The 72,089-nt window shown below is 35.8% G+C and overlaps 1 protein-coding gene across 1 annotated transcript; it reads left to right on the forward strand.

The window, feature by feature from the left end:
- The first annotated feature begins 2,962 nt into the window (after window positions 1-2,962).
- On the forward strand, window positions 2,963-34,673 carry LOC149408888 (glycine receptor subunit alpha-2-like). Its single transcript, XM_089650353.1, has 7 exons — window positions 2,963-3,212; window positions 14,412-14,546; window positions 27,404-27,538; window positions 28,141-28,241; window positions 29,720-29,880; window positions 30,924-31,017; window positions 34,491-34,673. Exons 1-7 carry the CDS (start codon window positions 3,110-3,112, stop codon window positions 34,671-34,673), a joined length of 912 nt encoding a protein of 303 aa, XP_089506479.1. The 5' UTR covers window positions 2,963-3,109.
- Window positions 34,674-72,089: the final 37,416 nt, after the last annotated feature.

A 72,089-nucleotide genomic window follows, 5' to 3' on the forward strand; every position in this document is an offset into this window, starting at 1 on the left:
AGTCCCTTATGGCTTGTCCACACGGTGCCAGTATTTAGTGGAGTCTAGTTGTAACTAAAGCACTGTCCAAACTTGCAATTAGCAAGTTGATGTCCAGGATGCGCGTCCCTACGTGGACAGTATTCCTCACCTGCACTAAAGGGTGCGCGTGTCGGCGGGGCTATTAAATAGAATAAATCTTATTCCAGTCAACTAAACTGCTACTAATTACTTATAACTAAAGCCCTCTGTCAATACGTACGAATTCTACTAAGCGTTTTAGTTACCACTAACTACTCTACTAAATGTTGTGTTCCAGAATGTGGACAAGCCATTATGAGTTTAATAAGGACGGGTTGTTTCAGAGAATTGGAACAATTCATCAAATTTCACAGTTAATTTTCAAGGACTGTGAATGTTCTATTGAAGTTCTATCATTATTTCAGTTCTGTGAAGATACTGGCCCATGTTGATATAATAACAGAACTTCAATAGGACTTTCACAGAACTTGAAAATTAACTTAAACAACCCGTCCTTAGTCTGCGCGGACTTTTTCATTCAAAAATTTTTTTTCTTTTTTTTTTCAAAGAATTTTTTTTCTGAAAGCTTATCATTTTGTGATGTCATTATTTATTAGAATAATACACAAAATAACTTTGTTTACATCACTTTATATATATATATATAACCTCTACATGTTTCATTAACAATGTTCACATCATCAGGAGCAAGTATATACTAAAGTTAAAAATTAAATATAGATTACAATTGAACAGTGGAAGAAGTTTCCCTATGATGGGAAACCACCATTCAGGATCACCTTTGCTTTAAATGGCTTTAGCTAAATTTAGTCACCAGATATGAATAGTAGGATATTTAACAGTAGGATTCTCCACTTCCTTCAGTCTCAACCTGTTCCCAGAGTGGTAGATACTCACCGCATCGTCCTGGTGAAAGAACACCATTCAAAATGGAAAAGTTGCTTCAAACGGCTTGATTGGTACCTGGAGTTGAATAGACAGGTACTTCCCCTGCCCCCGATTCCTCATCTCCTTTCCCTCCCCACTCCCTACAGTCTCTCCTAATTCGGGCTGCCATAGTCCCCTGGTTCTGGTCGGTTAGCAACTAATGTGCAAGCACCTACCGCGTGAAAAATATGTTTATAAAAAAAAATCTATTTGCAATTCAATAAATATGTACAAATAAATGTTTTGAAACAAGCGCCGTAGCTGCCATATTAGTCGATGATCATTATTTGGGAGGCTAGGCTGGTTAGTTGCCGAAAGCAACTAAAATCTACAATTAGTAAAATTATACTCCCCTTTCATTGAGATAAAACTTTAGGAACACGCTATATACCTATATTGTGTACGATGCGTTGATGTCTCCAACGGGTCGTCGACATGATGACGCGTCGGTGTCTCCTGCGACGTTCGACCGAAATGACGCGTTTGTTTTTGCTGTAAAAATAACACGTTTACTATTGATTTCAATTAAGAAAGTTGTTCTAACACTGAAATCGCCAGCATAATATTACTAATGATTTAAAAGTTTGGAATTGGATTCGCATTGTGAATTGTGACGTAACGCTTTATTTATGTCGGCGTAATATTTTCGCGACGCAAGAATTAATTACCTATTAATATTCACCAAAATTGGAATGGAATTACTTTTGTGAGGTTTTTTTACGAAATTCGCAAAACACTTCATATTATCTAAAAATGAATATTTTGTTAGGGGCACCACGACATTGAACCCAAGAATGTAATTTCTTCGTCTTAATGTAACTACCTCCATGTTTAATAATATTTAACCACGTAATGCTCAAATCTTCATTACCTCATTTGCCCCATATTATTTGTCCATGAATGGGATTCCCCTCCTTTCTTCATGTTCTAGTCGTCCACGGGCGGGAAAATATGTCTGTATAATTAATAATCCATTATTATTATCGACATTATCTGAAGTACTAGGGTCAGTTACAAAGTTTCAAGAAAAATGTGATTTTCAGCTTTTCTGTGAAATTTTGAAATGTACATATTTAAACATTAATAATAATAATACATCGTATATACCTACTAATAGTACCTCATGCTCCCGAAATAGAAACAAAACAAAGATTTCGGGAGCATGAGGTACTATTAGTATATACCTACCTACTAATAGTACCTCATGCTCCCGAAATCTTTGTTTTGTTCTTCAAATAGTGATATTTTGAATTTTGGTTCTGGATTAAATGGTTTCTTTGGGTTTATTGTGAATAATTATCATCATCTAAAAGTCTAAATGAAGATATTATAGGATTTAGGTACGGGTACCAGGTACCACCTACCGACAAAGCGACACATATGAATATTTCATAACTTCATGTTCCTTTTTAAAAATCATAGTAAGATCTTAGAAAATCAATTGACGAATGGAAACTTCACTTTCCTCATTTAAATCGGTAGGCGACAAATAATGTAAGTAGGTACCTATTTCAAACAAAGTGACTGATTTTTTTTCAATTTCTATACAAATATAATTTTTATATTTATTTAACTGGCACGAAAGCCCTAACAAAATAACACACCTATACAAATATGGGTGTATTATTTGTATTGTATTATTCACGAGACTTTGTAGTTGCCCCAAATGAATTAAATAAACTACTTATTCACACTCATATACAAATACATACACTCACACAATGCCTGTAATGTGATAATTAAGTCTGAAAAAACTTCTCCAAACTTTGTAGTTGCCCCAACTGAATTAAATAAACTTACATCACACGATGTAACAGTTATTCTCTAATAGCAGGTTGTCATAATCTCATACGATGCAGGTCACCCTAACAGACAGCGGACTGACTTCGGAAACAAACACCGGAGATCCCAAATAATTTCCAAATTCCTCGGTCACTTTCACTCTTGACTCTGATTTCTTTTCCTGAGGCCACTTGACTGGCGCGAACCGCTCGGCACTCTGTCCTCAGTCGCCCCGTGGCCCAGGTGCGTGACATAACGTACAACGAACATTTAACAATACTTCGTAACACCTCGTACAGCAGGTTTGAAGAAGATCCTGTGCCAGTTTACTTTCAGTGTTTCTCGTGATAATTATTTTATTGTGGCTATCAATCCTACCATGGGGTCCAGCGATGAAGCTGTGTTCAATAATAATGATTTTCCCTACGAAATTAAATTCGTTGATAAGAAAATAAACGATCAACTTCTGAAGGATTTTACCGGTATGTAAACAAATACGTCATAAGATAAAAGAAAGAATATATTTTTGTGGTTTTGGGTCAAAAATGTGTGCTTTTGTGATTTCTCAGGAGAGCGTCGAACTCTTAATAATTATTCATTGTCCCTGTAAATCTAAAATAAAAGGTTTTAGTGTTTTGCTTACTCTCATCAATTTTAGACCCTTACATTATATACTTAAAAGAATTCATAATCTGCTCTTTTATATCTATTTCATTAGACTAATTTCATTACTTTAGGGAAAAAAACACCTTTGCAAGCTATGCTTTAAAATGCAAACCTAATTTCTACCGATTTATAAAAAGTTTCTCGATAACTTTTTTATTTATTTGTTTTTACACTGTAACGTTGTCCGAAACGTTGGCTAAAGAAGGAGTTAGCGCAACACGGCATAACACCCCAAAAACATATTAGAAAAATACTTTTGGCCGTGAAAATCTTAAATCATATTTTTCTCATATAAATTAAGTTTTTAAGTTCCAAAAAAAAAAATGTTATTTTTGAAGATAATATGCCGAAATGTTAACTATATGAAATTCTCTCGATGGAAAAAAATCGTAAAGTAAGCTCCAAAAATTATTAAAAACACGTTTTTAATAATTTAATACGTTATGGGCATGAAAAAATGCGCAGTGTATCTTTAAATGCAAATAAAGCATTTGTCGAGAGATTTTTGCTCTATTTCAAACGAGTCGTGTTTCATTAAATATGTTCACCATTTTCCCTTAATTATTATCTTTTTTTAATATTGACGCGCTCTCTCTAACATTCGTATTTACAAATCTCCCTTTCAAGCCATCTTTGAACGCTTACTACGGGGCCTTGATCAAAGTAATCACGTAAAATTTTCAATTAAATAACATTGCACAGACATCCTTTAGTGTGGCGTTAAAATCCATGTTCCATCAATTATATTTAATTTATACATAAATATCGATCAAAAATCACCAATGGGGTATTTTCACATACTATTAAACCTTTAAAAATGTATCGAAGATTAGTTCATTTTTCTCATTCTGATCATCGTACTAAAAATGTGTAAATTTAAAATTTTCATTCATAACTATTTATTTGAAAAGCGATTTAAACCGCTCAATCCTAAAAGGCTCCAAATGGCTACAACGTCTTTATGACGTAGAAAACGCTAATGTCTGGTAAGAAGGTTGTCATCAACATCGCCCGGTGTGAAGCAAGAAGCAACGCCGCTGAATTTACGAATAAAAACGAACATGTCGTTTTGGCGGCAAATCGAGAATGGCACATTTTAAATCGTTATACAAAATATATTCGTCGGCATAAAAATACATAACGTACCAAACCTGTGCCAGTTTTGGAAACAAAAATGTTTTTTGAATGGTTGATATTTTAGTGTTAATTCTATCTTTTTGAAAATTGAACACGAAAATGTACCTAATTCACAGAACTATTTGAAGAACATTTTTTTTTTTTTTCCATTATTTCTGGCTTTCACCCTTCAAGGGTGTTCTTGGCCATCATTTAAAATTATTGAGAAATGAAAGGTGAATTTAAATATTAATTTTATTTAAATAGGCAAATTTCAAAATTATAATGAAAATTGGAGTCGAGTTCAGACTTAGAAGAGATGAGATGTTGAATGGAGGGGAGGCAATTTTAGATAAGGCTTGATAGAAGAGAGGATATTTGTTTAGAGAGGGACAACCAAAAAATATGTGATCTAAAGTTCCCACTTCTAGACCACAGAATGTACAATCTGGGGAGTCAACAACGTGAATTTTAAAAAGATGGGAAGGAACGGAACAATGTCCGATCCTCATTCGAATGAGTGAAGAAATTTCTTTTTTGGAAAAATGAGGGAATTGCTGAAACCACGGTTTTGATGGAATAGTCCTTTGTATTGAGGCATAGCAGGCTCCCTTGGATTGACTAGCAATGTGCCAATACTCTGCCCAAACATTGCGGGATCTATCTTTGATGATGGAAAAAATGTCAGATAGGGGAATGTGGTTTACGAGGGTAACAACAGGGTTGGACGCTCCTTGTTTTGCCAAGGCATCCGCAATATCATTACCCATGACACCAACATGTCCAGGAATCCAAATCAGAGTTACAGTTTTACCAGAGCTTTGAATGGAGGCTATCATCTCTCGAATAAGGCATACAAAGTGATCATCAGGATGAAGAAGAGGACTGGATTTAAGTTTTTGGAGGGAACTGAGAGAGTCAGAGAGAACGAGGGAATGTTCAAAATTATTTTTGATTATATATTTGAGAGATTCTATTATTGCAATACACTCGGCTGAAAATATTGAAAATTGATTTGAAATTGAATGAAATATTCTGTCATTAGAATTATTGTGGTAAACGTTAATACCTATACCACAGTTAGGAGAGTCGGGAGATTTGGATCCATCAGTAAATAAAAGAGAAAAGTTGGGCCATTTAGATAAAATAATGTCATTGAACATATTATTGACAGTTCGGGCCGGGAGATTGGAATGACTTTTAAGGATTCCGATCCCTTCTATTATTGTTGGGGATAGGGTGACGTGACTATATTTTAATTTGTATAAGGGAAGTAGATCATTTTGGATGATGTGGAGCTCTGAGAGAGACTTAAAATTTTTACAGATGTCAGGAAGAGGTTTAGTTGAAGCTCTGATTGTAGATGAATGGGTTGAGTCAATGAACAACGATACGCTGGGGATAATCTGATGACATTTAGAATTTAAACATTTAAGAGCAAATTTGTCAGCAAATAGTTGACGCCTTAAATAAAGAGGAGGATCAGAACATTCTACTTGAAGGGAATTGATGGGTGATGATTGCATCGCTCCAGTTATAATTCGCAAAGATTTAGATTGAATTTTGTCTAATTTATCTTGAGGCAGTACTAAAAAGTGGGCAGGCATAGTCAAGATGGCTTCGAATAAGTGCGTTGTAAAGCAACTTAATGCAAGTAGGGTGAGCTCCCCACCAAACGCCAGATAATGATCTAATGATATTTATATTTTTTTCGCATTTAGTAACTAAATTATTAATATGGGAAGACCATTTAAGTTTCCTATCAAATGTTACTCCCAAAAATTTTACTTCAGAAGCGTTGGGGATGGGAGAATTTTTAAATAAAATTTGAACGGGGGGGTTTTTATGGCGGTTTGAGAAGGTGACACACTGAGTCTTTTGGATTGAAAGTTCAAGACCATTTAACGTGAGCCATGTGCAAAGGGCATTCATGGCTTCGTTAAGATATTTGACGGCGAGAGGAATGATTTTGGATGATAAGAAGAAAGCTATGTCATCTGCGAACTCAATAACTTTTACTTGTGGGGGAATAGCGACATGCATATCATATGTGTATATATTATACAGTAAGGGGGACAATACATCGCCTTGTGGTAAACCCTTCCAAATAGACCTACTTTGAGGAGAAATATCTGGAAGTTCAATGAAAATTTTTCTATCTAGAAATAGATTAATAATAGATTGGACAAACATGGGGGGGGGGCCAAGGCCTAGAAGTTTTTTTTTCAAGATTGGGATGGAAACATTGTCAAAGGCGCCTTCTATATCTATAAAGACGGCAAGACAAACTTCCTGTTTAGAAATTGATAAATTAATATCAGTACTGATGATGGCTAGGTTATCTTGAGTGGATTTTTTTTTCCTAAATCCAAATTGAGATGGAGAGAGAAGCTGTTTACTCTCGACAAAAAATTCTAATCGGTTTTTAATTAATTTTTCATAAATTTTACTGAGGGTGGATGAAAGAGCGATTGGCCTGTAGTTGGATCCAGAATTTGGTGATTTGTTTGTTTTTAAAATAGGGATGATTATTTGACAACTCCAGTCATCAGGCATTATACCAGTCTGGAAGATTTTATTTAAGATGCTTAAGAAGTGGTTTAGAACATTATCATTACTATTTTTGATTATGCTATAAGGTATACCATCTCTGCCTGGAGATGAGTCCTTGACTGTTGATAAACAATTTTTTAGCTCAATTAAGGTGAACGGAGAGTCTAGCCAATGATTAGACATAGGAGTATTATAGATGGGCGTTATTTCATCTAAGTTAGGTACAGCAGGGGGGGCAATTTTGTCCAAGAATTCATCGATCCATTTAGAATGAGACGCTCGAGGAGATGGTGAACTGAAGGAGGATCGAAATCTTCGGATCATAGACCAAACTTCCGAAATTGGAGTGTTCGGAGATACTGAACTGCAGAAGTTGTACCATCCGGATCTTTTTTTTGACCTCAATACCCTTTTGGCATTGGATTCAGCGTTTTTGTATATAAGATAGTTCTCCATAGTCATATTGTAACGATAGGAAAGAGATTTAGCTTTCCGAATTCTTACTACTTTGGAGCATTCCTCATCCCACCAGGGAGTTGGAGGGAGTTTTTTGAGAGATTTAGTTTTAGGGGGAGGATTTGATTTATTTATTGCAGTTATGAGCATTGATTTGAAGTTATTATAATCATCTTTGACGGAAAATATATCGGTGGCGGGTAAATTGAGCAGGAACTTGTCCATATGAGAGTTAAATTCATCCCATTTGGTGTGTTTTGTTTTAACCTTTGTCGAAATATGAGACTTGTCTGATTGGAAAGAAGTTTGATAAGTAATGGTGATCGGGAAATGATCACTGGAGCAAGGGTCGGGGGACACCACCCACGAGGTGAGAGAAGCTAGACTAGTAGAGCATATCGAGAGATCCACTGCACTGGGGTTTGTGCTGGGGCGTGAGATCCTAGTAGGAGATCCGTCATTCAAAAGGAAAAGGTTGGATTGATCTAGGAAATCCATCACACTTCGACCATCTCGGTCGGAGAAAGCAGAACCCCAGACGGGGGAATGGGCATTAACATCGCCTAATATAAAGAAAGGAGGGCTTAGTTGACTTACAATTTGCAACCAAATTTGTTTATTGAAGTGGGCTGTTGGGGAAGATAGACTGAAATAAAGGATGTATCCTTTATTTTAGCTGCAACCATTTGGAAGTCAGCATTGGGGGGTTTGATATTATTTATTGGGGAAAATGATATTGATTTTTTAATAAAAAGGGCAGCACCGCCGCCCGTACCTCCTGGGCGGTCGTCGCGGAGACAGGAATACCCTCCCACATTAAAGTGGGTGGATGGAGTAAACCAAGTCTCCGAGATAGCAGCCAAAGAAATAAAGTTGGAATTTAATAGGTTAAGGAGATCAGATTTGTTAGAAATAGCACTTCGGCTATTCCACTGAAGTATTCTGACATCCTGAAGAGTCATTTTGAATAAATGATTTCAATGTGGAAATAATAGTAGCAGCGTTGGACGGTAGATTAGTTTGAGAAGAAATGAGGTCAATTAGAAGCATAATAAGAGTTTGGATAAATGAAGAATTGTCTTGGGAGAGTTTTTCAGAAAGTTTATGAGAGTTCATTGAGGAGGGATTATAATTATTTGCACACCCATTTGTGGCATTTGAAAGAGATGAACCATTGGGATTTAAGAGCAGTGAGTTGTGTTGTTGCTGATCGTATCCAGGAGCCGGTTTAGAGATAGCATTTTTGTATGTGAATTTAGTTGAACGAGAAGAAGTTGTTGTAGAGGAGGGAAGAGGGTTGGATGAGGAGTTGCTGGATAAAGCCTCAGCAAATGATTTTTTGACAGGCGGGAATAGTTTAGAAGCCTGCAGAAAAGACAAGTTCTGAGAGGCCATAGAAATTTTGATATTTTTTTGGCGAGATTGTTCTGGGCAAGAAGTGTTGATGGCTGTATGTGAGCCTGAGCAGTTAAAACATTTAGGTGAGGAGGAAGAAGGACATTGGTCAGCTGCATGGTTTTCTCCACATTTAAAACATCTGGGTTGAGATCTGCATGCAGCTTTGGTATGACCAAAACGGCAGCAATTGAAGCATTGAGTGGTGGGATAAGTATACATTTCAACTGGTAATGAGTTGAAGAATAAATATATATGGGAGGGAAGAGATTGACCTTCAAAGGTGATAACGACAGATTGGGAGGGCTTCCAAAAAATTATACCCTCAGAGGAGTCCTTGTAATTTAGCCTCCTGGCTTTTATGGGATTGCCAATGTGTTGGGGGGTTGAAAGTGAAGACAGAATTTCTGCGATGGACAGATCGGTCGAGATACCTCTGACCAGGCCCATGCGAGTGACATTGAAAGTAGGGATATATGCCTTGAACTTTGAATTAGATGAAATGAAGATATTTTTGATGAAACTATTGGCAGCTGACCCTGAGAGGAATTCGACGGAGATTCGGAAGCGACCTTCGGCTTTTACACCTCCAGGCTTGATTGAAAGATTCTTGCTATTTGATAGGAATTTGCCAAATTCAAGAGGGTGGATGGTTTTTCCTTGCTCAGTTTTTTGGGCGTATACTATGAATGGGCCACGGGAATGAGGAGAATAAAAGTTTGTTGGAGGAAGTTGAGAAAGTGCTGGTGGGGACTGTGAAGTCGAAGGCGAGTCAAGTTTTATTGGGGAAGAAGGAGTAAATTTCCTTTTTTTGGTAGAAGTCAAAATGACAGAATCACTGTCAGAAATTTCTACATTTTCCCCATCTGGGGGGTCCGGAGAGGGATCTGGGGGCTTTGTAGGGGGTCCAGGAGGGAAATCTTCCTCCATTATTCACAACAGTAAACAACTACAACAATAGGATGGAAAATTACAGAAGTAAAAAAGTTTATAAATATCTGGAAATCAGCAGCGAAAAGTGACTCCTGGAAGATCAGAAGGGAGAAGAAACCTCAAGGCACAACACACTACACTTTTTTTTTGCCAGAAAGCAAAAAAGAATGGTATAAAATTATTTTTAGATAGAGCAAAACAAAACAACTGATGACAGCCAAATGTTATTGTTGCAAAAAAAAAATCGAAGAACATTTTATACGGCTGCTAAATTGAGGTATTGGTTTCTCGTGAGAAATTTATTAGTTTCCAATTAAAATTAATAATAATGATTTATTCTAAATTTCACCCTGGTGGGTGTAAGGTAAATAGTTTTACAAGACGTCCTTAAAAACGAAAAAGACGTCCTTAAAAACGAGGTGGTTAGCCTCATAACACAATCTCAAGTTGGATGTCTGTCAATAAACTTAAACTAAATCCGACAAAGACAGAATTTATGTGGATAGCTTCCCCTGGAAGGCAAGTTCTCCTTGACTTCAGTCCAATCCGTATTCAGGATACAGATATAATCCCTTCTGCAGAAATAAAATTTCTGGGTTTCACTATGGACAATAGCCTTTCTCTTGAATCGCAAATTTCAAAAGCTGTGAGTTCTGGTTTGTTCCATCTAAGGCGCCATATAAATGCCATGTTATTATTATTATTATTAAACACCAAAGAAGATAGAATCAACAACTCTCAATGAAAATATGAAAGAGATAAAGATGCGCCAAATAAAAGGTAACAGTCGCGACAGGGACTCGAACCGTTGAAGTATTGCCAACTCATTACATTCCGACATTTTTATCAATCTCATGCTTCCATTTTTAATTAAGTACCTAATAACTTTATCTTCTTTCATATTTTCATTGAGAGTAGCTTCTTCCGTTATTTAATTATTTCAATGAGGTTTATAAACGTCAATAAGTTAATCTTATTAAGTTAAAGGTACCTACATATCAATTTTCATTTCCATTAAATTATGTTCTGATCATGAAATTTTTTATCTATTAGGTACCTAGGTAAATTAATAATCAAATCATTATGACATTGGAGTGAAGATTTATAATTCAGATCATAATTCAGATCACTTCAAGAGATTTTCTAGTAGGTACCTACCTACTCTTTTATTTATTAAAATACTACAAGAAAACCAGTTGTTTAAGTAAATATTTGCAATTAGATGATTAAAGAACTCTACCACTCAATTGCCTTATTGGGAATTGGGTTGGCTTCCATAATAAGTAATTCGTCATGTTGAGTGTGCGCCGAAACCTCAATTTCAATTACCAACTCCTTTCTGGGACCCCCTTGGGAATATTATGTTGAGTTACGTTAAAATCTCGAATGACGGTTTGTCGTCAGTGCAGTTTTGACCGTGTTTTACTCGTCTGTTAAGACACAATTGTAAATTAAAATTAAAATTTCCTTATTTATGTACGACCTTCAACGTTGAGTGTGGGTTTTACATACACGCAGACATATTAATAAATAAATACTCGATAATCATGTGGGTTTCTGCCAGCCTTTGTGCTTTGTGTAGATACTAATATCTGTACTTAATGGTACAGAATGTAAATTTTAAATCAACATTGGTAACATAGCCAACTACAAAAAATATTATTACCTACATAGATCAACTCACAATACATTAATGTGATTTGGTTTTTCACATTATATTTCAGTGCCCGCAAACGAATAATAGGGCTGATAGATTACGCTGTACGCATCATGGCTTGGCCTATTTCAGCATATCGCTCGCGATACATTCTCATTTGTAGTGTATGGCGATCGATATGCTGAAATAGGGTAAGCCATGATGCGTATATCGTAATGTGTCGCCTACGTAACTGATTTCCACTTTTGGGGTTGAACTACTGAAATGTGAATGATCTGTACGCACCTAAGGTAGGTACCTACCCGATGGGCGATAGGTGTCAAGTAGTTCTTATTCAGTTTTAATTTTGACCTGTGGTTACTTGGCATCTCAGCATTATTAAGTTTTTGTTGCATTTGATAAGCCCACATGCCAAATTATTGCAAATTTACAAAGCATGAACGTTTTCAGCGTTATCAGTTATCACTTTTTGGAGCGTTTATCGTGGAGTCATTTAGATGGATACCATCCTGCTAGTTTATTTAATTTATTATTTAACTAGCTGACGTGTAACCGGCGTTGTCGACTTTTCTATAATTTCTATAAATATGATATGCATGTATAAACTTTCTAAGAAATTCTCTAAATGAAAGTGAAAACCCCATTATAATCCGTCGTGTAGTTTGGAAGAACTAAGCGCACAAACAGACAGACGCGGATAGCGACTTTGTTTTATACTCATTAGAGACTATTATTTAATTTATCTATTTTAATAAACTTCTAAAATGGGTGCTGTTATGTCGTACCTACCGCCGCGTTCCATTACGAAATGGGTGCTGGAACGTCGTACCTACCGCCGCGTTCCATTGCGAAATGGGTGCTGGAACGTCGTACCTACCGCCGCGTTCCATTACGAAATGGGTGCTGGAACGTCGTACCTACCGCCGCGTTCCATTGCGAAATGGGTGCTGGAACGTCGTACCTACCGCCGCGTTCCATTACGAAATGGGTGCTGGAACGTCGTACCTACCGCCGCGTTCCATTGCGAAATGGGTGCTGGAACGTCGTACCTACCGCCGCGTTCCATTGCAAAATGGGTGCTTGAACGTCGTACCTAATGCTGAGATGCCGAATAACCACAGTTCAAAATGAAAACTGAATAAAACTAATTGATACCTATCGCCCATCGGGTAGGTACCTACCTTAGGTGCGAACAGATCATTCAAATTTCAGTAGTTCAACCCCAAAAATCTACATATAAACTTGAGAAATTAAATGCACAATCATTGCACATCAATGAAATTCTCTACTATTTTAAGGTGTGAGTAGGGGGTAGGTATAAATCAAACCAATGGAAAAAAACTTCTAAAATGGGTGCTGTAACGTCGTACCTACCGCCGCGTTCCATCTATAGGTAACTATTAATCTAGGTAGTAGGTAGGTACTTAAAAATATATTATTATCATTTCAACGTGCAATGAATCTTACTTCTGAATCGAATTCAAATTCGGTTTTGGTATCAATTATTAAAAGTTCCACATCAATATGTTTTAAGACTCGATCTACCCTCTTCGATGTCTGTCCTGTACTGGCCATACAACTTTTATAACACAGTGGAAATCAGTTAAGTAGGCGACACATTACGCTATACGCATCATGGCTTACCCTATTTCAGCATATCGATCGCCATACACAGCAAATGGGAATGTATCGCGAGCGATATGTTGAAATAGGCCAAGCCATGATCCGTACAGCGTAATCTATCAGCCCCATTATTCGTTTACGGGCACTGAAATATAATGTGAAAAACCAAATCACACCAATGTATTGTGAGTTGATCTATGTAGGTAATAATATGTTTTGTAGTTTGCTATGTTGTTACCTATGTTGTATAAAATTATTTTCAAATGAATAATAATGTGCTATTTTTAAAATAATTAAAACATGATGTCCACTTCCACTTATAAAAATCCTCGTGCGAATATTTTGCTTACATAAACCGTTGTTGTTAGTAGAATATGATTATTTTCTATCACTTTCACTCGGCATTGCTACATAATACGATATTTCGCATTCAATTTATGTTTAAAGAAGTAAAAAGCGACCGTTTCGACATTCGACAGTTGGGTGTTAGGTAGGTACCGATCAAACTTACGTCATTTGATTTTGAACATATTTTTAATTTTACATTATCGCTCAGCAACATGAATATGCATAATTACCTAGTATTATATTGTTTACATCAGCCATAGTGCAAAAAATTTTCTTTTAATGAGTCTCATTCATGAATATTCAATTAAAAAAATAATTTTAATACTGACAGAAAAATATATTTTCCTACTTATCTATGAGTTTGTTATCTACAAATCACACAGCGGATTGAGAAGGAACTAAAGAACGAATTATTTTTTAAAATTCATTAATTTTTTGGTATGCAAAATATCTACGGTGGGGACCCCTAACTGCAAAGATAGTTAGGTGGGGGAGGTATAACTTCGATCGAAAATTGGAACCGAAATATTGTGACGTCATATGATTGTCTAAGTAAATCCACTAATGAAAAACTCTGAAAATCTATGGAATAAACTTTCAAAGTTTTTCATTGGTGTATAATATAATAAGTAGGCTCCGAATAATTGTGCTGTTTATATATTGGCATTTCTATGGTTTTTTAGGACCAATTTGTTTCATACAAAAAGCCCGAAGATATCGATGTAGTGAGTTGTATATTTATGGTTATGTGTGTCTGTAATGTCTGTATATCTGTATATCTGTGGATATTGTGGTTTTCTGTGCAAAAAATACTTCTTTCGTTTGTTAGGCACATAGTTCCTCTCTATACCGCCAGCACAGAAATAATTGTGTAAAGCTAGATAAAGGGCTTGTAAATCTTTATATTTTAGTAACAAATTATTTTACATTTCAGGAGAAAAAACAGGATTCGTTCAAGTCGGCGAAGAAAAGTGGTTTCTGCCCAGTAAATACGTGGAAGCATCCAAATACTTCTACAATTTCACCGTCAGACCTGATGATGTTTGGGTGGTGACATATCCAAGATCAGGTACACATAACAATAATAATAATAAAAAAATGAGAAAAATTACTTGCAGTCATCCGAAAAGCAAGTGTTGTGATCGACAAGATTAAAAATACAAGTAATTTCAAATAGAATAAGAGGTAAGGTGGTTGCAAGCGGTATATTCGGGTCCAACTTTTTTTTCAATGTTTAAATGAAAAATGTTATTTCAATAAAATACAATAAATGAATGACTGATATTTCCAGGAACGACCTGGACCCAGGAGCTAGTATGGCTGATAGCAAATGACTTGGATTATGCAGCCGCTGCGGAAACTTCACTAAATCAACGGTTCCCATTTTTTGAGTGAGTTACTAAAAATTAAATATAAATAATAAGAATAAATAAGTGCAATGAATAAATAATGTTTTTTCAGTCATGTTAATCAGAAGTTATTTAGTTTCCATATTAAAAGATTTTTTTAGTTTCTATGGCAAAATTTGTAAGTGTAAAGCATAATAACAAAAATTTGTTGGTGTAATGCATAATAACAATAAATTTGTAGGTATAAAGCATAATAACAAAAAATGTAGGTATAAAGCATAGAAACAAAATAAATTAGAGGTATAAAGCTTAATAACCAAAAAAAAATGTAGGTATAAAACATAATAACAATAAATGTTTAGGTATAAAGTAGAATAACAAAAAAATTGTAGGTTTAAAGCATAATATATTAATAAATAATAAAATTCGAATTCGAGGGTTTCCTGTTCTGAGACAGCCTGTAGTTTTTGTTTGTATTTAGTTTCTAGCTGTCTTCATAAAGTTTGCAAGTTCATTATCTCGCTATTCTCTCAGCCATGTTTTTCATTTTTAAATATTTTAATACGCGTTATTTTTTTATTTGATTTGTTTGAGCATTATTACATAGTTTTGTAGAATGAAATTGAAATTTCTCTGTCCAAAAGATGTATTCAAACTGAGAAAAATAATTAAATTTTGGCTTATTGCGCTGATTGAGTTCCTAACTATTTACGTTGGGCAGTGGAGTCCCTATTCAGATTCAATTTGGGAGGCGGGTGTGGGTACCGCCGCCCCGGGAACCATTTATTGGCTAACCAACAACTCTGCCATAGGTCACCCCAAGTGGTTCTCTACGTTTGGCGACTTAGCAGGGATGCCCGGGTGACACCTGGACACACTGACCCCCCGATTCCTACCTACCGCTCATACCTTTTCCTTCCCAGAACTTTCTCCCCTTTCTTTCCTAAAAAAAACCCTCCACACAGCTTTCCCAAAGATGACATAGCCCTCGAGGGAAATTGATTTTCCCCAGGGCGTCGTAGTAATAGTTCAAATAAAACATTTTTAATGAAGTTTTGGAACATTGAAAACATGAAAGTTTTAAAATATTTCATCTGTTAAAGTTCTAACTAAATTCGTATTTCAAAAAAAAATTGCTCCACCCAATGACTAAAGAAAATACCGTAATTCTCTATTGAATGCTTCACCATTCAGTGCATCAGTTTTATTTCAATTTTAAGTTTGCGACAGCAATGGATAAATAATATAATTTTAATTCTATTGTGTTCATAATAAAATGGTTACACGTAAATTTAGTTTTTATTTCACGGGAAAGATCAACTGTCCCAACATGTCGGATATGCAAAATTGCAAATTGGTAACATTGTACTATTGTAGTATTGCACCATGCTACGCTTGTTTTATGTGTTGTCAGTTGCCATCATATGAAATATTTATTTATTTATTTATAAAATTTACACACGAAAATTATAAATACCTACTTTGAAATTATACTTTAAACAACCCGTTAAAGGCTTTTACATATACTCATAAACAGTTCAGTAGATAATAATTATGACTGATAAAAACACATTTAAACATGTTATGTACCCATTACACTACTCGTCAATCAAATATTTGCTTTTTTTCGAATAATATTGCTTATTTTATGATTCTTTCAGTGGCTTTATTATTAAGCGTTATAGAAAATAATTTATTGCTTTATTGTTGAATTAATGACCCCCTCATCCTAATAAAGTCCTGTTGGTGAGATAAATTATTTTTAATGAAATAAAAACAATATTTTTTGTTTAAACCACGAATTTTTATTAATTTTTAAGACCGACCGGTTTCGCTACACTCGAGCATCGTCAGGGTACAAAATTAAACTAATCAATACTACAAAATGTGTCATTATATATACATACAGAGGGAGATAGAAAGTAAAACCAAAATGAAACAACAATATATTAAAAGAAAACAATTAGTGTATATAAATATTATAATAATAGAGAATAGGCATTAATAATTGTAAGGTGATTAAGGGATACTGGGAATTTTACAGTTTACAGGGAATATTCCCAGTATTGGGCTTTTTGACAAATCTAATTGATTATTCAGAATTAAACTTTTGGTTTTAATGGCTTTCTTAATTTCTAGTGCTTCTAGGTTATTCAATTTGTTACTATGGTCTTTTCTATGGAGAATCTTAGCACCGGTGCTTTTATTGAAGGTATGATCTTTTTCAATGAGATGATTGGCAAACTCTGAAAAGCCATTGCTATTTAGGCATCTAAGATGTTCTTTAATCCTAATGTTGACATTGCGCGTTGTCTTCCCGATATAAAACGCTGGACAATTGTTACAATTTAATTTATAAATTCCTGCATGACTAAGTGTGTCATCTTTATCTTCAGAATTGACTAAAAATTTACCTAAATTGTTTTTTTTTTTTTTTTTTTTTATATTTACTCCACACAGGAGGCCCTGAAGAAAATAATTTCCCTCAGGGCCTATGTCATCTTTGGGGATGCTGTGTGGAGGGTCTTTTTGTGGAGAGGAAGGAGTGAACATGGGTCTTGAAGAGTCCCATGTTGTAGGAGGGAGGAAACACAGAGGCCGGCAGTTCGTTCCACAGCCGAGCTGTTGAACTTAAGAACGAATCGTAGAAGCGACCCGTTCTCATGTGACAAGTGTCAACCGTGTACAAATGTTGGGCGCGCGTTTGGCGTGTATCCCGACTAAGCACCGGTGCCGAAGGGATCAATGACGCTAGTTCCTCAGAGCATCTTCCATTGTAATACCGATAGAACAAGGACAGCATACCTACCTGGCGCCTGTGCTCTAAAGATTGCAGTCCGTTTGTTAAGATTGGGGAATCTATCAAACGGACCGCCCGTTTCTGCACAGAGTCAAGGGTTTTTTTCAGGTATTTTGGGGCTCCAGACCAGAGATGGCTGCCAAATTCGACAGTAGGGCGCACTTGCGATTTGTACAGGGTGAGCAGTTGTGTACTATTAAAGTATCTGCGGGCCCTGTACAGTACGCCCAGCTTCTGAGAGGCCAACTTTACTCTGGCTTCGATGGAGCCCCCGTACCTGAGCTGGTCACTTATAGTTACACCAAGCATATCAATGGAAGGCCTGTTCGGAAGATTGCTTCCGTTGAAGGAGACTAGATTATCATTTGGATCCCTTTTAGACGTAATCAGACAGGATTGGGTCTTTGAAACATTAAATTCGACGAGATTATTTTTACCCCAGGAGGAAATACTCTCGAGATAACCGTCCATTCTCTGCTTCAAAGCCCTCCGAGCCGTTGGAGTTTGTGTGCCCTTTGGGGGCTTATCAAACAAAAAGCTATCATGAACTGTACTGTCATCCGCGTAACAATGAATCGGTGCACATGTCAAAAGGTCATTGATGTGCAACAAAAACAAAGTCGGAGACAGAACCGATCCCTGTGGGACGCCAGCATTTATGGAGTGCGAGGAAGAGGTGAAACCGTCAGCAACCGCCTGAATCGACCTATCCCTTAAAAAGTCAGCAATCCACGTACACAGGGATGCGGGAAGTCGGTAAGAATGCAATTTGTTGACAAGTCCTCGGTGCCAGACCCGGTCAAAGGCCTTGGATATGTCTAGTGCGACCGTTTGGGTCGCACCGTGACGTTCCAGGCACCGCCCCCAAACATGCGTCACATACGCGAGAAGATCACCGCACGAGCGGTTCCGCCGGAATCCGTATTGACGGTCGTTGATAATTTTGTTCTTCTCGAGGTATGTGAGCAGTTTGTCGTTGATCACACGTTCCATCACTTTGGACAGAACTGATGTGATCGCTATGGGGCGGTAGTTGGCCGGGTTGGAGCGGTCACCTTTCTTGGGAATAGGGTGAATTACCGCTTTTTTCCAACCAGAGGGCACAGTGCCACACTTCAGGGACATTTTGAAGAGCTTTGTCAAAACTGGAACTATTTCCGCAGCACACCTCTGCAATACCAGGGCAGGTATTCCATCAGGTCCACTAGCTTTGTTAACATCGAGCCCCCGTATGACGTGGAGTACATCCCGATGCCGGATCCTCAGCTTTTTCATATAGAAGCCGCAGTGAGGAACCGACGGCGGAACAGCACCCCCGTCGTCGAGGGTCGAGTTTTCCGCAAACATTTTCCCTAATAAGTTAGCCTTTTCGGTGGCGGTGTTTGCTAGTGAGCCGTCAGGTCTGGTAAGAGGTGGCAAACTGGATTTGCAAAAATTTCGACCTATTGAGCCCGCAAGCGACCAGAATGCTCTGCTGCCATGCGGGCAGGCAGCCAGCTTTTTGCTAATCTGCAGGTCGTGTTCGAATTTTGACCTATTGATGATTCTCTTGCATTCCTTTGCCGATTTGTTGTATGCTGATCTGCTTTCGGGCGTTCGAGATGTGTTGTAGGCTCGGTAAGCTGCGTTTTTTCGTCGAACTGCTTCGGAGCATTGTCGACTGAACCACGGCTTTGAGCCCACACCAGTTTCTTTAGTAGTCGATTGTATGAAGCCATCCATCGCCGAATTGATGACTTCACCAATCTCCTGGGCACATCTTGAAGGGTCCGAAGTCCGAAAACAAACAGCTGACCACGGAAAAGCATTGAAATGGGCCCGCATACCGAACCAATCTGCTGACCTATAGTGCCACACTTTTCTCCTCAGCCTCTCATTGGTTGGTCTGAGGCTAACGGGGATTGATGTCGTCACTAGGCAGTGGTCAGATGATCCCAGAGGCGCTGTGACGTCAATCTTATAACCGTGTGGCACAGTAGTTAAGAATAGGTCTAACAGATTGGAGCGGTGAGTCTGGACATCAGGAACCCTTGTGGGCTCCTGAACCAATTGCTCTAATCCGTAGCAAATGGCAAAGGATTCCGCCTGTCGGCCAGCCGAGTCCGTTGGGCCTGAGAACTTCAACCATGGTTCGTTATGAACGTTGAAGTCCCCCAGAACAACAAACTCGGCCGAAGGGTAGCGGGGCAAGAGATCATCAATAGTATCGCTCAAATGTTTGAAGAGCTCGGAAGTGTCTGATTCGCTATGGTTCGGTGAGCGGTATAGACATGCGTAGAATCTTGCCGTACTGGCAAGATTGACGCGCACCCACATTACGTCGAATCTGGAGTAGTGTTTTTCCAGCCCACCCACTGCGGTGCTAGGCGATAGGCTGGGAGAGTCCGGCTGGAGAGGGCATCCAATGCGCCCCAAACGCTGCTGCTGGGTCCCCTCCGGTCACGAACCGGCACAACAGCAGTGGCGGGGTTTTTTCACTCGCTGATGGGGCAGCCCACCCTTAGTCGTGAGCCTGAGGGTCGGGCCCCTGTACTATCGAGCGGCCCGGACAGCGGTAACCGGTTGTAAAGGGTCTCCCTCAACCAGCATCTCCCAACCGGCCCGCCACGCAGAAGGTGGGCCGACGCACCCGCCACCAAGACCTGGGCAAACCTTAACCCATGAACCCGGGCACCCCTGCTAAGTCACCAAACGTAGCGAACCACTTGGGGTGACCTGTGGCAGAGGTGTTGGTCATCCAATAAATGGTTCCCAGGGCGGCGGTACCCATTCCCGCCTACCAAATTGTAAAAGCTATACAGTGTTTATCCGATTGTATGGAATTGCAAAGCGATCTTGATAATTTGTGCGTATATTGTGAATCAAATTTATTGTCCTTAAACATATCTAAGTGTCACTCGATTACATTTACTAGAAATAAAAACAAAATCATCTATCCATACAACTTGAATAACAAACCTTTACAACCTATGTCTACGTGTAAAGATCTAGGTGTTTACTTAGATAGCAAATTAATTTTTGACAAGCACATTGAACACATTATTTCTAAATCCTACAGAATGCTAGGTTTCTTATTAAGAATATGCAAAGTTTTCAAAAGTGCTAAGACTCTGAAAATTTTGTTTTGTTCATTGGTCAGAAGTCCACTGGAGTATGCTTCCACAATATGGAATCCTCAATATAAGGTATACATAGATTTAGTAGAAAGTATACAGAATAAATTTTCGAAACATTTACTCAAGAAATACAACAATACTACAAATAATATGTTAACTTTACAAAAAAGACGCACATTGTCAGACCTGTTGTTTCTACATAATCTGCTAAATAATAAAATAGATAGTCCCGAATTGCTATCCGTCATTGGTTTAAATGTTCCAACGAGGCGTACCAGGCACACTACACTATTTCATATTGAAGCCAACAATACCAATGCAGCAAACAACTCAGTAATTACTCGCGCAATCACAACATACACCCATTACGAAAAATTACTACATTTAGACATCTTTCATGATTCCTTTCTAACATACAAAACTAACTTATTAAATTTCTTAGCATGACAAATTTCAAAAATATTTTCACATCATTTTTCAAAACTCCTATGTATTAACAGTCAATTACAATTCGTGAGCTTATTATAATTCTTATTTTCAATTCATTTATTATTATTATCCACACACTTCCTTCCTTTTATAACAATCTCAGGCGAAATTACGTAATGACATTTTATGGACATACGTAATAGGTACTACAATTATGTAATAACTAAAAGATTTCTAACTGTATCTTATTGTACTGTGTATGTCTTAACAAATAAATAAATAAATAAATAAATAAAAAAATAAATATTGACAGCTTTTCTGACACCTTGGAGGCCGCCAACCAACTTTCAAATATCGCTAACTAACCATACGATGACGGATTTCGTCAATGTCGTATTGATGTAAGGTTTTATCGATTTACCGTGCTAGATTCCTGTTGTGTTCCCACAAACAGTTCTCCAACTCGTCGTGGAAGAAGATTTTAGAGAATAAGTTCTTTATATTAAAACAGGGATTTATTCAATACTTCGCGTATTACAATGGTGACTCGATAGTCGACCTAACTATAGAAGCTGGCTAAATGAGATCTGAAAACACCAAGTTTGTCTGGGAGCATAACTGGTCCTGGCGACTACTGGCGACTAGCTGCCATCTTGCGGACTTCCAAGCAAGCTCTTTGCACTGCCCTCTATGAGTGCATCTGTGAAGCTCTTAGCTAACTCACTTCCTAACATACCGAAATGCAGAGCTAATCTAAGTTAAAGATGAGCGTGGGAGCGACCAAACATACCCGGGTAACGAATAACCTAATTTGAAAATCTCCTATAGATACACTAAGCGGAAGTGTTACACTAAGCTTGTGTTACGATGGAGGACTTAGAACTTTGCCAGCCGAGGAATTGAACTCACTGGATGAGAACTCGGCAGTTGACCGATCTAATCCTTTATATCGCAATACATTTAGACGAAAAATTCAAATAATATTCATATCCTGGGAACTTCGGACAAAATTTTCAGCCGAGTATTTGAAATTTCCCTTTTCTGTGTTCAGACCGAGTGTCCATTTCGTGCTGCCCACGAGCCACTAGCCTATTTTTTTAACTCACTTCATTTAAAAAAATATTCCGTTCTGTTTTGTAACAGGGTTCAGCGGAAAACTTTAGTCTTATATCAACATTTTGAAAAAGCTGCCCAAAATGTTCAGTTTGTTGACACAGCTATATGCATCTTCCTCTAATATATGTTCACCCAATTCCCTGTCTGACAGTGTGGAGTATCTACATACCTACCTCAGTGACATTCGAACATTTGTAGAAACAAGTCTGTTAAGAAAGTGATCCGTGAACGTGGTAAGTGCGTATATAATATCGAATCTATTACGGAAACTTGTGCAGTGATTAGCACCCGCGGTGTCACGCAACAAGACATCTATCAGAAGAGCAGCGGTAAGTTCAGAATCCCTTCCCAAATCTAACTGTTAACCATCTATCCCAAATTGTTGTGCCAAGTTGACACTTTGTAATTATTGATTAGGGTCACAATTTGATTTCACCTTCGCAGCGCTTTTTATGCATTTGAAAGGTTGATACTATGATAAAATGTATTATGATTTCAAAATCTGTATTACAAAATACCAAGGGGTTTCGTGGCAAACTTTTTTTCTGTCTATTTTGAATCAGCTTATTATGTTTTTTTCAATATTTCAGAGTAAAAATTGAAAGCATTTATAAGTTTGGCCTCGGAGTTAAAATTTTAGTAAAATTTTCGACATAAAAAATAGGTTTGCGACACCACCCACTGTAAAATTAACCATCTCAAGATGTATGTACAATATGTACATTGTACATACCCCCTGCGGCCTGCGAATATTCTGAAAACGGATGAATTGGCCCTAGGTTCGCAAGGTTGATTAACACTGGTGAAGATGGCTTATTTGTTTATTTGCCTATTTGACTCCTTTGATGTAATTTGAAAACCGACAAGAGCTCGGTAACGCGTATTTGGTATTTGTCATATTTGTCGAATAGGCAAATAGGGCTAATACTTTATCAAATGTACTGTTCAAACTTGACAGTTGTTGCCAAATATGCCAAATACGTGAATACGAAAGTGCCACCATAGAACCAATATTTTGACAAATACGGGTTTTCCAATAAGAGGTGTTATTTTGAATAGCCCGCTATTTCGGTAGATGTTACTTTTGAAGCTGTCATTTTTTGACGTTTGACAAGTAGAAACTACGCCATTAATAAAAATGGAACGATACACGCTTCAACAACGCATTGCAATTATTAAAATTCACTTAAGTGAATCAAATGCAAATTATCTTGAGTGATGAGGCCCATTTCCACCTCGGTGGCTTCGTCATTGAGTCATTAGACCTTACTTTTTCGAAAATGAGGCTGGAGCAACAGTTACGGTGAATGGATTGCGCTATCGAGAGATGATTAATGATTTTTTATGGCCGGAATTGGCTGGTATTGATCTGGACAACGTTTACTTTCAACAAGACGGCGCTACGTGCCACACAAGCAACGAAACCATTGATCTGTTACGATTGAATATCAAAATAACACCTCTTATTGGAAAACCCTGTATCTGTGTATACATGGCAATTGGTTGTCAAATATGCCAAAATACGCGAATATGATAGTGAAGTGCCAACGTAAGGCCAATATTTTGAAAATACATGTCCATACATGGCGATTGGTTGCCAAAAATGCGAAATACGAAAATACGAATGGCCAGGTGAAGTTCTAACATTAGTATAATTATTTAATTTTATTAATGATTTATAATTATTGCCATAATTACCTTGTGGCGGTTCAAAAATGCATCCAATTTCTGCGCTGTTCACACAAGCCACCGCCCTGAGGCAAGGGCGGATCCAGCTTTGGCGCCAGGGGGGGGTCACGTAGTCGTGGTCAAGTTTTTTTTTTTTTTTTTTAAAGAAAGACAAACATTCCCGGGTTACGAATAACCCAACAATAACTCCTACCACCACCACAGAAAGCCGAAAATGCTTGCTTGTGTTGTGATGGAGGACTTAGGTCCGGTCAGTTACAGTTACAAGAAGTTATAATTTAATTTTGATAATAATATATACAAGTAAAAAGTAGGTATTGTTGGATATGGTAACACTAGGTATATCATTAAGATTGTCTTTTGCTCCGCAAGCCCGGGCGGCGTAGGCTCGTGTAATGTCAATTGTCAACCAATACAGTACAGATTACAATTATTAATCGAGTTCTTATTTCACCACAATATAACATGGTGTCAGGTGTGTCTTCAGCCTTAATTTTAATTGATTCTGAAGAATTTGTTACAAATATTAAAAATGTGTCCACTTCCGAAGTTATTAATTCATCATCTAGAAAAATAAAATCTGGTACTTACCGCTAAGTCCGCTAACTTTATAGTTATACACGGGTTATAAAGTTTTAAAATCGTTGAACGTAAAATATATTAATTGTAAGGTATTGTTTTATTAATCTAAAATATAAATAACTTGCATCCCTCGTGCGGCATAATTTTATTTTTTTTAAATTCAATTATAATTTCGCCGAAATAAATTAAAATGTTAGCCTTGGGCAAAACCTCGATGAACGAGGTTGTGTCTCGCCTTAAGAATTGCTTTAGGAAGTATAGGAAGGCTGGTAATTCGCGCGGGCGCGTTAGACCTGTCCAGACCTGTCAAAAAACTTCCGAAAGAATAAGTTCTGTAACTTACTAAAATTACGTTAAGTGACTTTTGGTGTCGTTTACATTGGGAATTTGGCCAAACTCGCCTGCAAGAGCGATTTACAGGAAAAAAACTTACGAGTCTAACCCCAGCCTTAGAACACTAACAAATAACATTTGAGTTTAAACACACATACACTGGCATAATGAAGAAACTGATTAGATTACTTACCATTTCTTGTAATGAATTGAATTTGCAGCAACAATTTTTAAGAACACTATTACTTATATTGGAACTTATTTTTTTTAACTTAGTAAACAAATAAAAGTAAACACTTTATTAATAAAGTTTAGTCGTTCCGATTGAGGTTAGGTTTTGCTAGACGCTAGACGTTAGTCGAAACAAAGCGCGCGCAAGCGTCACACGTGGTTACACGAAATGTGTCATAATAATATGAAAGGTGGCGGCCGAAGCGCGCGCCGGTGGCGGTGCGCGGTGACGCGGTAACATTCGAATTTTCGATGCGTTCGTTCCCGAATAATGCGTTTGCCGTCAAACAAAGTATTATATTAAATTAATTAAATATTGAAAGTACTTAAATAAAATTTATATTGTGACAAAAAATATATAAAAACATTATGTTTAACAATTTTAATTAGTGGTCCACCTAGGTCCTGGATGGGCCCAGGACCTAGGTAGTCATGACCCCCCCTGGGCTGGGGCCCAGGGGGGGGGGTCATGACCACCGTGACCCCCCCCCTGGATCCGCCACTGCCCTGAGGGTCGATATTGTCATTGATTTTAATTTTTTGTGAATAATTTCATGAAAACGGAAAAAAAGTTAATTAAGTGGTAGCAAATAAACATAGCCATAAAACAGTATTTTTTAAAAGTTGTTTCTTATTCATAGTAAACTCTTGAAAAGAAGCATATTTAGTAGTTTGCGCTTATATTTTTCATGACTTAATTAACAATTTTATTTTAATTCTGATCAAGCCCAGCGATAGAACAAGCTTCAATGTATCAATGGTATATTTTTGGTTTTGATAACCTATACCGATTCGTAGTAAAGATTAATCTAATAGTGTTTTCACTTATAGCTTCACCTTTACGACTTTGTCCCTGTCATTAATATTTATTTTCAAAATTGTAGATGGTAGTGTAGAGAGCCCAGATTTACTTAACTTCGTTGAATTTCATATACCTAAGAGAACTACTCGTTCCAAAATCTTGTTTAAATGCAACAACACCGACTGAGCATTGCAAACACTCGCGTGTACCTGATTACATGAAATTAGTAGCAGATACGCAGAGGTGGATGTAGGTACAAGAAGGCTATACTATCGTGTCTTTTCAATCAATATTAAGAGCCCAAAAATGTGTATATTCTTGGTATACCTTATACCGTAGGTAATAGGCATTGAAATCGCTTGACAAACGGAGTCTAAAAAACGTTCGATTTCAAGCACAAAACTGGTTTTAATTTATTTTGTAAATAATTTTATAAGAAAGCAAAAAAGTTAATCAAGTGAAACTGTCACAGATAATCTAAGATATATTACTGTATTTTTAAAAGTTGTTTCCTTTACGCGTTCATAAATTTCTATTGAAAAATATTTTTTTTAGTAGTTTACATTTATGTTTTTTATTGATTAATTTTTTTTTTTATTTGTATTCTACTCAAGCGAAACGATAGGAAAACCTTCAATTTATCTAAAACATATTTTTTGGTATTCATAATGTACTCCAATACGTTATTAAATTGTAATATAAATTGTACTGCGCCCTTGAGGTGATTTTTCACAAACACGGCGCTCTACAAATTATCCAATTTTTTTTTTTTAGTTTAGTAGTATCTTTGATTATATGCTTTCTATAATTTTTAGTATTAATGACTCTATCCTGAATGGCAAGCATAAATCCTTCTATTTCTGCGCTCAACTCTCCAATACTCAACCATTTGTTTGACGAAATTTTGTCAACATACGTTTGGTTGAGATAATTGAAGTGTTTTGCGTGTAAAATTTTATTTGACCAGGAATCTAATAATTCCTGGTTGGGATTTATAAAAATGTTGGCATTCTCATCGTATAAATTTAAAGGTATAATATTTCTATCTGCCTTGCAAATTATTTTATGCATTTTTTAGCTATGAGCTTTCCTATGGAAAAAAGTTCTTAGCATTTCTACCTGATTATGTTTCAAAGAAGTTATTTTCACTATACCTCTACCTCCTAAATTTATTATTATTATTATTATTGTTATAAAGATTAATCACAATAGTGATTTGGCATTAAGGTTCACCTTAATTTAACCTCAGTCTACTTATAAGTTTTGCATGTATCTCTAACATTTATAACCTTTCTGTTAATTTTATACTTTCTGAAGGCGTTGTATTAATTGTTTTTGTTATATTTTACAGTTGACGAAAAATTCGTTAATTTTAAGGTTATGGACAATATCCCCCCTCGGGCCGGTGGCTTGATGACACTTGGGAACCGCCACAGCATGATTTGTAGGAAGGTACTAAAGTTACGTCGTTGTTTTCAGTATCACACACCACGGATGACATGGTGTTCCAGTGGGATCCAGACGTACCGCTGGTGGTGGACGAGAATATAGAACTGCCACAGCTGCAGCTGGTGCAGAACAGGACGGCTGACTGCACGCAGGTCTACTCAACCGGTCAGTACACTGCAAGCAGTTGGGCACTCCTGACTCCTGATCACAACATCCAAACCCCCAGCGGGAACCGTTCTGAACGGAGCTTTTAGGCTCCGTTACTATTGTATTTTTTAAAAATTTACTTCACACAGTAGGCCCCGAGGAAAATAATTAGCATTTTGTAGAATGGAGGTTTCACAGTCGAGCTGTTGAACTCAAGAACGGGTCTTAGAAGCAACCCGTTCTCATGTGACAAATGTCAACTGTGTAGGTACATTGTACATAATTGGGCGCGTGTTTGGCGTGTTTCCTGACTATGCACCGGTGCTGAAGGGATCAATAACGCTAGTTAATCGCAGCATCTTCCAATTTAATACTACTTTTCCAGAGAAGCATTAGCTTGTTCTTGGAAAAGGATTAATTACATTAAAAATAAGAAGATTACTTAAGATGGTTTATATGTAAATATGAACGATTGAGATAGCATGATTATTGTAGTCGATATTCAATAGGAGTTTGTTTAAATTTTTGCTTTAATTCATTAATTATAATGTCATCTCGAATTGCAAACCTAATTTAGGAAAACCTTAGAATTTATTTTAAATAATTATAATTTTTTTTAGGAAATTTCACTTGCCTTGAGGTGATATTTGTGCTAAAGAGGCGTCTTGGATACCACTTGTTTAACACATACATCCCCACCTGCCTCATCGTCATCATGTCTGTAAGTACTCAAATGACACATTACTTTGTCGGCGGCGTGGCGCTTCAGTCCTTTTAGAGTAAGGGTGGGGAACCTGCGTCCCGTGAGCACTTTCGGTGCGTCCCGCGAGCACTTTCGGTGCGGCCCGCGAACACTTTCGGCGCGCCCCGCTACCACTTTCGATGCGGCCCGCTAGCACTTTCGATGCGGCCTGCTGACCACAAAATGAAGAATATAAAAAAAATTACTTTCAGAAAGCGTGAACGGTTTTCTTTCACAGGGTTTCAGATACATTTTAAAGACATTATCACAAAACCAGTTTTGTGTTCAGAATGTAATGATAAAATTACAGTTGTGGATCCATCTGCAGACGCATTTCAAAAGAAACCATTCTCGTGTTTGAAGTGCAGTTATAAAATTCTAGTTGCAGACTCTGTTCTGCAAAATTAGGAAGAAACCATTTTCGCGTTCTAAGTGTAGTTTTAATTAGAGTTCGGAACTCTCACTAGAATTAACTCAAAACCAGTTAAAACCAGTTTTGTGTTAAGAATGTAACGGTAAAATTTCAGTTGTATATTCATCTGCTGATGCATTCTGAAGAAAAAAATCAGTTATAAAATTCGAGATGAACATTGGTGGTGCAAAAATCGGAGGAAACCATTTTCGTGGGGTGGGTGCAGTTTTAATCAAAGCTGGGGACTCCCACAAAGATTCAATGTTAAGTTAAAAGCAGTTTTGTTCCCTAATTCCAGTTGCGGATTCATCTGCTGACCCATTTCAAAGGAAACCATTCGAATGTTCCGATTGGAGTTTAAATTCTAGTTTCACACACTATGCTGCAGAATTCCGAGGAAAACCATTTACTTGTTTCGCAACTCTGTTTCGTTCTGTTCAAGATTGCTCTTCCCACCATGACCATTGGCAAGTTAGACCTGTAGGCTGAGAGATAGAACAGTCTATGGTGTGGGTGACGGAGATAACCACCGGGAACATAGAAATGATGCTCTCCATGATAGTCGAGTTTTAAAACCGTCCACGAATTAGTCTGAAGAAATGTGTACACTTCTTCTGACCCGCAGAAAATATGTGCAAACTAATATTACGCAACATTAAAATGTTCCCAATTATCCTACGAGAAGTTGCCGAGATTTTAGGATTCTCAAAACTAAACTTAATCTTACGTTCCCACTAGCCATAGTGTTTCATATGGGACAAAATCTTTATAATAACTTACCAAAAGCATTAAAGACAGCCACAAGTCTTTGGCAATTTTTGTAGTATATGTGCTATATATTCTGCTGAAAAAGTTGGTTCATTTCGAGCTTATAGCCTAGAGAAAGTCAGCAGGATGGAGCCACAGGTATTGGCCATACTCTCTTAGGTAGAGAAATCTCCAGGACTCCATTCTAATATGCTAACAGACAGCCCCTCGCTGCCCGCGGGCACCATCAAAGTCTCTGTCTTTCCAAGATCTTTAATAAACTATTGTTCTATTCCAGTGGGTTTCCTTCTGGATAAAGCCAGAAGCCGCTCCAGCACGAGTGACCCTGGGAGTCACCTCGCTCCTGACGCTGTCCACCCAGCACGCCAAGTCCCAGGCCTCGCTGCCGCCAGTCTCCTACCTCAAGGCGGTGGATGCCTTCATGTCCGTCTGCACAGTGTTAGTATTATCAAACTACCGGCTGCGCCAATATTATTTGCTTATTTAGTGAAAACACTTTGATTGACTATAACACCGTTCTTTCTTCTCTTAACACATTCCGAAAAACAGATGTTCGTTATATGACACATGTCTTTTGTCAACGGACACTTATTTTGTGAAGTCGATAAAATAAGTGAAATACAATAGCACATATCAGTACTACATATTTGCTTAAAAATAATTATTTCCTTTTGATTAAAAAAATAATTTTGCAGTTTGGGTATTTTGGCCTCAAATACAAATTTATGTGAAAAGGGCCGCCCAGCTGTTCTTCTCAAGAAATGACAAAAAACATGGTTTGAGTCCTAGCTGTTAGTTTGATGCAGTGTCTGTTCGTAGCTTATCGCATTGGGAGTCCAATGTTGGTGTTTATATATGCCAACAAAACTTCTGTAAACTGTACATCAAAAATAATATAAATAAATAAATATATATTTCCCCAAAATCATCACATCACTACATCAGAGATTAGCGACCTAGCAAGATGCAATTTGGCTTCTGCGTCTAAATAATAAGTTTTGTAAAAGGTTTTTTTATATGCAAAAATCACAATTTACCCAATAAACTATTTGTTTTGTTATATAAAAAGGTACCTACACCTAGTAGTTAACTTATTTTATTAAATACTTTTAGAGTGAAAATAACAGAAAAACATCTAGCGATTCTTGCCAAATACTATTCTGTACAAATTTCATAGTCGCTGAACACTCAGAAAGCTAACAGATTCCTTGCACGCTTGCACGGTTTACCGCTGAAGCGCCATGGGTGCAGAATTCATAACGCACGTATGGGATTAATTTCAGAATAGTTCTCGGGCAGTATTACTACAGACATTAACACAGGCGGATTTTCTAGCACAGAATTTGAATGCACTATTCAATGTGTGATAAAGTGTGGTAAAATAAAATTATAAAACAAGTTTGTCTTATTTTCTACATTATTCTTTGAACGTATTTTTGAGAAAGCCGCCACTGTTTGATAGATAATTTGTTGTATTTTAGGTTCGTGTTTATGGCCTTGATGGAGTACTGCTTGGTGAATGTAGTCCTCGGAGACTCGGATGCTCCGAAACCACCTCCTCCAGAACCGCCAAAGGTGATTAGAGTTTTACACTTTCTTGGGGCCGATTGTTTCACCGATATTTTATTTATTTTATTTATTTATTTATTTAACGCCCAGAGGGCTTTTACATGGTTGGTAGTATAATTTTAATTTGACAGATATTTTGAAACATAAAAAATAAGAATAAAATTACATTTGATAAAAGCTATGCAACAAGTTATACAAACACAAGAAACAAAAACAGAAAATTACAGCTATTTGTAGGTTTACATGATGTGTTTAGGAGTATTGTTGAAATAAATGTTTTAAATGATCCACAAAACTTGCCAAGTTGGTATTGAATATGTCAACATCACCAATATATATATTGAAAGGTTTCCGTTATGCATCGATTATTAGTCCGTTTTAGCTTTTGAACGAATTGTGATTGGCCAAAATTGGTATTGAATATCAAAAAACAAAATGACGTTGATTGGCACTTTGATAACAATGTAACATTTGAATATTGACGAAACAACTGGCCCTTACCGTCGTCCAATTGATGATATCGTAGCTCCCATCGCCAATCCTTATCTCTCACTTTTACCATTTCCAAAACACGTGACCAACATCCGTACTCAGTAGGAGTCATTTGCGACACATGAGCATGGTAGATATTTACTTACATATTTCCAAGGTGGCAGATACTCTCATCACCTCCCTGGCGAATGACCACCATTCAGAACGGAGACGTTGCTTGAAATGGCTTTAGCTGTGTTTTGTGATCAGATATGAATAGCCAGGTAGCAGAAACAGAAAATTACAAATGAGAATGTCACAGTTCCACTGGCTTCCGACAGTTGAGAGCGTTTGGCTTTATGCGGTAATCACTTTAAAAACACAAACGGATATTTGTATCCATTTCCCTGTTTTCTAATTAACTGTGCCATAATCCCACACACTTCCGTGGGTAAATTTGTTGTGGTATTCACAAAAAACCCAAATATTCCCTTTTCATCAAAGCTATTGTTTTTAAGTTTAAATTCCAACATGAACCAGTTTCTTTGTGTTCGTTTTCAGTTTTCATTCTTGCATTCACCAGTTTCCTTGTGGTCATTTTACGTTTTAATTCCAACATGAACCAGTTTCTTTGTGTTCGTTTTTAGTTTTCATTCCTACATTCACTAGTGTCATTGTGCTCGTTTTACGTTGTAATTCCAACATGAACCAGTTTTCCTGTGGTCGTTTCACGTTTTAATTCCAGCATGGACCAATTTCTGAGTGTTTTTTTTAAGTTTTCATTCCTACATTCACAATTTTCCTTGTGGTCGTTTTATGGTTTATTTCCAACCTGCATCAGTTTCTTTGTGTTTGTTTTTAGTTTTCATTCCTACATTCACAAGTTTCCTTGTGGTCGTTTTATGGTTTATTTCCAACATGCATCAGTTTATTTGTGTTTTTTTCAGTTTTCATTCCTACGTTCACCATTTTCCTAGTGGTCGTTTTATGGTTTATTTCCAACCTGCATCAGTTTCTTTGTGCTTGTTTTCAGTTTGCATTCCTACATTCACAAGTTTCCTTGTGGTCGTTTTATGGTTTATTTCCAACATGCATCAGTTTATTTGTGTTTTTTTCAGTTTTCATTCCTACGTTCACCATTTTCCTAGTGGTCGTTTTATGGTTTATTTCCAACCTGCATCAGTTTCTTTGTGCTTGTTTTCAGTTTTCATTCCTACATTCACAAGTTTCCTTGTGGTTGTTTTATGGTTTATTTCCAACATGCATCAGTTTATTTGTGTTTTTTTCAGTTTTCATTCCTACATTCACAAGTTTCCTTGTGGTCGTTTTATGGTTTATTTCCAACATGCATCAGTTTATTTGTGTTTTTTTCAGTTTTCATTCCTACGTTCACCATTTTCCTAGTGGTCGTTTTATGGTTTATTTCCAACCTGCATCAGTTTCTTTGTGCTTGTTTTCAGTTTTCATTCCTACATTCACAAGTTTCCTTGTGGTCGTTTTATGGTTTATTTCCAACATGCATCAGTTTATTTGTGTTTTTTTCAGTTTTCATTCCTACGTTCACCATTTTCCTAGTGGTCGTTTTATGGTTTATTTCCAACCTGCATCTGTTTCTTTGTGCTTGTTTTCAGTTTTCATTCCTACATTCACAAGTTTCCTTGTGGTCGTTTTATGGTTTATTTCCAACATGCATCAGTTTATTTGTGTTTTTTTCAGTTTTCATTCCTACGTTCACCATTTTCCTAGTGGTCGTTTTATGGTTTATTTCCAACCTGCATCAGTTTCTTTGTGCTTGTTTTCAGTTTTCATTCCTACATTCACAAGTTTCCTTGTGGTCGTTTTATGGTTTATTTCCAACATGCATCAGTTTATTTGTGTTTTTTTCAGTTTTCATTCCTACGTTCACCATTTTCCTAGTGGTCGTTTTATGGTTTATTTCCAACCTGCATCAGTTTCTTTGTGCTTGTTTTCAGTTTTCATTCCTACATTCACAAGTTTCCTTGTGGTCGTTTTATGGTTTATTTCCAACATGCATCAGTTTATTTGTGTTTTTTTCAGTTTTCATTCCTACGTTCACCATTTTCCTAGTGGTCGTTTTATGGTTTATTTCCAACATGCATCAGTTTATTTGTGTTCGTTTTCAGTTTTCATACCTACATTCACCAGATTCCTTGTGGTCGTTTTATGGTTTATTTCCAATATGCATCAGTTTCTTTGTGTTCGTTTTCAGTTTTCATTCGTACATTCACCATTTTCCTTGTGGTCGTTTTATGGTTTATTTCCAACCTGCATCAGTTTCTTTGCGTTCGTTTTCAGTTTTCATTCCTACATTCACCATTTTCCTTGTGGTCATTTTACGTTTTAATTCCAACATGAACCAGTTTCTTTGTGTTCGTTTTTAGTTTTCATTCCTACATTCACTAGTTTCCTTGTGGTCGTTTTACGTTTTAATTCCAACATTCACCGGTTTCTTTGTGTTCGTTTTAAGTTTTCATTCCTACATTCACCAGTTTCCTTGTGGTCGTTTTACGTTTTAATTCCAACATGCACCAGTTTCTTTGTGTTCTTTTTAAGTTTTCATACCTACATTCACCAGTTTCCTTGTGGTCCTTTTACGTTTTAAATCCAACATGTACCAGTTGTGTTGTGTTTATTTATGATTTAATTCTAACATTCACTACTTTATTTCTGTTCATTTACGTTTTAATTCCAACACCAGTTTCTTTGTGCGTCTTCTAGTTTTTCAAACGTGTACCAGTTTCTTTTTGTTAATTTTATATTTTAAAACATTCACCAGTTTCTTTGTGTTCATTTAACGTTTTAAATCCAACATTATCCATTCTTTGTGTTCATTTTACGTTTTAATTCCAACACTCACCAGTTTCTTTCTGTTGGTTTTAATTCTGACATGCCCAGTTTCTTTGGGTTAGTTAAAAGATTTAATTTTAATAGACAAGTTTCCCTCGGTTCAGTTTCTCAGTTGTAATGTGGGGTTCGTGGTGTTCAAGGAGAACGCGCTGTTCCTGAACCGGCCACCGCCCAAGCCTAAGAAGCCGAAGAAGAAAGGTGTGCCGTTCCACACGCGCAGACGCTGGGCGCTCAACATCGACCGCTTTTCCAGGGTTTTCTTCCCGCTGCTCTTCTCCGTGCTGAACCTCACCTATTGGATCATGTTCTCCAAATATATATAGACTTCTCTTTACAAAACAGAACATTGCACAAAAGTGAAGAAAAATAACAACAAACCTAACATATTCTTTTATCATGTTCTGTTTTATCTGGTTACCCTTTGTATCCGTATGTTCCAGTCTTTTGAACATGTGTGAACCGGTCATAGATAATAATAGAAACAAGGGAGATGGGCCAAGAACCGTTATAAGGTTGGAGTGTTTGAAGTAACTGAAATTCAAATGTAATGTTGTCATTAAATGGCCAATCAGTGCAATTTTGTTTTGTGGCATTTGAAAGGTCCCCGTTAAACGCCAGCTGTAGGTTCGTTTGATGATTGATTTGCGATCAATAGGAAAACTCAACTGTCATGATAGATAGATTTGTGTGTTTTGTAAATAATAATAAAACTCTCAATTCTTAAGGGTACGCAGCTTGTAAAGGCTATAACTTGGTATTATTTGTATTTTGTTTTCAATGTTATACATCAGATTGAAGTATTCATTTCATTACGAATATCAAATGATTTTTACTTACATTGAGGTATTTCAAATTTTCGTCACATATGACATCATCAATTTTGACATCGTCACAATTGACCTCGTCACATTTATTTATTATTTGGTAATTTAAATAGAAACATAGCTATCTATGTCCTCATACACTCCTTATACACATGTATTATTAAAACATTTTTAGAATAAATCAATTAAGTACATATTTTCGTAATTTAAATTAAAATTTGTTTACCTTTTCTTTTAATTTAGTTTCTTCTGGTAATTCTCGAAATATCTTAATTGCTCCGTACATTAATAACTTTTGGGTTTTGGGACTCTGGGTTTTTTTTTAATAATTTTTCTTTTTTTTCCTCGTTTCATGTGTGTGTTTCTGCTGCAGGTTTCAGTTTTTAGTCGCATTTGGAATCATCACATTTGACATCGTAACAATTGGTATCGTCACATTTAACATGGTCACATTTGGCAACGTCACAATTCATTGTTTGGCGCCATTTTTTTAATTTACATTTGGTAGGTCCCCGTTAAACGCCGATTCTCGGTGCCTTTTATCTTTTGGACAGATTGCGATCAGCTGACCTTTATGCTTTACATGTGATTACAATGAGTTGAAGTAAGCAAGAATGATGGTTAATGTTCAAGGAGAACGCGTTCACCCGACAGCCCAAGAAGCCGAAGAAGAAAGGCGCCTCGGCGTACACGCGGCGCGCGAGGGCGCTCAACATCGACCGCTTCTCCCGGGTCTTCTTCCCGCTGCTCTTCTCCATGCTCAACGCCACCTATTGGATTATGTTCTCCAAATACATCTAATTAGTGACGTCACATTTGACATCGCCACATTTGGCATCATCACATTCTCATTAGATATCGTTATATTTGACGATATCAAATGTGTAGATTAATCTTTTGAACATTTAACATCGTCACATTTGGCATCCTCACATTTGACGATACATATTTTGAACATTTGACATCGTCATATTTAATATCGTCATATTTGACAATATCAAATGTGATGACTCATCTTTTGAACATTTGGCATCGTCACATTTGACATCGTCACATTTTACATAGTCACATTTGACATTGTCACATTTGACATCATCACATTTGACATAGTCACATTTGACATCGTCACATTTGACATAGTACATTTGACGATTCATATTTTGAACATTTGACATCGTCATATGAATACGTGTAATAATTAAGGCGCTAAGTGCCCAAAAAATCGAAAACGATGTTTTTACAGAAATGTATTCTATGTACCGATGCCAATAACCCTAAATAGGATCCAAGTGCCTCAGGCAGTTCAAAAAAATACAATAAATTGATGAAGTCTGGCATCGCTGTAACTCCGTTGGTATGTTCTCTTTTAAAATGGTTTAAGTGCCACAACAGTGTTCATTGACATTCCATATAAAATGGCCGGCGATGGTGTGTTGACAGTCGCGAGCTTGCTTGTAAAACGCCGTCAAAATGGTAAAGGAAGTGTGCAAAATGAGAAAAAAAAACTAAAAACCAGTGGCCAAGAGTATTCCACAATAAATAATAAAGTCATTCCTGCCAAAAAACCACCAAATTCTGAGGTATGTGTATAATATTATTTTTCTGTACATTTTGTTAGTTTTGGTACTGACGCGCTAGTGATGTGCATGCCTGTCGTAATAATATTATTCATTCATATTGTAAATATTAATTTCGAATCCAATCATTTCGTAAACAGATAATTCTTTTAATTCCACTGTTTTTCTTATGTACTCGTAACTTTTAATTTATTATACCTACTTATTTCATGGAAAATAATAATTAAGTTTTTTAGTGTCGTTATGTTTCATAAAGCCGTTTCCAATGATATATTGGTCTTTCGTGATGTTGATAACAATAATATTAATAAAAACATGCATTTAATGATATGACCTCCGAACTTTTATAAATCAAAATGTATGCTTTCACAATACATAATGGGGTTGGCCACGCAAAGCTAATTGTGCCATCGGTGAAGAGTGTCAACCAAATGTCAAATACAAAATTATCTATGCTGTTTCCATACATTTAGTTTACGTGTTTGTTGGAGACTTAACCTCAAAGGTTGGCGAAGCGTTTTTTTAAACTTACATCCTTAATAATGTATACATCGTGTTGAAACAATGCACATAGTTATTTATATGTTTTTAGCCAACAAACAAAAATTAACAACAAATCTCGTCAGTTTTCGTACGTTATTATTACGATTTGACCGTTTGAAGACCCCTCGATCATGCGAACCTGGCGGGATAAAAGTGCAGTAGCCAACCCCATTGTTTTGACTGTAACTAGATGTCATTAAATTACTGTTGGCTGACACTGTTTTTTTTTATTCTAAAAACTGTTTCATGCGTTCACATTGCTTGCATTACTTTTTTATGGATATTAATTTCATTTTATTTTTTTAATTAATTAATTCAAAAGTACTTCTAGTTATATTAATGCATAATGTTTAATTGTTTTCAGGTGAAGTGCAAATGCAAATACGCGTGTAAAAATTTACATTTTGAGCATAAAACTGCTTTGTTCACTGGATTATATTCATTAAAAAGGGAAACCTGCCAGGGGACTTATTTAATGGGTCTTATGCACATCGCGGAAATAAAACGCCGAAGACATGGACAGTACGATGACCCAACTAAAAGTCGAAGGCAGTGTACCGTTTACTATACAGTTCCTGATGGAAAAGGAAATATCGCCAGTGTTTGTCGTGCTACTTTTGCAGAAATATTTGCATTGACTCCGAAAAAGCTGCAAGTATTGACTGAAAAAAAGAAAAACGGTTTTACTAACTATACCGAGAACCGAGGAAATAAACACGTATTGCGAAAATATACGTTACAGGATCGCCAATTAGTCATAAACCATGTGAATTCTTTTCCCAGGGATTTAAGTCATTACGGGCGGTCAAGATCACAGAAGGAATATTTAAGTCCCGATCTTAATATTAACAGACTATACAAAGCATTTAAAATCGTACATCCACAATCGTCAATCACATACAGATTTTATTCCAATCAGTTTAAAAGAGAATTTAAGAACCTTAAGTTTGGTAGCAAACGGACTGATACATGTGCTACGTGTGATTTTTATTTCGCCCGAATGAAGGCCAATGGGAACCAAGGAAACGATAAAACGATTCTCGAGCTACATCAAAGAAAAGCCCAGAGAGCTCTTTCAGACATGAGCTTAGATATTTCACGGTCTCAAATGCCAACCAGTGATACTTGTACAATTGCAATAGATCTCCAGCAAGTGTTATTAACACCAACACTAACGCATTCACAGATGTATTATTCCAGACAATTGTCGAATTTTAACCTTGGCATTCATATTGGAGACACAAATAATGCCCACATGTGCCTATGGCACGAGGGAATATCGGGAAGAGGTGGCAATGAAATAGCATCATGCCTATTCAAAGTGCTCACATCAAATATTACTGAAAAAAAAATTCTCACATTATGGTCGGATAATTGTTGTGGGCAGAACAAAAATCGTATGATGGTGTTTTTGTGTATGTTTCTTGTAAGTAAAGGAGTATTTTTTAAAATAAATCATAAGTTCCTGATATCTGGTCACTCATACCTTAGCTGTGATAGAGATTTTGCCCTTATTGAGAAACGAAAGAAAGTAACGCACGCCATGATTCCAAAAGATTTGGAAAATATGATTAAAGAATCAAAACACATAAATCCGTTCAATGTATTGCCCATAAAACTGGAGGATTTTTATGATTTTAAAAACGCGGCTAATACATTTATCAATACTACCACATTGGGTATTGCTAAAGCTCAATGGCTGCAGTATGACATGGAACATCCTTCTGTGGTGAATGTTCGTGAATCATTAAACGAAATGGAGGCGTGGAAGACAACAAGTCTTCTAAGAAAAAATAAGACGATAAACAATTTAAGAATGTATAATCTTCCCAATCTCCAATGTACCAGCAGAATAACAGAAGATAAGAAAAAAGACTTAAGAAACATGATACCCTATCTGCATGAAGATCAACATAAGAAATTTTACCAAGATCTCACTGAATGAGCACTTGAGCAGCAGTAATGTATCGATATTCAAAAGTTATAATTTTTTTGGTTAATTTATTGAAGTAATATTTTCAATTATGTCTTTTATTTTTTTACCTGCTTGTGAGGCATTTTATTACATATAAAATGTTTTTAATAATTGTGTAATAGGTTACATGTTACTATGTCTATTTTTCTTAACACTTTTTAATAATATTTGTATTTTTTTCTTTGGTAAAGAGGTACCTATTTGTGAAACACTTTATTGCTTTTTAATAATTTGGTAGGTAGGTATTGTATTATTTTCTTAAACTTTTTATTATAATTTGCATTTTGTTTGGTAGAGCGGTACCTACTTTTGAAACGCTGTATCCCTTTTAAAATATGTTTATAGGTTTTATGAAAAGTTAGATTCCCATGTTTAATTTTCACACACCGACACTTTTTATTATGTTTTAATCATTTAAATAAATATGTACTCGTATATCAGAATATTTTTTTATTAAATTCAACAAATAAGTGATTTGTTTTATTTATATGCACATCCCTATTCCCCATGTGAAGGTTGTGCACTTAGATCTGCCAGAGCCCCTGAGTTGGCACTTAGAGCGTTAAATAAAATTCTTATTGTGGAGCTTCACCGTAACCGTCGTTGTCCATTTTAAACTTTTATTTTGAAGAAATGCAAAATTAATTTATGCTTTTAAATTATGGAAGCCGTCGAGATAGTTCTATACTACTAAGTAACATTTTTACAAAGGGTAGGCCACATATAATTTTATTAGGCAAATCAGTATTTTGTTACAGCAAGCAGTTCTAGTTTTTGGCACTTAGCGCTTTAATTAATACATGTATTCATATTTGCTATCGTCATATTTGACGATTAACCTTTTGATCATTTGAAATCACATTTGATATAGTCATATTTGACAATATGAAATGTGATGATTCATTTCTCGAACATTTGACATCGAAAGAGAATGGTAAAGTCGGAGACGCCCGAGGAAGACATGGCACAATGAAGTGAGACAAATACTTATGTATGGTACAATTAGGCCGATGAAGGAATAAAAGGTGTAATGGGAATGTATGACGTAGAAATTAATTATAGATGAAGTCGGGATATGATTAAGTTAAACAAGTAACTTTAAAAAAGTGAACTTTTCATTTCTTTCAAAATAATATTATTTCCACCTTCTTTTTTTTTTAAAGCGGAGAAAGTTTATACGTAGTTCCCGTGAGCACTTAGGCCATATGCCCATTCTGCATCTCCCATTTTACCTCAATCGTTTAACAACAACCCAGTCCCTTTAATAAAGTTCACCAGGGTTGTCATTGGGTATGTGGCTATGTCTTCTGGTTCTACTGTATGTCTCCCCAGGTATCTGAGCCTAGTTCCCACCAGGGCAGGACATTGGTACCATAGGTGAATTGGAGTATCTTCATCCTCTGCACATTTCCTGCATCTGTTGGTGTTTTCCACTCCCAATATCTGCATGTGTCTCCTGAGATGGCAGTGTCCCGTTAGTAGTCCTACCAGTTCCCTCAGCGAGTTTCTGTCCATATCGAGTAGTTTCTTGGTTCGTCTAGGGTCTGGTCTTTTTATGAGTACTTTGGATTGTCTCATTCGATGTGACCTCTCCCATTCTTTTTTCATTTCCACCTTCAAAATTCACCCAGTTTTCAGGTACACTAGATTTTCAGCCAGCTGCAAATAAAAAAATTCTTCGGTACCTACAATTTGGTATTTTCCAAAAGTTTTGACCTGAGCATGCTGTATTTAATATTACATTTTTTTAAAATTTATCTCCATGTCATCTTTTAGTACCATGAGGAGGTGTTGGTTATCCAATAAATAGTTCCCGGGGTGGCGGTACCCGAACCCGCCGCCAAAACTGAAAACATTTGTAAATAACGTGAAATTTAATTGTAGGAGACAATATCACGGGGATTTCACCATGGAGATGAAAATTAGTTCCATTTAGGCTATTTTATTTAGCCTTTGGAAAATTCTAAGATTATTATATATGTATGGGATTTTTCTAAACATTATTATATATGTATGGGAGTTTTCAAAACATTATTATCCATGTATGGGAGTTTTCCAAACATTATTATAAATGTATGGGAGTTTTCCAAACAAGATTATATATGTATGGGAGTTTTCCAACATTATTATATATGTATGGGAGTTTTCAAAACTTTATTATATATATATGGGAGTTTTCCAAACAGTATTATATATGTATGGGAGTTTTCCAAACATTATTATATATGTATAGGAGTTTTACTAACATTATTTTATATGTATGGGAGTTTTCCAAACTTTTTTTTATATTTATGGGGGTTTTCCAACATTATTATATATGTATGGGAGTTTTAAAATGTATCCATTTAACTAAATTTTTCATTCTTATTTATTGTTTTTACACAATGTAAAACGCACATTCCTAAACGGTTGGAACAGACTACATCGTAGTGATTTATTTAGCGCTACCTCTTTCTTTAGCCAACGCAGCATTACATCATCAAGGCAGATTTGTAGAATGGGGAGTGGGAAGGATACATCTGCCCCGATGATGGGGATTGTAATGCTGCCCGAAACGGTGGTTAAAGAAGTAATTAATTTTAAATCATTACTACTTGTTGGTTGGATCTTGTAAATATGTAAATATGCACGAAGGAATCATTCCTCTGTGGTGGGAACTCGGAACTTGGAACCTATCAACTTAGCCGGCTTGACGGAAAATCTAAAATGGCATATTTTCAATCAATACAGAACATGTATTTATCAACACTTAAAAATCAACCATCTATTTTTCATTAATTTCTTTCGACAGCAAACAATCATTGAAAATACCCCATTATTGAAAAACCGTTTTTTAAATTTATTGGATGTAAATTATTATTATCAATAATTTATTTAAAATAATTTCAATAATCTATTGGTAATAATATCAATAACATATTGGAAAATTATATATATTTAAAATAATATCAAAATCTATTAGAAATAATATCGATAATTTATTGAAAATAATATCAAAAATCTATTGGAAATAATATCAATAATTTATTGAAAATAATATCAAAAATTTATTGGAAATAATATCAATAATTTATTGAAAATAACTTCAATCATTTATTGGTATAAATAAATTATGTCATCAAAATAGAAGGCAAATCAGCGCCATTGTATTTTTTCGCATTTGAAAGGTCCCAGTCAAACACCGATTATACTCGAAGGCCTAATTCAGTTTTTGAACAAATTGTGATTAGCATAAAAGCACAAATCTTTTGTTGTTGTACTTGTCTCTTGTCAGGTGATCACAAATTGATAGAAAGCTGAATCAGCGATTAACGGGGAATTTAATTAACGGGGACCGTTCAAATGTAATAAAAAAGTTTTTTCCTCAACAGTTTTTTTAAACTTAAAAAAGCAATTTTAGTTTGATAGAGGATTGAAATTTCTTACCAAGAAACTGGAGTCGACAACTATAGCAACCGAAACAAATCCGGATTGGATAAAACCGACATTTATTGCGTATATTAACTGCCGTTTGGGTGAATAAAATTGATAGATTGCTCTGGCATCGACAACGAGTATATCTATCGACTTTCAGCTTGATCGGATGTCGGGAAGTGGGTTAATTTCAATTTTCACTTTCAAAAAAATTGCATTAATTCATTCGCAAAAAAAAGCGTGAAATCTAAATAAATGTACTTTTAAAGAAATAACGCTGTCGCCATTAAATAACAAGAAACACCTCAAGCTGTACGAGAATAATCATATAATTAGTTTGGTTAAGTATTTAATTGTTAATTAATGATAATAAAACATGTTTATTTTGTGTTTATCGCGTGTCCTTAGCTATTTTAATGTGTTATAGTGTAGGAACTATTAATGGTAAACACAATGGACAAAATACTGAAATAAAATACAGGAAGTTTTAATATTTTGTATAATGTTAAGTATGTAAAAGAAAATCTATTCGCTGATAATTTTGCCATTATTTAAAAACTAATATAAATATTATATTTAAATTTCATCATAAATTTTACTGTACACAACTGCTAAAAAATAATGTAAGAAAAGTAAGTTCCATGATAACTCATCAAAATGACAATTCAGCACGCATTTAAGAAGTGATGTAAAGTCAATAAAAGCGATTAAATCTAACCAACATATAACCTACGTAGTTTTTGTTTCATTACTTTTCACGACTTTATATCAATTTTTATAGGTGTGTTGAACTGTCATTTTGATGATTTATCTGGTCACCAAAGAAATTATTATAAAATGTGTGAAAAATAAAAATTAGAATATCACCAAATATCACTAGTAGATTTCGGCTTTATGTATTATTATTATTATATAAAAAATATTATACTTTGATAAACTCTACATAGATGTCACCATAGTTTGTAAAAATATAATATGTTTTTATCAGACCAGTTTTTCAATTATTATTGTCATTAGAAATTAAACCCAGTGTTCCGTGGTACAGACGACGATGATTGGTTCAAATTCAGTTGCTACTCATCATAATTATTAAAAAAAAACTAAAATTGGCAATCGCTCTAGTAGTATCAAAAAAATTTATCACGAAATGAAAAAAAAATCAGACATACATATTGTGAGTTTAGATCTCCCGAAAATAATAACAACATTACTTTTACAAACCTTCATATGAGACTGGTATCACTGTGAACCTACGCGCGATACCTCGCGCGGCAAATATTTCATTTTCTCTCCAGTGGTCTAGCCGCCGGTTTAGCCCTAAATCTCCTCTAACGTACGCATCTGTTTTGTTCATAAAATTATTGTAACGTGAGTTTTGTTAAAATAAAAACTAAATTGAAAATATTCGAATTCTCATTTTTACACACCGAGAGTAATCACGCAACCTTGGATTCTGCGGATTGGAGAACCATAGAATCATTCAGCCAATGACCCATTAAAATTGGCGATATTTACAATCCTCCGAAATATTATAAATATGAAAGTGTGTTTGTTTGTTTGTCCTTCTTTCACATCGCAACGGAGCAATCGAGCGACGTGATTTTTTTGTATAGGGATAGTTGGAGGACCAGGAAGTGACATAGGCTACTTTTCATCCAGAAGAAACATTTCATTCCTGTGAGAAAATTTATTTAACTATATATATTAAACGGCAATATGGGCTTTTACAAATATGTAAGTACATAAAACTTCAAAATAAATAATCACTTGGATGGGTTGCTTCAGAGAATTTGAACAATTCATCAAAGTTGATTTTCAAGTTTTGTGAAGGATTCACAAAACTGAAATAATAAGTGAACTTGGATAGAACTTTCATAGAACTTAAAATCAACTTTGAAATTTGATAAATTCTTCAAATTCACTAAAAAAAACCCCATCCTTAGTTTTAACCCCTTTTTATTATTTAGGAAACCAACGTTGGGGTATCAAATATACCCTGATGAAGTAAGAATTGCTTACGAACCATGTTGGTTTCCTAAACAATAAAAAAGTGATTATTTATTTTGAATAAAAATAATTTAGCTGTGTTAGAAAAAATGTACATAATAATTCAGTTGAACAGTAATCATAAGTAAAATTTTCTTTCAAAATTATATAGAACCCATTCAGAAGAAAAGTATTATGCTAACCTTAATTGTAATCATTACTGAGATATGCTATTATAGTCTTCTTGTAACTATATTCCGTGTTGCTAATCTAGGTACAAGTGAGTGTCTATATGACTCAGTCCTGATATTGTTGTAGCAATTAAAAATAATTTTCGATCGAGTAGTTCTACTTGGTATGTTGAAGGTGATTGGACTCAATAAATCAGGACTGTCTATAATACATTAATAAATCAAAAATAAAAGTCTAGTTGAAAACGAGAGAATTTTAGAGAGTTTTAATAATTTTAATTCTTTCATCAAGTGGTTTTAATTTATAGTTTCTATTGGTAGACTGAGTTTATAGTTTTCAATGAAATCGGAGTGGATTTTAAAGTGAGGGGATTAGATAGAAGAATTATATTCGACTCGAAGAGATTTTTAGAGTTTTTTATATGTTTTTAAATTCTCGACCATTACGGAAAAATTAACAATTAATTAAAGTTCGGAAAAAGCCATTATTCGTACAGTAATTTCTCCCTAATTACTACGCGAGAGAAGCCGCGCGTAGAAGCTACAAGTTAATACATATGATCTAGTTTTCCACAAGCAAGTTAAATCCTCATAATATAAAAATAAAAAAACCGTCAAAACTTTCCTTTCCTTATTCATGCCTGGCCTTTTATTTATTTTTATTCGTTCACACACAACTGCACGACTGCTCCCCAGGCAGACTGAGAAATGTTGGTTCAACCGCTCAACCACTCTACTGACGATCCAACTTGGTTGGACGGTTCGGTCGTTGGACGGTGGTTGATTACTCTGGCATACGCTGAGGAACTAGCGTCAATGATCCCTTCGGCACCGGTGCGTAGTCGGGATACACGCCAAACGCGCGCCCAACATTTGTACACGGTTGACATTTGTCACATGAGAACGGGTCGCTTCTACGATTCGTTCTTAAGTTCAACAGCTCGGCTGTGGAACGAGCTGCCGGCCTCTGTGTTTCCTCCCTCCTACAACATGGGACTCTTCAAGACTCATGTTCACTCCTTCCTCTCCACAAAAAGACCCTCCACACAGCATCCCCAATGATGACATAGGCCCTGAGGGAAATTATTTTCTTCAGGGCCTCCTGTGTGGAGTTAATATAAAAAAAAAAAACAACGCATCTCCAAACGGTTCAAAGTTCACACGTTCAGCTCAACCAGATTAATACAACTGCTCAACCATGTTGAATTGTATGTAGGGCCCATTATTGTTAATCCACTGAAGAATTCGTATAGCGCCGCTTTTGTGAGATATCACCTCAGGGGCTCAGTTGATACACGTATTACAAAAATATTAATATTACAAACATAAAGTGAAGTTAAGTAAAATTAAGAACAGGAACAGGTGACACGAAGATAGAAGATGGAGACTCTGCAGCAAGAATTCTAGGTGGTGAAGAAACTGGACCAGCTGCTGCAGCGAGAGAGTCCACCGCGTCCACCAACAGTGCCAGCACGAGGTTCGTCATCCGTCCAGGTATGCGTCTACTGCTAATAAAGCACTGACACCTCACATAGATCAGAGACCCTGGCAGCACTGCTTTAACGATCGGCAAGTCCATTATTCATCTCCATGTAATCCTGTTCCTGGAGATTGTTGAAGCAGTGCATTTTGCCCGCAATAAAAGGGATACCAAATTACCCTGGACTTAGCGAAACACTTGCTAGGGCCTTCAGAGTTTCCGAGAATTCCGTTGAAAACATCTGGGGTGCATTTACCGATCGAAGTTCGTTTCGAATGTCGAATATTTTGAGCTAAATTTCCGATTATTCACTTTTAACACACTGCACTCAAATCACATATTATAAATTTCTAATAACTGGTTGTTAAGTTTATTTAAAATGTTGATTGATTGATTTTAAAAATAATTTCAAAGAGATGTTGCCTCATTTCCCTTGAAAATACAAAAAAAAACACAAAGCGGTTGGAGGACGCTTTAGGACGCGTCCGGCTGCCACGAAGGGCGCTACACTACTCCATATGTTTAGTAAAAGTGTTTTTTTTTCATATTTAATCAATAAAATAGTATAACGTTATTTACAGAAAAAAACATGCGATAAAGTCAAAAAAATATAATTTAAAAAACTTTCCAATAATTCGAAGTTTTAAAGTCAAACGACGTTATCTACAACAGGAGATACCTATCAATAATTAGTAAAGCACTTTTTGTTGACTTAAAGCCCTCGTTGTTTGACTTAAAGCCCCCGAAGTATTGGTACTTATGTTTTTTGCAGAAAACGTTATACGCTCCCGTAGTTAAGCGTTCAAGATGGTTTGAAAGGGAGATATAAAACGATAATAATTGAGCGAAAATGGTGAAAATATTTAACAAAACATGACTCGTTTGAAACAAAAATATGCCGACAAATGCTTAAATAACATAACAAATCGTGTTTATAGTAATTAATTTACGGAGAATTTCATGTAATTAGTGTTTAGGGTTTACATATAATTATTTAGGAACTTAAGGCGAAGCTTAATGCCAAATAACTATTTTGATTAATCTTTATAACGAATTGGTGTACATTATGAATACTAAAAAATATGCTTTAGATAAATTAAAGGTTTTCCTATCGTTTCGCTTGAGTAGAATACAAACAAAAAAATAAATTACTCAATAAAAAATATAAATGTAAACTACTAAAAAATATATGTTTTCAATAGAAATGTATGAACGAATAAAGGAAAAAACTTTTCAAAAATACAGTTTTATAGCTTAGATCAGGGGTCTCCAAACTACGGCCCGCGGGCCGTATCCGGCCCGCCAGTGTCTTCCATCCGGCCCGCGACAGCTAATGGCTAAGACCTTGCTAAGAAGGGGCGAAAACTCCGCGAATTTTTTCGTGCGAATAAATAAATATGCTCGTTGGCAAGGTACTTGGCACCAATACATTGCGTCCACAAGTATCGCGCGAATATATCAAGAGGATTTTTTTGAAAAATCTATATTTGATTCGCAATGCTATCAAGGTCTGAGAAACGAGTATCAAAAATTATCTTTAAAGCTACGTTATCTAAAGCTATATTTTCATCCCTGAAAATTCTATTGTCTACCCCCCCCCCCCCCCCCCTCCCTAGGACAGAAAATATGGGTGTTTAGAAATTAAAACGGTTTTGGCCCTCCGAACTCACTGGAGTAGTCAATGTGGCCCTCCGGCTGAAAAGTTTGGAGACCCCTGGCTTAGATTATCTGTGACAGTTTCATTGATTAACTTTTTTGCTTTCATATAAAATTGCTTACAAAATAAATAAACACCAGTTTTGTGCTTGAAATCGAACGTTTCTAGACTCCGTTTGTGAAGCGATTTTATTGCCTATTACCTACAATATAAGGTATACCAAGAATATACACATTTTTGGCTTGTAGCTTCCTCTTAAATTCAGGGGCTTAAGACCTAGAATCATTTTGTTTTTTGTAGATAATGTTGTTGACTTTAATCCGCCACGTTGCATGGGGCACGTTGCAGAGTGGAAGACACTCACAGTTTTTACTTGAGGAAAGACCATAATTCATAATCGAAAAGTTGCTTGAAATGGCTTTAGGCGTGTTGGGTGACCAGATCTGATTAGCCGGGTAATTTTCAACCGTCCTCTTTCCCATTACCCTTCAGACTCACAACGTACCCCAATAATTGCGGGTGCCACCATCCCATTGGCTCAGGAAAGTTGGGACTCTTGTGTGCTGTTTACATTTAAAAAATGGCTACAATTAATGTTTGGGTCTGGGAAAAAAATCACAGTGTTGTATATTTTAATAGCTGTGTAAAATGACAAGTTGTATTTACAATTTTATTCTATGTACCCCGCCACGCGTTTCTGTGGATCGTTCTGTTTGTGCAGATAGAGAAAAAATAGCGCGTGTTTCTTTTACGTCCAACAGGTACGCTGTTTTAAAAAACATGTTTTACCTGCCACAAGTGACATCTATATGTGTATTACGAATATATTAAAACTCACGCGTATTCAAATTCAACGTTGTGTCAAAATTTCAAAGCAATCGGTGAAGAATTTTCGGAGATTTTGAACAAACGAACATTTCCATTTCAAAATAATCGTCGAAGATATCACCACAAAGTTTTGGGTTTTTTCTGTGTCAGTATTGATTCCTTGATGAGTAACTTCTTTTGTAAATTTTTGTTTTGTGCTTTTGTTGGTTATTGTTTTGATAATTTTCCAGAACTCTTTGCTGTCTTGACCAGCATTTTTTAATTTATCACGAAAATACTTTTCTTTAGTCAGTCTAATTAAAAGCGTAAGTTTGTTTCGATATTTCTTGAAGTAGCGATTTTTTCGTCGTTAGGGAATTTTTTAGACTGGTGATAGTATTTTTCCTTATTTCTGATTGAAATCACTAATCCATGGGTTATCCATGGTTTTATTAATCTGTGTTTAGATTTTGTTTTAGAAATAAGTATTTGTGTAGAAAGACTAGAAAGGTTTATGTGATTTAGGAAAACAGTTTCGAAATTTTCCGCACAAGTATTTGGATTTTCCGATTCAATTATTGATGTCCAGGTTTCCATCTTAAGATTTGTTTCTAAAGTTTCCATATTTAAATATTTTTTTTCTTGTTTTTTTTTGTCAGTTTTGTTGGGGTTGGTACTTTTTTTGTCTATGTTGTTAACGAATATACAGGTGTAGTGGTCAGTTATGATGGTTTTCCATAATATCGACATGTTTTTTTCAGTGTTATTTGAGTTGCACCATATGTGATCGATACAGGAAGGGATTTGTCCGCTGATATTTCGTGTTGCATTATTTATATATGATTTATAGTTTAGCGAAGTCATTACATTTATATAATCATCTTTCGTTTTGCTTTGTACCCAGTGTCCGATATTAATGTTAATGTCACCAACAATAATATTATAGGTACTTTTTTGACTCAGTAATAATTTTTCGATTTCTATGATGAAATTTGTGGGATTCGATCCGTACGTACGGTAGATGGCAATAATATGGTACATAATGTCGTTCACTTTTACCCTCAGTTGTAAACAGTTTGCTAATTGCATTTTAATTTCTGTGACAGTGACATTGTTATATTTATTTAGAATGAACACCGCTATACCATTGGTTTTATTAATAAAGGTAATTGACGAAAAGTATGTGTAATTCGGAATACTGTACAGTGTGTCAGCGTTATTTATATTTAAGTGCGCTTCTGTTAAAACAATGAGGTCCGGTAATGTTTCAAGAAGGTTTAGTGTTACTACAAACTCATCTAGGTTTTTTTTTAAACTTCGGATGTTTTGGTGCAGAACAATGAAAGCACTTGGGACTTTTTTTAGCAGATCTCTACAATGTTGTGAATCTTCGCAAATGTGCTGTGAAACATCTGTTAATTTGTCAATTTCCTCGCCTAGAAAATCATCCATCACTTATTCATAATCGATTCTCTGTTGAGCTATGATAACCATTCGTTTTCGGTAAGTACATTTATCGCTATTTGCACTGTGTTCAGTATTGTTTTTTGTTCCGAATAAATTGTTGTTTTTGTCGCAGTTGTAGCATTTGACTATATCTTTGGTTTTTTCGCATTCACTAAATTTGTGGTTTTTTGCACAGTGTATGCATCTAGGCTTATTCATTTTGTTCAGGCATTTTAGTGATGTATGTCCGAAACCAAGGCAGTGGTAACATTGCATTAAGGGATTGCAATCTTCTATGTGCGCTCGGACAAAACCAATATTGACCCTTTGTTTACCTATCAAGTAATATCTTTCGGATTTGGCCTGTTGTTTCTATTATTACATTGCGGAGTTGGTCACTTTTCTTGTTTTTTAATATTTTAGTTACTTTAATTGAATCATTTGGGGCATCACTTAGTTCATTGTTTTGCAACAAAAAGTCGTTAAGAAAATTATCTTCACTATACTCCCCTCCCACACCTTTAATGACCATGCACGGTCTCTTCTTTTTTAATTCTGTAGCAGATATTCCGTTTTTATTTTAATTTATTTCCGTTTTTAGTTTGTCTGCGTCTTCTTTTTTCGAGCAAGTCATAATTATTTTATTGTTTGATGCTTTTTTGATCCCATTTATACCAATTCCTAGGTTAGGTGCTTTGATTGTTTTAGTAATACCTAATTTTCTTTATGTCCTCAGATGTTTCTTTGCCTTCTGCAGCAATCATAACGGCATATTTGGGTTCTTCGATTTGTACTGTTCGTTCTCTTAGTACCATTGCGTACGATTTTGGTTCATAATTTTTTTCGAGTTTGGTGATAACTTTTTTTTGAAGATAAATTATTTGTTCCTGGAAATTGTTTCTCTCTTGTTTCCAGGTTTCTTCTAAGAGGTTTATGGTTAATTCGAGGTTATTTCGCACTTTCGAATCTTTTACGGTAGTTATATTTTTTAGGTCACTTTTAATGTTTTCGATTAATTTTAGCACGTCCATGATGTTAAAACTTGAGCAGCCGTGCACAAAATGCACGTCACTGAAAATAATATTTAGTATCAGTGTAAGTTAACAATCGACCCCGGTTGCTTTGGATATAATCCAATCAAGCCAGTACTTAACTGTAAGCCGTAAAGCTTTCTATGGAAAGGGCTAATTCCACATCTGAAATTTAGAAGCAATTTCTATGGTTTCGCCAAAATGGCGTCTTCGGCGGAGACATACTGTCTTTGCGGGCAGCCTTATAATGTTGGACAATTCATGATTGAATGTGACTGCTGCCGTGAATGGTTCCATGGCAGGTAAACAAACACAATAGCGAGGTTTTGAACCTAAAACATCCCCTACAATGGCCGTATTACATTCACGGCACGTGATTATAAATGTGGGCCCCTCCTCCGAACATAGCTGCGCGTTTTACGCTCCTTCTAAATGAAATAATGTCCAATAATTAAATAGCCACGCTCTAATGACGCGGAAAACATGTCTTTTTCTTATGATTAACTCAAAATTTTAATTTTACGCGAGTTTCGTCGGTTTTAGACGCGACATTGTTGATTGTTTACGTTCCGTTGCTATGGACAGTTTACCTCCAAACGTCAGTCAGATGCCGCGATAACAAAGAATTTCGAATGTTTGCTCGGGTTTTAACAATTATATGTCATGAAATAAGATAAACTAACTGCGCCTTTAACCCTGTGTTTGTTTTTCAGTTGTGTTAACGTTAAAGTATATCAATCGGAGGACATCGACAAATACCATTGTCCAAAATGCGTCCCAACTTATGGACCCTCGATATGTAAGTAAAAATACATTAAACCAAACTTTATTAATATTGATAACAGTTATTTAATGTTAAGCTAAATAAAAAATCTATAAAATAATCAATTCGTCCCATCAAAACACTCTCACGACACTTTTTAACGATTGACAAAAAGTAAGGGTTATTTATAAAGTTTTTACAAAAAATACTGAAAACAACAGTAAAACATCAATATTTTTCTTTAAAATTGTATCATTGACGTTCTTTAAATTATCGCGTCTTGTTATGTAAGAGTTTTTAATGAATAAAAACGCATTTAAGCAGCGTTAAAACAGTTTTTGGTAAAACACTCACAAATCTCTATTCAAAACAAAACAAGTGGTTGGTACACCTTTGTTGTCATTTTGGACATTTGTCTCTTTTTTATTTTATCCTTCAATATTTTGAAATTAAGTTTGGATGTCATTGATAAGTAAATATTATGCACTCTATACAAGTCAATAATGTTGTCAAAGTGACATCCACAGTTTGAAATTGTTTTACCCGTGTTTAGTGACCAAATCCAAATAGCCAGGTACTTCCCAACACATTTTATGACATTAAAAATATTCTTAGGCTCCAAGTTTAAATCATTTCTTTGTTCTACGACTAAGATAAACTATTATTTTTTTTTTTTTTTTTGGAATAACTTAACGAGTTAAACTTCACATTGTAATATTTAATCGTTGAAGACAATATTATGGACTCTCAAACGAATATTTGAAGTGCAGGGTTTAATTCCTAGATACTACTGTATCTTTTTACGTTTCTAATTTTCGTCCGAGTGTCGCTAATATTGATTTCAATGATTAACTAATAATAATAGTTTTCAATTTAATTTTTATCATAAATGTTTTTTATTGGCGTGCGAAATTTTATGAACAACCGCAATTAATTTGAATCGAAATCCTCAATTAGTTAGGACAATATGTAAAATGGTAAAAGTTATTATAACAACAAATTTTAACCCATTGCCATTCGAATTGTTGATTTTAGAAATGGCCCTCACCTACGAATTAATTTTTTACCAAGATTTTTAAATCTGCAGTGGTTCACTAAATCTGATATAAATTTAAAACCCTATGTTTAAATATAATGAACCATACGAACAATCCCAAGCTTCATAGTCTTGTAGATCACAGTTACACAACAAGACTAAGATCAGAACAAAGGATGATAGTACCAAAAATGAATACATCGTTTGGACAACTTTTCCATGTATTCCTGTCTCCTAATGTGTTTAATGGGTTCAAGCAGCAATGCAGTAAGGTTAAAACAGACCCTCTTCAAAAGCAAATTGCCTTATGGCTGATAGAAAGTGGCAGAACGAAATCGGAAAGCTTCCCCAATGAAATTATTGGTTCAATGATATTTCATCAAAATGAAAATTCAACACACCTTTAAAAAGTGATATAGAGTCATTAAAAGTGATGAAACAATAACTAGGTTTAATAGTTACCTATGTAACCTATTTAACCTAGTTTTTGATTCATCACTTTTCATAACTTCATATCACTTTTTGCAGGTGTGTTGAATTGTCATTTTGATGACATACCCGGTCACCGAAATTATTGTATGACTGCAGAAAGACCCTTAAGTGAAATCATTCCGATTTTATCCCTATTATCGTATATATATTTATATTGTATTTACATTTGTATTACTATATATGTACAACATTGTATTGTTTAAATACATTCTTATTTATGTTACCACCATAATACGAGTATTTGCCTAGTTTGGGGTATTAATAATAATAATAAAAAAAATTAAAAATAAGAAAATACACAGATTTAGGAAATGAGATTAAAATAATTTGGCATTCTCAGACTCTAAAAATATTACCATTTATTATTTCGGCTACTGGCATTATACCTAGCTCTCTCATTCAAAATTTAGGCGTATTAGATCTGTCAAAGAATATAAAAATGCAAAAATCAGTCATTTTAAATACATGTAGGATTACGAAAGATTTTTAAAATATTTATATTGAGGGATCAGAAAGATTTATAGGTCCAGTTAAAAGTTCTACCGAGCCGAACCCTCTGAAATGAAAATATCTGGAGTCGGTGAATTATTTTCCCATTTGATCTCTGGTGATTTGAAGTGTTGTTCTTGTATTGTTTTGTATTTATTATGCTTATATAATGCACTTGCATAATGTGGATTGAATAGATGATCATTTGTGGAAAAGTGTGTGGAAGGGTTTAGTTTTTCCTGTGGGAAAGATTTAACCCGAACATAAAGTCAGAAAAAAAAAAAAATTCTTCAGTATTGGATCAAGTTATGTAGAAATTATTTTGAGTTTAAAAAAAAAAAACAATAATGTGAGTGAATGTGGATATAAAAATAACTTAATTTTTTTTTTTACTTAGATACAAAAAAGTTGAACATTGGTCAATCTCATTGCTATAATTTTTATTTACGTAAATAATATATGTATAATGAAAAATTTAATTTGGTTGATGTTCCTCAAAATAATCAACCGCGATCATTTTTCGAGCAACGTTAACGATACCAAAACCACTCGCCATTTTGAAAAATCACTTTGACTCCGATCGCCAACAAAACTTAATTTGCAATTTTCAAGGAAAAACTTTACCGACGTATTATTGCCCACAGTACGAAATGAATGCTTCATTATCTACAAAGCGTTTGGCATTTAAAATTTGAAACCCAGATGTCAACTGTACGTCCGTTTTTCGTTTTTCGCTGGCGGAGTTTGATGCCAATGGGTTAAGTGTATATTTTTAATTTGTGCAAATTGCAAGTAAAATATACTATTAGCAGTACTTAGCTATTCCCTATAGATAATAGAAACAAAGGGAGATGTGGCGTGGTAGCGTGGCAACTGTCATCCAATTGTGCCACACATTGTAGATACGATTTGCAGTATTATGGGTGATTAGTGTTGACAACACTTTTGGCCATGTATTTTAATACTTATTATAGCCAGTCTTCTATAATCTATTCATTTCTATTATCTATGGTTTAGGGATTTATAATGTAGTGCTTACGACGGTTTACATATAGTTCCCGTGAGCACTTAGGCCATAGGCCCATTGTGCTATCTCCCATTTTACCTCAATCCTTTAACAACAACCCGGTCCCTTTAATAAAGTTCACCAGGGTTGTCATTGGATATGTGGCTATGTCTTATGGTTCCACAAAGTGTGTTCCTAGGTCTCATCTCTCCTCTCCAACCTCCCTTGGTTTATTATGGTAAATACAGTATTCTTTCAGTAATTCACCGCTCTATTATCCGACAACTCCTATAATCTACCGTTATATTTACTAGTTGAAAGCACAGAATCTAGCTCTATAATTGACCGGTATTCGTAGTCCACCTCTTGCCTGGACTCGAGCGCCAAGTCTTGAACACCGACAGGTTGGGTTGTCTCACTCTTACACACACAGTTATTATAGTACCGCCATCTAGCTTGCTAAAGCTGAGCATTTTGCCAGTCACCAGGGTTAATTATTGTTGTTTTAGCACATTGCCGTTAGTCCTCTGTGTATTCTAGTAATTTTCGCACGTGTTTCTATTCGTTTCGTTCTACCACGTTTTTTGGATGGAATAAGTTTACAAAATAGAGTCTTCTTGCAAGCGTAAACATGACCCCTTAACTTTAAGGCCGGTTGCAGTGCACGACCGACGGTCGGTGCGTACGGTCAGTCCTGACAATACGCATGCGTACGGTCGGTCCTGACTAAGGCATACCACTGACCGACCGTCGGTGCGTACCGTCAGTTCACGCTTGGCCTGACCTATTGAATTATACATTGTATCAAACTGATCAGTTTTCTTTAAATATAACGAGGTCAGATAAATATGTTTCTTGATAAATTTGCGATGAATGGGACTTTGGCGACGTTACTGTGTATGTCGTACTGGAATAATGGGGACGACTAGGAGCTCTAACACTATTATGAATCAACAAAGCTATTTTAAGCACTTCGGAACGAAAAGTCAATTTTTGAGTATTATCAAATATCTAGGTATTTACATCAACCGTTATTTAAAATGGGACAGACATATAGAGTCGGTTAAAGGAAAGCTAAAAAAGTTGATTTACTTTTTCAAAAACGTAAGAAATATACTAAACATATAAGATATAAAGAATATATACCTCGCAATAGCACAATCTATAATGGAATACGGCATTATTGCCTGGGGCTATGCCAGTAAAAAATACATAGACACACTATATAAAGCTCAGAAAACCTTAATAAAAGTAATACTCAAAGTACCTATACTAACACCCACTTCAACCATATTCAAAAAATTCCCAGTGTTGAAGATTCAAAAATTATATTCAAAACAAATACTTAATTTCCTTTACAAGAACCTAAACACATTTAAAACTTCACAAATTTCTCGCAATACTAGAACAAGACATGCACACCAACTACTAATACCAAAAACCAACACATCCTTACGACAAAAACACTACAGATTCCAGGTTATAAAACTATACAATTCACTTCCAACACAATATAAAACATCTAATCTTACAGAATACAAAAAACTCATATGGAACTGGCTACAATCATTTTAAATATTTAATTTTGTTATATTTCGCATTTGTTTTTGTTAAAACTATGTAAAAATCGATATTATTTTTTAATTTTTATTATTTCTCTGTGTAACTAATCTCCACTGTATTGTTTACTATTATATAACTTTACAATTGAAAAAGTCCTCCACAACACAGGTGAACTACTAGCGTGAAGGACAATGTACTAAACTTTGTAATACTAATTTATTTAAGAATAAATAAAAATAAAAACAATACATTCATTTTGCCTTCGGATATTACCTCTACTGGGTTAGTTAAAGACAAAAATAAATATGTCACTTTATCAAGTACATATGGCGACGTGTTGGCTTGAACAAAAAAACTTTTTATTTATTAAATTTTTTAGCCGGCCCCACGGGTTAAACGAAAAAATGGAAATTTTACTAAAGATTGATAGCGGTGTTTGTTTGTTTTTAAGAAATATTTCAATTTTTTAAATATTTTTTAGCATACATATAATAAACGATACACGAGAAAGAAAACAAGGTGAAGAGATGCGGTCCGTTCAAGTCGCGAATGCCATTGCTTTTGATGAAGCATCCTGAACAGTTTTCTGCTATTGGCGCTATTGTTTGTTTGTTGGATGTTTTTTCTATGACCAGGAGTGGCTAGAATAGTTTCTGCATTTGCAATAACTTGTTTGGTCTGCAGACAGGGTTCCCACCAACGACCACCGGCAAGATCGCTACGAGCTGAACGCAGACCGCAAGCCCCTGCAGGCGGGCAGTCGCGCCTTCGTGGCCGGCCTGAGCCAGCGGCGCTTCTCGCAGGACAAGCACGTCATCGTCCTGCACGGCCACCAGTTCACCGAGCTCTACTTGAAGGACACGGGTGAGTTTAAACCGGAATCAACCGTTGAAATAACATTCGTTGTGCAGTAAGGTACGAATTAGAGTTTTTATTTATTTATTTAATCCCCGGAGGGATTTTAAATGTGGGTAGTGTTTTTAAGTTGAAGGTCTCTTCAATAAAAATTATATTCCGATCAATTCACTGAGTTTTATTTTACATGATGATTTTTAATATCTACATTAAAAAAAATTTTTGCGAGTGTGTTGCAAAAAAAGTTAATTTTGGACAAAGTCCCACCCTCCCCACAGCATCCCCAAAGATGGAAAGAGAAACAGGTAAACCTTATGGCCTTCTGTTATGATTGTTAGCTATTATACAAATTATGTTTTTTATTCTTTTGTAGGTTTCAACAAGCCGCTCCAATTTGAGAACTCTGCTGGCCTGGACCTCCGAGTGCCGCCCGCCAATGCGTTCAGCGTGCGCACTGTGGCACGCCACTGCGGTGCCGGCAAGGAGATTGACGTCATCGACGTGACACGCCAGACCAACTTCAAGATGGCACTCGGTGACTTTGTCGACTACTTCACATCGCCGCCCGAGGAGCGCGGCGATAAAGTGCTCAATGTTCTGTCGCTCGAGTTTAGCGATACACCGTGAGTATTTAATTATTTTAACTGACTAACTGTCGCCCCGTTTCTCCGAATGGGTAAGCAGAGAAGTTGGACCTCCACAGAACTCTGTCTCAACAATGTACCTAGTATCTAATATAGGTGTAGCAAATTAATTAATGGAGTGACCGCAATTCGTTCACTCCACTAAGTTACATTTGTAAAATAATTGAATAAATAATACTCTTCCGTCAGCGCCTGCAATAAATCTCCAGAAATCATTTAAATTCACCGAGCATGAGTGCCAATGTGTGAATGTTAGAATGCTACATTGTGAATTAGTATTCCTTAACAGATTCCTTCCGGAAGCATTGGATTACGCATGACCAAAGTTGTGCAAAATTTAGTTGCCTTCAGGACACTTCGCGTATGTGTCGATGATGCTCGGGATAAGTTAGTTAGTTATGAGTGTAATCTGTCTCGCTCACGGCACCGTTTTGGCGTGGACAGAGCTGTCACAATATCGCCCAATGCTGTTCCCGTGTAGTAAGGTAAAACAAAGTTTTGGGCATAACAAAATATGCACAACTCGTTTGCGCGGGAGTCTTATACTAGAGGATAGCTCAAATAATGACATGGTGAGAATTTTGTCTGGAGCGTACTCTGGTATATCGATGAGTGGGGCACAGATGTCGTTGTAAGTTATGTGAAGACTGAAGACAAGCAAAAGACTGAAGATGGACCATGGAACCGCCCCTGTTTGATCCCAAACTGTTTAGAGTGTTAAATTAGAAGAGATAAAATTTGATTTTGTACTGAAAAACAGTAAATGGTTCCATACGATAAAAGAGAAAGTTGCCGACATTGCTCTATTGATAAATTAGGGCGATAATAGTGACATCTTTTGACGATGTTATGCAATTAGTGAGCAAAATCTTGAGATCATATTTTCAAACCTTTTTTTACAAATTAATCACTTAATGCTAGGTTTTTTTTTATAACAGGTGTTAAAAAATCAGGTGTTTTAAATACTTTTTATTCAAAGTTTATACATTTTTCAATTAAAATATAACATTATATTAAAACACAAATAACTTTGTTTACATACTTTAATATATATATAACCTCTAAATGTTTTATGAACAATGTTCACCTCATCAGGAGCAAGTATATACTAAAGTCAAAAATTAAATATAAATTACAGAACAGTGGAAGAAGTGGGGAGGGGTGAGAGTGGGCGGAGTTTACCCAAATAACTTTGGTTACATCACTTTAATATATATAACCTCTACATGTTTCATGAACAAAGTTCACCTCATCAGGAGCAAGTATATACTAAAGTCAAAAATTAAATATAGATTGCTATATTATATCTTGTATTCCAAAAATATTTGAGTCGATAATTACAAAGAAAATCACTCCTATATTCAAAAATGTTCTGATTGATGAACAGCATGGATTTAGATCGGCGAAATCTACAACAACTAATTTATTGTCCTTTACAAATACCATTGTTAAAGCCTTGGAAGACAACACTCAGGTTGACGTACTCTATACTGATTTCTCCAAAGCCTTTGATAAAGTAAATCACTCGATTCTCATGGCCAAACTTTATGCTATAGGCATTAGAAACCCGTTGTTATCATTCTTTCGCTCTTACTTGAGCGATAGAAAACAAAGGGTTAAAATAAACAACTTTGAATCCTTTAACATTGACGTAACGTCCGGCGTTCCCCAAGGAGCTCATTTGGCCCCGCTTCTCTTCAACCTTTTTATTAACGATATCACCAAAGTTTTTTCTCATACACGCTTCTGGCTTTTTGCGGATGATAATAAGATTCTTCAGATAATTAAATCCTACCTTGACTGCTTACATTTTCAACGTGATATTGACTCGTTTAATAATTGGTGCAAAATAAACTGCATGGAACTTAATGTTGATAAATGTAAAATTTTGTCCTTTTATAGAACCAAAAAACCAATTCAGTTTGATTATAAATTAAACAATGTTTGTTTATCTACTGTAACATCTATCAAGGATCTTGGGGTCACTCTAGACTGCAAACTTTCTTTCCGTGAGCACATTAACAACATTGTTAACAAATCACTTAAACTACTTGGCTTCGTTCATAGAATAACCTCTGACTTTAAACATATAAGTACCCTTAAAACTCTTTACTGCTCGTTAGTTCGCCCTCACCTTGAATACGCTAGTGTTATTTGGTCTCCTTTCTATGCTGTCCACATCTGTCACATAGAATCCGTACAACATCGCTTCCTACGAGGAATCGCTTGGAGGTTGGGTCTTGAAAGAGGAGAGTACTCATATGATGAAGTTGAACAAACTTTAAACATTTCTTCTTTGGAGAAACGTAGAAGGGACACTGATCTGATTTGCATATTTAAGATTATCAATGGTATTACAGACTCACCTGCTTTGTTGCAACTTATCCAATTCAACATCCCTTCCCGTAGACTCCGAAATAATGAATTGCTGTTCGTCAATCAACATTCTACCAATTATGGATACCATTCTCCTTTGTCCAGAATGTCGAGACTTGTCAACTCACTGTCAAGTCAAAGCATTGAATTTTGTGGTATATGCCTAAATGACTTTCGACAGTCAATACGCAATGTCTAATTTCTAATGCCCTTTGAACCATCTTCATGCTTTGACTTATTATTATCTCCCATTCTTACTTTTATATTATTATTGTCATTGTTATTGTCTTCGCTCCTCATTTATATATGCTCTCCTTTCACTGTCATCTCTGTTTATAAAACTTATTCGTGTAATTAATATGTTGTTAACCCTTTAAGACCGTATGTATGTTCAAACGAACACTAACTTTGAGAATTATTTTTTCCCAAACTACATCGAATAAAAGACTCGGGTTTTTGTTTTCTAATACCTGGCAATCTTCTCTGTGGCGTCTATTTTTGTCCGCTATGTTGTCACTAGTTATCCCGCCGAAAATATCAACAACATTTTGACAGTTCGCATGCTTTCGGCGCTTCGAATTCCTCTCGCTATTATTTGCATCATATAAGGTGAGTTATCCATTGTTTTTACTCAATTTACATTTATTTTGTTGCCCAAAGGCGCATTACAAAATAATAAAAATAGAAACATCCATCTTACAAAGATATTTACGAGAATATTATAAGTGAAAAAGCATGTTCGGTCAACCTAACATTCGGTTTCAATGGTAGTTTTTTTACGAATATGGCGAATTTTTCTTTATTATTGTCATTCAAAACCATTTAATTTCAGTATGTATTTTAGCACAAATATTATTTGTTAATGCATTATTGATTTGTCATTATATTTTATGTGGTGTTTTACAATTTACAGATGAATAACGGTCTCAAAGATATTGAAATAGCACTTTTGCTAGAAGGAGATGTGTCTGACATAGAGCTGGAGCCGGATGAGGAAGAAGACGAAATCCAAGACCTTTTTCACGCAGAAGAGGGCTATGTTGATCATCAAACCCTCCAACGTGAAGTTGGGATGGGCTTTGAAGTCATAGTAAGTCATGAAGTCTTTAAAATCCACATTTAAATGCATATTTATGAAACCGTATTATCCATTAATTTTATCTTATGTTCAAAACATAAAATTTACTATTTTCAGGACACTGAAGTGGACAGTCAGGAAGAGGATCCTCCCCTGGACATGGATGAGGCAGATCCCACCCAGGAAGCAGACAACGTTGCCCCAGAGGCAGTTGCGAGGGCTGATGTACGCTGGCGACATCGAGATTTGGAACCGGTGAACTCTGAATGCATAGTCAACTTTTCTGAACCGAGTGAAGTAATAACAGCTCTCCAATACTTCAAGTATTTCATTGATGATAAAATTATTTTAAATATGGTGGAACAGACCAACCTTTACTCTGTTCAGAAAAGTTGCAGGAATGTTTGCACCTCAAGTGAGGAAATGGAAAGGTTTCTCGGCATGCATATTTTGATGGGTATGTTTAGGCTTCCTCAGATTCGCCAATATTGGCAAGAGGGACTTAGACTACCCATGATATGTGATGTGATGTCGAGAGACCGATTTATCAGCCTCAGGAAATATTTACACCTAAATGACAACACAAACTGCGTGCCCAGTGGTCAACCTGGGCACGATAAACTATTTAAAGTTCGTCCATTTATAGATGCTCTCCGTCACAACTTATCTGTGATCGAACCAGAAGAATTCAACAGTATAGATGAAGCCATGATCCCATTCAAAGGGAGGAGCATTTTAAAGCAATATATGAAAAATAAACCCCATAAATGGGGGATTAAAATGTTCGCCCGAGCAGGAGCAAGTGGCTTCGTTTATGACTTTGAAGTCTACACGGGCAAAGACACCAATGTGGGTGAGAGGACTTCACTGAGAATAAGTGGAGATGTTGTTGTACGACTCTGTAGAGGCATTCCCCAAAATGCGAACTTCAAGGTTTCGTTCGACAACTGGTTTACCTCTCACTCACTTATTTCTAAATTGAAATCTGTAGGCATATGGTCCATTGGCACTGTTCGTAATAACCGACTGCGGGGTTGTACCTTTAAAACAGACCGTCAGTTGAAGGAAGAGGGCCGTGGGTCATATGACTACAGGACTGAGGTTGAATCTGGTGTGTTTGCCCTGAAATGGTTCGATAACAGAAATGTTCACTTCGCATCTTCATACGTCGGACGAGAACCAGTTGGTACCGTCCGTCGGTGGTCGAAGACTTCCCGCTCCTACATAGACGTACTATGTCCTGCCATCGTGGCTCAGTACAACAGGTTCATGGGTGGTGTTGACCTCAACGACATGTTAATTGCACTATACCGGACGGATATCCGATCGAAACGCTTCTATTTGAGAATAATTTTTCACCTCGTTGACATGTGTGTGGTGAATGCATGGCTATTATACAGGCGTCACTGCACACAAAAAGGTGAGAAATATAAAACTCTGATAGTGTTTCGATCGGAGATTGGGCGTGCCCTAACTTCCAGCAGTGCAATCAACCCACGTCGGAGAGGTCGACCCTCAAATGAATCGCAGGAAGAACCGACGACGTCTAGTAGGCATCGGGCGAGACAAGTCAGACCTGTTGATGATGTGAGGTTTGGTGGTTGGGGGCATTTTCCTGAGTATGTTGAAAACCCCTTGAGGTGCAAACACTGTGTCAAAGGCATTATTCAGGTCAAATGCCAACGGTGCCAGGTACATCTATGCTTTACACCTACTCGCAACTGCTTCAAGGACTTTCATGCAAGGCCTGAGTTCCATCATTGACCAAAATCTTTTTTTTTTGTTTATTTCAATTATGTTTCTTGTTCACTATATATGTTTTTAAATCTTTCATTAAAAATGTTAATTTTTAATAATAAAAATACTTTTAGTATGTATTTGTAGGGAGTATATTTTCCGATATAAATAAAAAAACTGCCCTTTGATAACTAATGTTTAGTATTCAACCTAACATAGCATAACTTCTATTTTTGTTTCTTTCATAAAATATGTTAATTTTCATTAAATAAAATCCATTTTTGTATGTATTTGTGGTTATTATTCTTTTCCCATGCAAATATAAAAGTACCCTTTGAGACCTAATGTATGTTCAACCTAACATAGCATTACTTCCAAAACTTATTAAAAAAAAAAAAAAAAAAAAATTCCAAAAAATTATAAATAATTCCCAGAGTTGTAATCAAGCCTCAAATATTTTTTTAGACTGCCAGTTTTAATTCAGGTCTGAAAGGGTTAATGGACTATTTGTCCGTAAATAAATAAATAAATAAATAAATAAATAAATAAATCGCTAACTTTGACGAGCCTTACTGGTGTTAGCTAAAAATAGAAAGCTGCGAGTTGAAACCGGCGTGCGTCACTCGCGCTAGCAGAAATTATTATTAAAATTAAACAAGAATCCTGGCAATTTAATAGTGGTGTTATCCTTACGGTGATTGTGATTGAAGTCAATAATTGTATGATAATAATAATAACTAAACTGATCATGTTTCAGAATGTGTAGTGTGGTTTGGCCGCCCCTGATGGCCCGGCAGCTGGACTGGGTGCGAGTGGTGTGGCCCCCGGAAGCTGCGCCCCAGTCCCCGCTGGTGCAGCGCTACTGCATCATGTCACCCAGTGGTGCCTACACTGACTTCCACGTGGACTTCGGGGGCACCACGGTGTGGTACCACGTGCTGCACGGCCAGAAGGTACAGAATTGTATTACATTATTCTACTATTCTAAATTTGCGACCAAGAAAAAAGCAGGCGAACCTCATTTTCCGACGAGACAAACATTGCGTAAAGCATGTGTGAAGACTGGCGGAATATTCTGGATGATCTCTGCAGGTTGCTGAGGTTTCCTGTAGCAGCATTCATTGGATTTTGACAGAAAAGTTGCAATATCGGGAGGTGTGCACAAGAGGGCTCCTTCAATGACAAATGAGGTTCAACGCTTTCCCAATGACATGGCGGCGAGTTGGTATTTATTTATTTATTAACGAACATCGTCCAAATTACCTAATAATAACACGAATACAGTAAAATGAAAAATACATGATTAGACAAAGGTACATGAACGTAAAGACATAAGGCAGATATAATATAAGAAAATGAAGTGACAAGTCGAATCAAGTCAAGAATACGCCGTGGGTCAGGACCATGGGACACTTATAATATTCTGTCACTTGTTTAGCGACCAGCAAAAATCATTCAGACTTATCCCAAAAAAGGTTTTGACTTGAGTTGACCAGTCTACACATTCTGGACTAATATCCATAATTTGTTGAATGATTGTTGAGGAAGAGCAGTTCATTATTTCTGAGTCTGTGCGAGGGGACATTGAAGGGAATGAGTTGCAGTAGAGTAGGTGAATCAATAATACCATTAGAAAAAGAGATGAACTACACAGGAAAGTTAGTTTAAATCCTTGTGATATTTTTATACAACGATATTATAAAAGATACAGAAATATTTGCAAAAATGTTGTACGCAATGTCAAAGAAAATTATTATAAGAAAAAAATAGACGAATGTCACAATGACCCAAGCAAATTATGGAAGATCATTAATGAAATTACAAGTGCAAAATCATCCCATAACAAAAGCATAGATGAACTAACAATTGAAAATACCCAAATCTCTTTCGAAAAACATCCGGACAAAATTCTCGAATACGTAAAAGAATTTTTTACAAATATAGGGTCAAAATTGGCAAAGCAAATCAGACATCCAAAAACTAGCATTTTACCAGAAGAAAAGGAAAGTATGAACCAGATAGATAAATTAAAGTTAACTAATGTAACCAATACTGAAATCAGAAACGCAATTGTATCCCTCAATGTTAATAAATCATCGGGAAATGATATAATCTCAAATAAAACAATAAAACAACTCCAAAATGAACTGACCTTCCCTTTGACATACTTGGTCAATCTGTCTATATCTACAAATGTATTCCCCTCATGCCTTAAAAAAGCAACAGTTATACCTATACATAAAAGTGGTAACAAAAAGGATATATATAACTACCGACCCATAAGTCTCTTAAGCTCCTTTTCAAAAATCTTGGAAACTGTAATGAAGAAGCAAATTGTTCATTTTCTTGAACAAAACAAATTATTATCACCATCCCAATATGGCTTTAGGGAAAATCTAAGCACCAATGATGCCATAGAAAATCTAACAAGCATAGCCATAAAAAACATAGATGAAGGGAAAAAGTGTTTGGCTTTATTCATAGATCTTCAAAAAGCTTTTGACACAATAGACCATAAAATATTACTAACTAAGCTAAAAAAAATAGGAATGGCCGAAACAACAATGAACTTATTAGAGTCATATATAACAGGGCGAGAACAACAAGTACAAATTGGCAAACAAAAGAGCAAACTACTATCTTTAAACTATGGCGTCCCTCAAGGAAGTGTACTGGGACCGATCCTATTCATTATCTATATCAACGATTTAACTAACCTTACCATTAAAGGAAACATAATCAGTTTTGCTGATGATACTGTTTTATTATTTCAAGAAGAAAATTGGACGGATACATTTAATGAGGCTGAAAAGGGGCTTAGTGCACTTCAAAATTGGCTTAAAATCAACTCGCTTACCCTTAATATAAGCAAAACAAAATATATAACATTTTCAATAAACGCAAGGAGCCAACCAATAAAATCACTAGAACTAAAACTACACGAATGCCATGGAAATAATATACAATGTTACTGCCCCGTCATCGAAAAAACACAAAACATAAAATATCTCGGAGTAATAATCGACGAAAATCTTAGATGGGACCTACACATCAAAGGTATTACGGAAAAACTCACAAGCCTTATATATTTCTTTAAAAATCTAAGAAACGTATTAAATAAAAAAGATATGAAAAAGGTCTACTACGCATTATGTCATTCTCGAATTGAATATGGAATCATAGGATGGGGATCTGCTACACATACGTACCTACACAACCTGAATACGATTCAAAAAGGAATCATAAAGACCATATTGAAAGTACCAATTAGAACGCCTTCAATTGAAATATTCAATTCCTTTGACGTACCAAATGTACAGCAAATATATGCCAAAAATATATTATTGAAGCTCTTCAAAAATAACAAATCCTCTACTAGACTGTGTATGCATAACACTAGATCGAACAAAAATGATATAAAAAATATTCCAAGTTATAAAACCACATTCGGACAAAGAAACTATACATACTTTGCAACAAAACTCCATAACATCCTTCCCCAAGACATAAAACTAATAAAAAATCCTAATGAATACAAATCATTAATAAAAATATGGCTGAAAGAGGTCAATGAAAAAACCCTAATGAAAACACTAAAAACGATATAGAAGACACTAAAAACGACATAGAAGACACTAAAAACGACATAGAAGACAAATAAACCATATTTAAATAACTTAAGTCCGCCTCGGCACAGGACCCCCTAGTGAGGAGGACTAAGAAATACAATATTTTATACTTCATTTCACCATTATATTTTGTATGTAACAATTATTTTATATAGTCGCTAAAATAAAAAAAAAAATAAAAATAAAAAATTTATAGTTTTGAAGAAGCAAATGAGGTCATTTCTTTCCCGACGGACTTCCAAAGGAGAGAGGTTTAGAGTTAGTTCAATTTCATCATATGAGTATTTGCCTTTTTCTAAACCTAGCCTCCTAGCAATCCCTCTTAAGAACCGATGTTGAACAGATTCAATGCGTCGAATGTGGACAGCATAAAAAGGAGACCAGATAACACAAGCATATTCAAGATGGGGGCGAACCAAGGAGCAGTAAAGAGTTCTAAGGGTATTTACGTTTTTGAAGTCCGAAGTGATTCTAGTGATGAAACGAATGATATGATTATTGCAGTTGGATAATATATTGTACGCTGTTTTTCCTCATAAGGGCTCAATTAGTGTTTTTATTTTTCAGGTTTTCTACTTCATTCCTCCGACTCCCACCAATTTGAATCTCTACCAGCAGTGGTCCTCTTCTCCCAACCAGAGTGAAGTCTTCTTCGGTGATTTGGTAATATTCAAGTTTTACGCGTTGAATTCTTTATTCTGCTCCGGGCGCATTTCCAAAACCAAGTAAAAATAAAAGTCTGACCAATTGGCCTTAAATTTCATCATCATGATGAAATCCAAATGTCACAATATCAGACAAGTGTCGATATGCCATCTATGAACGCGTAGATTATGACGTACATCACGTGTACACGTAAGGGTATACTTAAAATTATTCATTAACCGCTCTTTCATAGATGGCGCTAATTTAATTATTACTTCTAAATATTAACACACAAGTAGTGCATGAAAACGATGGCTTACCCCGGATCTACTATATTTATGGTATCTTATGTGGGTTTAAGGTGGAATCCTGCACGTGCTGCACGCTCAAGCGTGGCCAGACCTTGTTCATCCCTACGGGATGGATCCACGCCGTGTGGACCCCCGAGGACTCACTGGTCTTCGGTGGAAACTTCCTGCACAGCCTCAATATCGAACTGCAGCTGCAGTGAGTACTTTTTTGCATTCTATACTATGGGGTTTTATTTCACCACCTCTGTTGAGTAACTACTCGTTGAGTAAATTTAATCGTAGATTTAACATGGCTGTGGAAACAGGTAGACAGACAGACAAGTAGTGTTACTTAGGAGTGGTAAAACAGATGTTATACGCTACTAGACAAGTAGCACCAATCGAGATGGCGAAATAACTCCTTTGTTTGTTAGAATCCTGTACATGCTGACAGACCCTGTCCATCCCCATGCGTTAAAAAAATGAACAATTATGCATCTTGTCTTATTTTTAAATAGTTATAATAGTATCTTATACAATAGAGAGAGGTTGTATGTAACGTCGTCCTTCAAGTATCTTTCATACAAGACGTATGAGAAGGAAGAAGATGATGATGTATCTAAGAGTTAGTATCTAAGGGACTATTTTAATGGATGCTGTTATCTTGCTATCTAAAATCATTTGTGTTAACTTACAAATTCCACACAGCTGTAAAAACTTCATAGTACCAAAGCTCACCATTTAGAATTTTCGCAGCTTTGGACTGCATCGTTTTGTTTTGCCCGTTGCTAAATCAATTCCCTTTTCGTTCCAGGGTCAACGAGATAGAGAAGCAGATTGACACTCCGACTATCTTCAGGTTTCCCGGCTTCGAGACCATTCACTGGTACGCCGGTGCGCACCTGCTGCAGCAGCTCAGGAGGATAAATGAGGAGCAGCAGGTGAACACAACAACCTAAAATTTTTATACAGAAAACTTACAAATATGGCTCCCACCATAGACAGCCAAATTGATAGACTTGCTCATCAGGGAAAGGGAAACAAACCATGTTGCCTGGACCGGGAGGCGGCGTGACTGTCTCCCTTTCTGTGATTTGTCAATAAATGAATCTGGCAGTATACAGGCAACTCGCATTGTAATATCACTATTTAGTCTTTGAAAATAAAATTTGCGTACAAATTACTAGTCCTTTTTACAATGGGACCCAAATTGCTGGCTGACTAAAAAATTTAACTGCAAATCCCAAATTGGGTATAAAAAGTTAGGGGTTTGTTTCCAAAATTGAATATTTTGTTACATTATTTAGTTGGACACTTTTACTAATGTGTTATAATTTACACCTTGCTCATTTTTAGCGTCGCTACGCCAGGCGGTTTGGTTAAAAACGAACATTCAAATACTATGCAGAAAAGTTACCTTACTTTAGTGAACATTACTTTTCTGTGCACGGTCTGGTTATTTCAATGTGTGCTCTACGGCGGTCAAAGTTGAGTTTGTTCAAAGCATTCTTGAACCCTCGTAGGTGCTCAAAAGACGGTTACGTGGTTTGCTTCCAGTTCTTCGAAAAGATAATCAGATTTTTTTTGTGATGTCTATGGCTAAAATCATGATTTACTTATTTGTCGTCCAGGATAAAGACTTCATTATCGGTAACGAGGGGATCAAGGATGGTTTGGAAGTGCAGAAGAAGTCAGCGCTGGACTTGCCGCCCTATCTGGTTCGGGGTGTTCGCATTTTGGCCGCGGCGCTTAAGGAATGGAACGCTTGTAAATCTGTGAGTATATTTTGTTTGATTCCCCGCCCCATCTCTGTTCCTACCTACATACAAAATGTTATATTTATAATATTTATTTATTCAAACACCTTAAAATGGCTTTTACAGTGATAATCGAATTACAAGCGTACAGTGGTAAACAGGATAATAATAGCAATAAATTAAAGAACAATTAATGTGTACACAAAAACACTATTGCAAGTGATGCAGTTATTAATATAAGTGCAGTAAGACAATGCATAATTCATACAGAAATATATACCAGTGTAACAATAGTTGAACTAATTTATCCTAGGCTTGTATAAGACATGTCATAAGTGGAAGTATTAGGTGTCTATGATAATAGTCAGTAGTGAGTTTATTGTTACCCACAAAATTAATTGTACTCGGAATAGCTGAATAGGCATCGCAACTTGGCATTAACAATTAGTATTGTAGTGGGTCGCATGTTGGAACAACAAGGTGACAAGTACGAACAGTTCCATACAAATCTAGGAGTGTGCGAGTTCGGACACGATTTTTAAATGGATGCACTGCGCTGGCCATCCATCTGACAAAAAGTGCCGGAGACGATTTTTAACTGTGTCGGATAAGTGTGAACAGCTCCATATAACCTCTACAGCCACTAGGGCATCCGATTTTTAAACGGAAGTGGTAATGTGCCTTAACTCTGGAATTCAGATTTGTTTTGAATTTAAATGTCATTTTCAAAATTGGAACTGATTATGTGAAGAATTCAGACAAGCAGTAAAGTACCTACCTATAATATAATATTTTAGGTAACCAGACAACTCAACACAATGACAATTCAAACACCCCTTTAAAAAGTTATATAAAGTGATGAAACAAAAACTAGGTTAAATAGGTTAAAAAAAATATATATATTGGATGATTTATATAGCACCGTTTTTGTGCAAAATCACCTCAAGGGCGCTGTACAAATATATAATACACTTCTACAATGATCTACTAACTATATATGGAGATAATATACAGTACCATACTAATAATATTTAGATGATTTGTATAGCGCCGTTTTTGTGCAAAATCACCTCAAGCTCGCTGTAAAATATATAATACACTTCTACAGTGATCTATGTTATTACTTAACTATTTATGGAGATAATATACAGTACAATACTTACCTGGTAGGTCACTTGAGATTAACTAAAAGATCGGGAGGCGGAATTATTGTATACGTGAAGGATCATCTTACATTTGAAAATATAAATATAGTAACAACTAAATTTGAATGCGTTTACGGAACTATTTCTATCTACAAACATAAACGTATACATCTATTGGCAATGTATAGACCACCAAATACAAATAAAAAATTATTTCTCCATGAGCTGGAAACTGTATTGGGCAATATTGACATTAAAGAATCCATTTTAATACTTGGTGATATGAACATAAACATATTAAATGAACTCAAACCGATAGTGATCCAATATGAAAACCTAATGGCTCATTTCGGAATGATTAAAACTATAAACGATGTGACACGAGAAGCAGTATTGTCAAACTATGTAACGGCTTCTTGTCTAGATCATATCTATATAAGAGAGAGGGAGACCGTTGAAATCAGTTCATGCGTATGTGAATCAATAATAGCTGACCACTACCTAATTGCGACGACGATTTATTTCTCTACCTACGATAAACACACTTCAGACAAATCGCACGCTGAGTACTATACTGCACTCTCCGAAAAAAAGGTTGAACTATTTATCTCAATCACCGACTGGAATGAAATGCTTAAATTATCAGATCCAAATGTTTTGTATGAAGTAATTAAATCAAAATTTTAAAAAATTTATGAAATAAGTAGCTTCACAAAATTAAAATCTAATAACCATCGGAATTACCAAAAAAAATGGATGAATGAGGGCCTCATTGAAAATATACAACCACGAGATACTCTTTGGAGGAAATGGAAAAACTCACCTAACAAAAAAAAGTATGAAATCGAATTCAAGAAATACAGAAATAAATTATATAAACCAATATTAAACACAAAAAAAAATACTATAACAATAAGTTTAATCACTGTTTCAAAGACATTAAAAAAAACATGGAATGAAATTAATAAAATTTTAGGAAAGAAAGATAAATCCGGTTGTGATGAAGTCATATCAAAATATTTCTTAAAGTCTAATTCGACACATATAGTGGCAGAAAATTTTGCAGACTTCTTTGATGAGGGAGTAAATAAGTTAGTACATGAATGTAATGTCCGAGCGTCTAAATACGTGCAAGAATATTTACCTCATTCAATGTACCTACCAAGAGCTAATGCAAAGCAAATTGAATTAATAATCGGAGGTATGAAAAATTCCAAGACACCAGGCGTAGATTTAATTTGTATGTATGATTTTAAAAAGTATGTAAAATTATTTAGTCCTGTAATTACCCACTTAATTAACA

The sequence above is a fragment of the Hesperophylax consimilis genome, unplaced genomic scaffold, assembly GCF_061612785.1.
Source record: "Hesperophylax consimilis isolate HC1 unplaced genomic scaffold, BYU_Hcon_1.0 scaffold_46, whole genome shotgun sequence".
Lineage (NCBI taxonomy): Eukaryota > Metazoa > Arthropoda > Insecta > Trichoptera > Limnephilidae > Hesperophylax > Hesperophylax consimilis.

What these genes read in the sequence shown, in the direction of transcription:
- LOC149408888 (XM_089650353.1), top strand. Translation starts at nt 3,110, where the DNA reads ATGGGGTCCAGCGATGAAGCTGTGTTCAATAATAATGATTTTCCCTAC. An exon ending in GGTGACATATCCAAGATCAG is followed by an intron (nt 14,547 to 27,403) that starts GTACACATAACA and finishes CGTTGTTTTCAG; the next exon opens with TATCACACACCACGGATGAC. An exon ending in GCCTCATCGTCATCATGTCT is followed by an intron (nt 28,242 to 29,719) that starts GTAAGTACTCAA and finishes GTTCTATTCCAG; the next exon opens with TGGGTTTCCTTCTGGATAAA.